The sequence below is a fragment of the Ovis canadensis genome, chromosome 20 (genome assembly GCF_042477335.2).
Source record: "Ovis canadensis isolate MfBH-ARS-UI-01 breed Bighorn chromosome 20, ARS-UI_OviCan_v2, whole genome shotgun sequence".
Lineage (NCBI taxonomy): Eukaryota > Metazoa > Chordata > Mammalia > Artiodactyla > Bovidae > Ovis > Ovis canadensis.
Window position 1 is genome coordinate 45,053,982 of NC_091264.1, and position 51,766 is coordinate 45,105,747.

General features: G+C 37.8%; 2 protein-coding genes and 1 pseudogene across 2 annotated transcripts; 1 reads left to right on the plus strand and 2 right to left on the minus strand.

The window, feature by feature from the left end:
* Window positions 1–7,950: 7,950 nt before the first annotated feature.
* On the minus strand, window positions 7,951–8,895 carry LOC138425612 (putative olfactory receptor 2B8). Its single transcript, XM_069563735.1, has one exon. It carries the CDS (start codon window positions 8,893–8,895, stop codon window positions 7,951–7,953), a length of 945 nt encoding a protein of 314 aa, XP_069419836.1.
* Window positions 8,896–35,206: 26,311 nt separating this feature from the next.
* On the plus strand, window positions 35,207–36,153 carry LOC138425886 (putative olfactory receptor 2B8; annotated as a pseudogene).
* A 5,965-nt stretch (window positions 36,154–42,118) lies between these two features.
* On the minus strand, window positions 42,119–43,054 carry LOC138425652 (olfactory receptor 2W3-like). The gene has a single exon (XM_069563780.1). It carries the CDS (start codon window positions 43,037–43,039, stop codon window positions 42,119–42,121), a length of 921 nt encoding a protein of 306 aa, XP_069419881.1. The 5' UTR covers window positions 43,040–43,054.
* Window positions 43,055–51,766: the final 8,712 nt, after the last annotated feature.

The window sequence follows — 51,766 nt, forward strand, 5'->3', positions numbered from 1 at the left end:
TCTGTTTTTTTGTGTAAGTTAAATGTCACAAACAGTGATTTTTCTCTGGAGGTTAGAGCTTTGACTGTGCTATCATCAAAGAAATATTTATGATTTTTGGTAGATTTCCCCAGCATGTACCACTAGGCACGTAAGTGCATTTGTGTCTCTTAGTGAAGACAAAAGCATGACAACTGTCACACAGTTCCCTATCCTAGCAGCTAACCATCCTCCTGGGTCCTGAACCCCCTCAGCCAATTTTCCTGAGAAGTAGTCTTGCAAGCTGGACATGGCAGTGTGGGTAAATTATATACAGGATCAAGATTCTATCTATATTCTTAACAGCACCACACTCTTCACCCTTTAGTTAAATACTTGTGAAACCAAGGATTTTGACCCCACGGTAATGCTGAACATATACCTGTTTAAAAGCAGTTTGGAGTGCTGTGTACTCTGAATGGTGAGAAATTTCCCTCTCTCTTATTACTCAATCAGGTCTTGATAGTTATGCCCAAAGAGTCACTTACAAATCCCTCAATGATACTTTCTTTGGTGCAGAAACCCTCAAGGTCACATGACATCACAAAGGCCATTTTCCTGAGTGAGCAGCTACTTGCCTGCTCCTAAGGACTGCCACCAAACAGACTTATTTGTTTTAAGGAAATGTTTGAGTGTCATTTGGATGTGTATTTTACTTCAGAATAAATTACAGATAATAAAGGTATCTAGATCCCAGGCTAAAATAATAATAAAGAAAAATCACTTAAAAGATACCACATACCTAAAGTTCAGTTCTATTTTGTAAATTTTTCAAATGATATCTACCTTTACAAGCTTTCCCTCTTTAGTTCCCAGAACAGGGGTTGAATCTATGCCCCCTGCAGAAGAAGCAGGGAGCCAATACCCTGGAACACTAGGGAATTATTTGAATTCTTAATATCTGTGCAATGGTTGCAGTGGGTGTCCCCATGCCTTGGCTAAATTATTTGATCCCATCTGTAGTTTGAACTCTCAATACACCCAAGAGAAATTCATAATCTTTCATCATTTTTGCCTTCTGAGGAATACAAGGTGAACACAGTGTGCTCAGGCAATGTGTCACCTTGGAAGCCTGAAGTATCAGTATGACTCCCATGAAACACAATTCCTTTATGTATTTATTTTAATTGGAGGCTAATTACTTTACAATATTGTGGTGGTTCTTGCCATACATTCACATGAATCAGCCATGGGTGTACATGTGTTACCCATCCTGAATCCTCCTCCCACCTCCCTCCCCATCTCATCCCTCAGGGTCATCCCATTGTACCAGCCTTGGGCACCCTGTCTCATGTTCGAACCTGGACTGGAGATCTGTTTCACATATGATAATATACATGTTTCAATGCTATTCTCTCAAATCATCCCACCCTCGCCTACTCCCACAGAGTCCAAAAGTCTGTTCTTTATATCTGTGTCTCTTTTGCTGATCTGCATATAGGGTCATCATTGCCATCTTTCCAAATTCCATATAATTGTATTAATATACTGTATTGGTGTTTTTCTTTCTGACTTGCTTGCTCTGTATAATAGGCTCCAGTTTCATCCAGCTCATTAGAACTAATTAAAATGCATTCTTTTTAATAGCTGAGTAATATTCCATTGTGTATATGTACCACAGCTTTCTTATCCATTCGTCTGCTGATGGGCATATAGGTTGCTTCCATGTCCTGGCTGTTGTAAACAGTGCTGCAATGAACATTGGGGTAAACGTGTCTCTTTCAATTCTGGTTTCCTCGGGAAACACAGTTATTAACCAGCACCAGACTGACTAACAATTAGAAAATAATACAAAACAAGAGCAACAACATGTGCAATGTCTGTGAGAACACAAACCAGCCAGACACTGCTTCCTGAACTTAGGTTTTTAAAATGGAATATATAAAATAAATGAGGGACTCTCACTTGTTTAACTTGTATCGTACAAGTCAGCAAGGAAGGCTTGAGAGTTTCTCACCTGATATGTGTCCTCACCTTTGTAGTCGTGTTCTGGCTTTTAGGACTTTTATTCATTAGAACAACTGTAGTCTGTATACTGTAGAATGGTAGTCGGCATATAGTGACTCCTGTAATATCCTCTTTTATCTCCTAGTCAGTATATTTCAGTGTTAACTGTTTGCCCAGGGTTCTGCTAACCAGGGTCACTGAGGACGGAAGAACAGATTATAGTTGTCTGTCAACTCTTTCCTCTAGGTGTGCTCTTTTCTGATGCCTGTTTGTATTATGACTGAGAGCTTCTTCCATCTTTTCAGTATTACAGCATAGTTCAACTTGATATGGCAGACTCGGAACCACAGTGCATGGAAATGTGTTGTGGACATGGTTTCCTGGGAAGGGGTTCTCTGTGTAAATGCAAAAATGAGAAGTTGTATGCCTCCTGAATCAGAGGGTTCAGGGGAAGGTGTCCCCGAGGCAGCTGTAGGGAGTGGGTATTCATGCTCCTTTTAAACAATCTGTTCTACTGATTTATATTGTTTGGTGGATTCTTTTATCCATTTTGTAGTGAATTAAATCCACAATGTCTTTAGAAGCTGCAAGTTCTTCTAATTAGGTGACCATTTTGAGGGTAATTTTAACTTCTTTTGAGAGTGAAACTCTTCAGTTGTGAAAAGTGAAAGTCGCTCCATCGTGTCCAACTCTTTGTGACCTGATGGACTGTAGCCCATGAAGCTCCTCTGTTGATGGCATTCCTCAGGCAAGAATACTGGAGTGGGTGACCATTTCCTTCTCCAGGGGATCTTCCTGACCCAGGGATATTCCTTGGGGATTGAACCTGGGTATCTTGCATTGCAAGCAGATATTTTACCCTCTGAGCCACCAGGGAAGCTGTTGCCATACCTCTGGCTTTAGTCTCAATGAAGCATCCTAGGCATTTCCAGTGATTAGGTTATTGGGGATACTCAGGATTAATGGAATGTCACTGTTAGTTGTCAAAACCTTTCTCAGGAGGCCAGTCCTGATTTTGTGTTAGCTGGTCACAAGTAGTGCTTACTAAATATTTTAAAGTCCTTATTTCATGCATGTGAGGATTCTGTTTAGAAAGTTTCTTAATGATGCATCCACTCATTGAGAATTGTTTGGTTTAATATAAATAAAGTGAGCACCATTGTCATTAAGGTGTCATTTTATCATGACATCAATCTCTCTCTGAATTTAGTCCCCATCTTGGAAAAAACCTCCAGTACTTCCCAAAGAATATTTCTCCTCATATTCCTCCACAGCATGTTCAATGTGGTTTACATTTGGCTTTAAATACCACACATTACTATGTTATTACACACAGCCAGAGGTACACAGCCACAAACTTGCACTGTACATGCAACCACTTTTAGAGTGATCTCTTAGCTCTTACCTGGGGATGAACAGTAGAAGGAAATGTTTTCTTTAGCTTATATCACTTAGATGATACAGGTTTATATATGGTGTAATTTCAGTGTTTTCTGAAATAAGTACAAATACACAGAAGTCAATGTGGTAACTTTTTATTCCTGCAATTCATATTAAAAAGAAAATTTATAGAATTCGCTGCACTAAGGAGTTTCATGGAAGAAATCATGCCCCTTTGCTGTTATGATGGATACACAAAATGTTAAACTTTTAGAAGTGCCATTCTTTCAGGCTCTGGATTGAAACTGGGGTTACCAAGAGAAGGCAGTCTCTGTACTTAGGATAAAGTTAGAGTATTTCCATTTATTAACTATATAGAAAGTTTTGTCTTAAACAATAGTGAAAATCTGAGTTAGGAGAGGAAAAATAAGTAGGATGAAAGAAATGAATAATAACTCTTATTTTCATTTATTTTCCTCTATAGCTGCTGCTGCTGCTAATTCGCTTAAGTCGTTTCCAACTCTGTGCGACCCCATAGACAGCAACCCACCAGGCTCAGCTGTCCCTGGGATTCTCCAGGTAAGAACACTGGAGTGGGTTTCCATTTCCTTCTCCAGTGCATGAAAGTGAAAAGTGAAAGTGAAGTCACTGAGTCATGTCCAACTCTCAGTGACCCCATGGACTGCAGCCCACCAGGCTCCTTCATCCATGGGACTTTCCAGGCAAGAGCACTGAAGTGGGGTGCCACTGCCCTATCCGTCCTCTATATCTAATGAGATATAATTGAGCAATTTTAAAGAGTACAAAGTGTGAGTTGATATACCTATATATTGTAAAGTGATTACTACATAGTGTTAGCTAAGATCTTTATCTTGTCAAAGATTTATTCCCCTTATAAAATTTAAAACGGTTTATTTTTTTGATTCCTCAGAAATTAATTTTTAGCTGGAAGTTTGGACCTATTTGCCAATATCTCCCCATTTCTTCTATCTCTTTGCCCCTGGTAACCACCATTCTTCCCTCTCTTTGTAACAAGTTCAGTTTTTCTGATGCCACATGTATGTGAGATCATACAGTATTTGTCTTTCTCTTCTGACTTATTTCACTGAGCATAATGCTGTCAAGGTCCATCCATGTTACTGCAAAGGGCAGTATTTCATTCTTCCTCATTGATGAACAATATTCCTTTGGATATGCATAGAACTTTGTCTTTAGCCATTCACCTCTTTGGTCACCTATGTTTTTTCTGTATATTGTCTATTGTGAAAAATGAGGCCATCGAACATGGGAGTGCAGATAGTGATTTCATTTTATTTGGTGTACCTAGAATTTGGATTGCTGGATAACATGGAAGTTCTATCTTTAGTTTTTTTGGTATCTTCATATTATCTTTCAGAGTGGCTTACCAACTTACATTCCCATCAACAGTACATAGGTGTTCCTTTCCCAACTTCTCCAACTGTTGTTATCCCTCATGTTTTTAATGATAGCTATTCTTTTACTTTCTTCCAGCCTCATTGAGGAATAATATTTTCTGCTAGAAGTTTTATGACTTCATGTCTTATATACAATATTGCATAGGTTTGAGATGTATAGAATAGTGATTTGAGTTACATACATCATGAAATGATGATCACAATGTGTGTGTATATATATTGTTTTTCAGATTCTTCACCTTTATAGGGGACATAGATAGTTACAAAATATTGACTATAGTTTCTTCTGCTGTACAGTTGGTCCTTATTCTATTCAGCCTCTATCTTGTTGTCTTCTAGAGATAGAAGAGATACAATCTTCTCCTGGGTTTCTACAGAAAGTCTCAGGAGTCTTATTTTCTCAGCCCTGAAAGACTCTTGGACCTTAAGTTCTGCCCCTCAAAGACATCTAGCTTAGCTTTTTAGCCCCTGCTTCATGAAGTTTCAAAATTTGGCAACTGCCTTACCCAAGAGAACTATGTGTTAGAGAGGAACCCCTTCCCCTAGCAAGTGTTTGTTTCCTAAGCACAATGGAGTTGCAGGATAGATTGTTCCATATTTTTGAAACTTTGGTCTGGCTTTCTGGCTTCCCAGGGAGTCCACTGGAAATAGAAATACCCACTGGAAACATCTAGCCATATGAAGTCTCTTTAACTTTTCAGCTTGTCACTCTAGCTTTATATGAGTGTTTGGCTTTTCATGTTTTCATGGCAAAGTCTCTCTCTATGTGCCATGCTCAATCCTCAGCTCACACTCAAGTTCATCAAATGCTCTAAGAGAAAAAAAAAAAAAAGCACTTGCCCTTCAGCTCACTTCAGAAGTGTTCAGTGTTTTCTGTTATTCATGTTTAAATCACTCTCATCACTGTCACAACTTTCTAATGGCTTCAGAAACATGGTTGCTAAAATTAATTTGACCTTTCCAAGTACAATTGTTCCTCAGTATTACCGGCCAGGGGTTGTTTCAGGCAATTCCTCCCACCCACTCCTATACCAGAAAAGCTGGATGCTCGAATCCTTTATGGAGAATGACAGATCAAATGGATCCATGTTTGGTTGAGTCTGTGGCTAAGGAGGAGTGTCTGTACTTGCAGTGGGAACTTAGGTAAGCTGTAACCTAATGCTGAAGAATTGATGCTTTTGAACTGTGGTATTGGAGAAGACTCTTGAGAGTCCCTTGGACTGCAAGGAGATCCAACCAGTCCATTCTGAAGGAGATCAGCCCTGGGATTTCTTTGGAAGGAATGATGCTAAAGCTGAAACTCCAGTACTTTGGCCACCTCATGTGAAGAGTTGACTCATTGGAAAAGACTCTGATGCTGGGAGGGATTGGGGACAGAAGGAGAAGGGAACGACAGAGGATGAGATGGCTGGATGGCATCATGGACTCGATGGACGTGAGTCTGAGTGAAATCTGGGAGATGGTGATGGACAGGGAGGCCTGGCGTGCTGCGATTCATGGTGTCGCAAAGAGTCGGACACTACTGAGCAACTGAGCTGAACTGAACTGAATGCACCTTATTGGGAAATGAAATTCACAAAAGGCCACCTTGAATGAAATGATAAATTTTCAGCATTTATTTTCTGAAAATGAAAAAAATTAAGCATCCAAATGATTATAGAGTATGGAACTTTAGTGCCAAAAAATGATATGTTTATCAGTGAAGCTTGCTGTCATGGTTTGAAAGAAAACTCCAAGGGGTTGATATAAAAAAAATCATATCTTCTCTATTACAAAAAATATAATCAGAAATCACTCATATTCAGTACAAGCAGAGGTAAGATTAGTGCAGAACTCAACAATTCAGTAATCTATTTTCACTTAAATGAAGAAAAATCCTTGTTCTATTATTTCATTAGCAGAATAATACATGAAAAACCATCCAACTTTCCATTTTTAAATAAGAACTATTTAAGAAGAACATATTTGCACAAAAGCACATTGAGTTTACCAGACAATTATTTCTGTGTTTTACTTTGTTTTATAAATTCTTTTCATTATCTGCCTTTTTATCATATCCTATTAAATACTAAAAATATTAAAATCTCTGGTAAAAGAAAATATTTTTCCTACTAGTAAATTATGTGTTTTTGTATGCTACATTATAAAAATACATATATACAAACAAATATTCACAACAAATGTCTTTTTCAGTCAAGATAAACTTAATTCAAGGCAATATAAACCCAGGAGTAGAATTTTCATCTGAAAATTATCACTATGATTTCTGTCTCAAGACCTGGTCACTAAGTATCTGCATGGAATGGAGACCAGAGAGAGTCACAGGACACATGATCTTGAATTGAGATCTCCATTAAATTGAGATCTTCAAGACAAGGTTCATCTGAGTTGGCCAAAAATTGCTAATATCTAAACACTTTAAATCTATTAAAGATAGGCAATGGATAGAAGAAACCTAGATTACATAGAAGATAAACCCAAATTTTATGTGAAAGTAACAAAAAAATACTTAGTGTGATCATTTAGAATCAAAGTATTTTGCTAATATCTGGTTTATTCAAAACTTTTAAGAAGTAAATGATTTGAAGTTCAGCATCCATACAGAAAGTGCAAGTACTTTAAGTTTCAGGTTTGATGAATTTTCACAGATTGAATACCTTATATCACCAACATCCTGATGAAGAACCACAACCTGACCAGAACTCCAGAATGCCCCTCCCCCACATGTCTTCCAAGGGATAACTACAAGTCCCCAGGAGAAGAACTGTTCTGACTTTCAATACCAGAGATTCGTTGTGCCTGGGTTGAATTTTATGTAAATGGAATGATACAGTAGGAATTATTTTGTATCTAGTTTGCTCACTGTAAGTCATGTTTGTAAGAATCATTCATGTTTTTGTATGTGTAATTATTGTTCATTCCCATTAATGTGTAGTACATGATATACCATAGTTTATTTTTAGAATATCTTATTTAACATATATTCTCCCCAGCAAAAGGTTTAGCTCAATGGGGATAGGAGCCTCTGTCTCACTGATATGTCTCAAGTACCTAGAATACTGTCTCGCACATGGTCGGTACTTTATAAGGATGTGTTGGATACATTAACTAGTGTTTAGTCACTCGAAAGCCTTCCATTGCAGAACTTCCTGGGCCTGCAAGCACTGCATTAACTCTGTCCCAAGTCTAGGATTCTCCTCATTTGTCTCCTTAGTGCCCCTTTGACTTCCTTGTTTCTCAAAGTGTAAATCAGGGGATTAAGCAGGGGAGTCACCAGAGTATAGAAGAGTGCAATGCTTTTGTTCACATCCTGTGAATAGCTGGAAGGAGGCTGAAGGTACATGGAGATGAGCGTCCCAAAGAAAATAATCACTACCATTAGGTGAGAACCACAGGTTCCAAAAGCCTTCTGTCTCCCTTGGGCTGACTTTATCTTCAGGACTGCACGGGTAATGTGACCGTAGGATACCAAGATGAGTGACAGGGGCACCACCAAGAAGAACACACTGACAGCAAAGAGTTCAGCCTCATTGACAGAGGTGTTGGTGCAGGCCAGTTTCAGCATCACTGGAACTTCACAGAAGAAATGGTCCACTTGGTTTTTACCACAGAGGGGAAGAGTCATGGTCAGTGCTGTCTGGACTACAGAATTGCCAAAGCCTGTAAGCCAAGCAGTTACAACCAGCTGCAAGCAAAGCTGGGGATGCACGATCACCATGTAGTGGAGGGGACGGCACACAGCTACATACCGGTCATAGGCCATGACAGACAGGAGGACACACTCTACTCCCCCAAGTCCCAAGGCAATGAAGAGCTGGGTCACACAGCCGCCATAGGTGATGGTCTTGTCCTTCCCCTTAAAGTTGGCCAGGGTCTGAGGGACAGTGCAAGTAGTCAAACAGAGATCCATAAACGAGAGGTTGGAGAGGAAGAAGTACATAGGGGTGTGGAGGTGAGGATCCATCGTTGACAAAAGTATAATGGCGCCATTGCCTAAGCAGCTCAAGAAGTAGATGATCAGGATGACCACAAAGAGAGCCGTTTCCAGCTGGGGCTGGTTGGAGAAGCCCAGGAGAATGAACCCATGGAAGGCGCTGTCGTTAGCTCTTTCCATTGTACTCTGCTTGTTGGAGTTAAGAGGCCTCCATACTTTTATTTTTAATCCACTTCTTTTGTCCTAGACTTTGATTAGAAGCTTGAGGCGTTTTCACAGTTACCTTTCTGTTGACAAAACAGGGAGGGCCAGAGAGTTACTTTGTAAGAGTATCTTCTGTTTCAGGCACTGACCGGAGCACTTTCTAGGCAATTTATCACAACAACTCTATGAGCTTGGCATTATCATGATTTCTACTAAATATATGAAGGAACTGAGGATTAAAGAGGTACAGTGATTTTATGAGCGCGATGTACTTAATAAACCACTGAGGCAGGATTCCAACAGACTCTACAATATAAGTTTTTAACTGCTGGGGATACTGTCTGTCTTTATGACTGTATGAACTAGAAAGATAACACAAAAGTTTCTCAAAAATTAAATCTAGATGTTTTAAATAAGATATAAATATGTACTGCCTCAGTACTAGCTTCCCCCCACACCCACCCTGGAGGATTGAATGTATTTAAAGACTGGCTTTTCTGTTTATGTTTTGTGTAGAGAAAAACTTTATTTTTCTGAAGATGCACAGATAATAGCATTTACTATTACCAATTTTATTCAGTTGTGAACAATACATTTTAATGTGTGGAGTAGTGGAGCCTTTGGTGTTGAGTCTGTAATCATTTCTTTGATTGGAAAAGTTTTATTGGAAGTGATTCAAGATTTTATTGTGTCCAAACTGCAAGTTCCAAATGGACTCAGTCTGAGTAACCATCATTGTGACCACCTGCGGTGAAAACTCAGGAAATCATCACTTGCTTTTAATTTTCTTTCACTTTATAAGTCTTTTAAAATTGTAAAATGGACTGGAATGGGTGTATTTAACTCAGATGACCATTATATCTACTACTGTGGGCAAGAATCCCTTAGAAGAAATGGGGTAGCCATCATAGTCAACAAGAGTCCAAAGTGCAGTACTTGGATGCAAATCTCAAAAATGACAGAATGATCTCTGTTCATTTCTAGGGCAAACCATTCAATATCACAGTAATCCAAGTCTATGCCCCAATCAGTAATGCTGAAGAAGCTGAAGTTGGATGGTTCTATGAAGACCTACAAGACCTTCTAGAAGTAACATCCCCAAAAGATGTCCTTTTCATTATGGGGAACTGGGATGCAAAAGTAGGGATTCAAGAAACACCTGGAGTAACAGGCAAATTTGGACTTGGAGTACAGAATGAAGCAGGGCAAAGGCTAATAGAGTTTTGCCAAGACAACTCACTGGTCATAGCAAACATCCTCTTCCAACAACACAAGAGAAAACTAAACACATGGACATCATCAGATGGTCAAAACCAAAATCAGATTGATTATTTTCTTTGCAGCCAAAGATGGAGAAGCTCTATACAGTCAGTGAAAACAAGACCTGGAATTGGATCATGAATTCCTTATTGCCAAATTCAGACTTAAATTGAAGAAGGTAGGGAAAACCACTCGGCCATTCAGGTATGAACTAAATCAAATTCCTTATGATTATACAGTGGAAATGACAAATAGATTCAAGGGATTAGATCTGATAGACAGAGTACCTGAAGAACTATGGATGGAGGTTCATAACATTGTACAAGAGGCAGGGATCAAGACCATCCCCCAAAAAAGCAATGCAAAACGGCAAAATGGCTGTCTGAGGAGGCCTTAGAAATAGCTGTGTATAGAAGAGAAACAAAAGGCAAAGGAGAAAAGGAAAGATATACCCATTTAAATGCAGAGTTCCAAAGCATAGCAAGGAGAGATAAGAAAACCTTCCTTAGCAATCAGTGCAAAGAAATAGAGGAAAACAACAGAATGGGAAAGTCTAGAGATCTCTTCAAGAAAATCAGAGATACCAAAGGAACACTTCATGCAAAGATGGGCACAATAAAGGACAGAAATGGTATGGACCTAACAGAAGCAGGAGATATTAAGAAGAGGTGGCAAGAATACACAGAGGAATTATACAAAAAAGATCTTCATGACCCAGATAATCACGATGGTATGATCACCAACCTAGAGCCAGACCTTCTGGACTGTGATGTCAAGTGGGCCTTAGGAAGCAGCACTACAAACAAAGCTACTGGAAGTGATGGAATTCCAGTTGAGCTATTTCAAATCCTAAAAGATGATGTGGTGAAAGTGCTACACTCAATATGCCAGAAAATATGGAAAACTCAGGTAGTGGCCACAGGACTGGAAAAGTTCAGTTTTCATTCCAATCCCAAAGAAAGGCAATGCCAGAGAATGCTCAAACTACCACACAATAGCACTCATCTCACATGCTAGTAAAGTAGCATTCTTCAAGCCAGGCTTCAGCAGCATGTGAACCGTAAACTTCCAGATGTTCAAGCTGGTTTTAGAAAAGGCAGAGGAACCAGAGATCAAACTGCCAGCATCTGTCGGATCATTGAAAAAGCAAGAGAATTCAAAAAAAAAAATCTGTGTTTGCTCTATTGACTATGCCAAAACCTTTGAGTGTGTGGACCACAACAAACTGTGGAAAATTCTTAAAGAGATGGGAATACCAGACCACTTGACCTGCCTCTTGAGAAATCTGTATGCAGGTCAGGAAGGAATAGTTAGAACTGGACATGGAACAACAGACTGATTCCAAATAGGGAAAGGAGTATGTCAAGGCTGTGTATTGTCATCCTGCTTTTTTAACTTATATGCAGAGTACATTATGTGAAATGCTGGGCTGGATGAAGCACAAGCTGGAATCAAGATTGCCGGGAGAAATATCAATAACCTCAGATATGCAGATGAATCACCTTTATGGCAGAAAGCAAAGAAGAACTAAAGAGCCTCTTGATGAAAGTGAAAGAGGAGAGTGAAAAAGTTGGTTTAAAGCTCAACATTCAGAAAACTAAAATCATGGCAACTGGTCCCATCACTTCTTGACAAATAGATGGGGAAACAATGGAAACAATGTCAGACTTTATTTTTCTGGGCTCCAAAATCACTCCAAAATGACTGCATCCATGAAATTAAAAGATGCTTACTCCTTGGAAGAAAAGTTAGAACCAACCTAGATAGCATATTCAAAAGCAGAGACATTACTTTGTCAACAAAGGTCCATCTAGTCAATGCTATGGTTTTACCACTGGTCATGTATGGATGTGAGAGTTGGACTATAAAGAAAGCTGAGCACCAAAGAATTGATGCTTTTGAACTGTGGTGTTGGAGAAGACTCTTGAGAGTCCCTTGGACTGCAAGGAGATCCAACCAGTCCATCCTAAAGGAGATCAGTCCTGGGTGTTCATTGGAAGGATTGATATTGAAGCTGAAGCTGCAATACTTTGGCCACCTGAGGCGAAGAGCTGACTCATTTGAAAAGACCCTGATGTTGGGAAAGATTGAGGGCAGGAGGAGAAGGGGACACCAGAGGATGAGATGATTGGATGACATCACCGACTCAATGAACATGAGTCTGGGTAGACTCCAGGAGTTGGTGATGGACAGAGAGGCCTGGCATACTGTAGTTCATGGGGTTGCAAAGAGGTGGACATGACTGAGCGACTGAACTGATCTGAACTGAATACCTAAGGAAAAGAAATATTTCATAATAGTACTGCATCCTGAAAAGAGTCTAGTATATATAGCAAGTTTACAAAATAATTTTGTTGAATAAATGAAAAGGAAGTTTAAAGACTATAAAGGACTTTAGAAACTGAATTTAGGAGCGATAGAAATTTATAAATGTACAAGAGGAAAACAAATGAATTTTTGAACAAGAGTTAAAAGCAGTCTTGACTGTTCTAACTTTAGATTTTTTTAGTTGCTAGGTTTTATGGAAACTTGTGGGACTCCAACTTTTGTAAACATCACATTGTTATTAGCAAAATCCATGACCAGGCAGGAGGATCTTCTGCTGCCTCTCAATTACACATTTTCTGCTGGTTCTTAGTATTTCAATTCCATTTTTTATTAGTTTTTTAGTGATTATTTTGTGGCTTTGTGGCTGTTGTAACTGTGGTGTCAAAATGTTAAATTGGAATTAAAAGTTCTAAAACGCAATTAAATTGGAACAGGATACTTGGTGTCTAAGTATCAATCTACTGCTAATAATCTCTGAGATTTTAAAGACTGCCCTCCAACCCATGCATCTTGGTCTTTTCTGCTTCCTATTGATAGAAATAACATTATTAGCTTTTAATAAGAGATAATATCTTTAGTTCTTTACTGAAAGCTGGTAGGCTTGTGTTCCAAGAGATCTATTGTCATATTTTGAGTAAGCTCTTCTCAGTCTTTGAACATTCTTTAGTGATCCCATGATTAAGATCCCATGGTTAAGATTAAGGTCCCATGGTTCTTAATTCCTGTATCCTCTAGATTATCAGGCCCTTTTGTCAAAATACCCAGAATCATAAAACTGGCAATAGTTACTACAATTTGTTTTATTAAATGTATTTTCCTTACCTTTGCTTCTTCCCTCTATCCTTGTACTTTAAGAGTCACAGAGAGTGACCTTTTCCTGTCCATTATGGTGCCAGTTGAAGTATTTGGCAGTTTTTGTATAGGCTATTTCTCATAGATCACTGAAATGTCTTAACATTCAGTCTGGAACATGATAGGAAATGATTTTGTTTTTCTCAGTGATGCACAGAATGTGATCTGAACTAAGAAAAAGTTCATTCTGACAAGAATATGTAAAATTCTTTGTAACTACAAAAGTAGAAACAAATTGACATGAGCATTTAAAACAAATTTCCATGCTGCTGCTGCTAAGTCACTTCAGTCGTGTCCAACTCTGTGCAACCCCATAGATAGCAGCCCCCCAGGCTCCCCCATATCTGGGGTTCTCCAGGCAGGAACACTGGAGTGGGTTGCCATTTTCCTATCTGCTGTATAGAATACCACAATTTAGAGATTTAAGACAGCAGAAATTTATCATTTTACAATTCTGGATGTTTCACCGCTACTATTCAACATAGTTCTGGAAGTTTTGGCCACAGCAATCAGAGCAGAAAAAGAAATAAAAGGAATCCAAATTGGAAAAGAAGAAGTAAAACTCTCACTGTTTGCAGATGACATGATCCTCTACATGGAAAACCCTAAAGACTCCACCAGAAACTTACTAGAGCTCATCAATGAATATAGTAAAGTTGCAGGATATAAAATCAACACACAGAAATCCCTTGCATTCCTATACACGAATAATGAGAAAGTAGAAAAAGAAATTAAGGAAACAATTCCATTCACCATTGCAACAAAAAGAATAAAATACTTAGGAATATATCTACCTAAAGAAACTAAAGACCTATATATAGAAAACTATAAAACACTGATGAAAGAAATCAAAGAGGACACTAATAGATGGAGAAATATACCATGTTCATGGATTGGAAGAATCAATATAGTGAAAATGAGTATACTACCCAAAGCAATTTACAAATTCAATGCAATCCCTATCAAGCTACCAGCCACATTTTTCACAGAACTAGAACAAATCATTTCAAGATTTGTATGGAAATACAAAAAACCTCGAATAGCCAAAGCAATCTTGAGAAAGAAGAATGGAACTGGAGGAATCAACTTGCCTGACTTCAGGCTCTACTACAAAGCCACAGTCATCAAGACAGTATGGTACTGGCACAAAGACAGACATATAGATCAATGGAACAAAATAGAAAGCCCAGAGATAAATCCACACACATACGGACACCTTATCTTTGACAAAGGAGGCAAGAATATACAATGGAGTAAAGACAATCTCTTTAACAAGTCGTGCTGGGAAAACTGGTCAACCACTTGTAAAAGAATGAAACTAGAAGGTCCAAAATGTAGGTCCTCCAGGACCTCTGAAACCTGTTGGGGAGAATATATCTTTGCAACTGTCTAGTTTTTGGTGCTTTGGTGATAATTTTAGGGGTTTCTTGACTTGCAGCATCAGCCCTTCAATTACTTCCTCAGCAGTCACATGGCAGTGTCCTTGCTTCTCTATTCTGTGTTTCTTCATATTGTATTAGGGATCACACTAGTGAGTAGAACCTCATCTTAACTTCATTACATCTGCAGAGAGTCTACTTTCATACAAGGTCACATAAACAGGAATTTGGGTTTGGGATTTCAACCTATCATTGGATGGTATAATGTAATCATGCCTGTTAACTTGTAGCAATTCTTTACTAATCATGCCTGTTAACTTGTAGCAATTCTTTACTATAAGTGCCTAGTATGCAGTGGTAAGCCTAAGATGCAGGTATTAGTTCTATCTTAGTCTAAGTTCATAAATGAGGTGCATTTGGTCATGATAATTGCTAAGTGTTATGGATAATGTTGCTATTGCTCATTCTAAGTTCTGTGTAGATAGCAGAAGTCTGCAATAGTAGGGAAAAACTGAATCCCTTTACTTGGCATGAATATCCAATGAAGGTTATTTTCCCATACACACTTTTGTTACACTTTATAAATCAAAATATCATTATGGATTATATGATAATAAGATATAACATTTTGTTTGAATTGGTAGAGAAAATACTTACCTCCTTTCATTTCTCCTTTCATCCATACCACTATTCTCCAAGTTTGGAGTTCAGATTCCTCTTTCAGTCCAGAACTTACTTTAAGTAAATAGCAAACTGATGCATAGACACTGTCTTTGCAGATATCACCACCACATTTTTGGGTAAAAGAAACTTTGTCTTGTGGCCTTAGAGACACTTGAATTGGTGTTGGACTAGGAATATGGCATCTTCTTTAAGAGAAAATAACAAGATGAAAGATTTAAAACTACTTCTAGAAGAAACAAGATGGTCTTGAAGGATCACCATAGTTGTATGAAATTAGAGGCTTGGTGTATTGATGAAAATGTTAATATCAGATAGATGAATCACATAACTACTTGTCCCCCATGAAAGGCAGTAATTCAGTGGTTATCAAGTGAGTGTGGTCTTGGAATTGAGGAAAGGTATTTGAGGTATGCAGATGACACCACCCTTATGGCAGAAAGTGAAGAGGAACTTAAAAGCCTCTTGATGGAAGTGAAAGAGGAGAGCGAAAAACTTGGCTTAAAGCCCAACATTCAGAAAGCTAAGATCATGGCATCCACTCCCATCACTTCATGGCAAATAGACGGGGAAACAGTGGAAATAGCAGCTGACTTTATTATTTTTGGGGAGGGGGGCCTCCAAAATCACTGCAGATGGTGATTGCAGCCATGAAATTAAAAGATGCTTACTCCTTGGAAGGAAAGTTATGAACAACCTAGATAGCATATTAAAAAGCAGAGACATTACTTTGTCACCAAAGGTCCATCTAGTCAAGGCTATGGTTTTTCCAGTGGTCATGTATGGATGTAAGAGTTGGACTATAAAGAAAGCTGAGCACCAAAGAACTGATGCTTTTGAACTGTGATGTTGGAGAACTCTTGAGAGTCCCTTGGACTGCAAGGAGATCCAACCAGTCCATCCTAAAGGAGATCAGTCCTGGGTGTTCACTGGAAGAATTGATTTTCAAGCTGAAACTCTAATACTTTGGCCACCTGATGCTCTTCACAGAGAGCGAAGACCCTGATGTTGGGAAATATTGAAGGCAGGAGGAGAAGGGGATGCCAGAGGAGATGGCTGGATGACATTGCCGACTCAATGGACATGAGTTTGGGTAAACTCAGGGAGTTGGTGATGGACAGGGAGGCCTGGCGTGCTGTGGTTCATGGGGTTGCAAAGAGTTGGACACGACTGAGCTACTGAACTGAACTGAACTGATTTGAGGTGAAGTAGATAGGACAGAATCCTTAGGATAAATACAGAGCCATGCATTTAAATATGTTTTAAAATATGCTAAACTTGAAAGTGATTAGTTATCAAAGGCAAGGAAAATGAAAATTATAACTCACTCAGGCTCCATCGAAGGTAGAACCAGTTCTTTTAAAAATTACATTTACCATAACTTTTGTTATCCGCAGAGTTTTCCCAGGAGGAATCTATGAGTGCAGTGCATGTTTCAGGGCATATGAGGGAGTATAAATCAGAGTAGACAGTTAATTCTGTAACTAAACAGATGTTGGAATCTGTAAAATCTATGGAAATTGCCTATAAAAGGGCTAATATTATATCTGAAGGATATTTTTATAAGCACCAGATTCAAAGTATATGCTTTAAGAGACTGAGATACTTGAAGCTGTGTTTATTTTTAGTGGTCCCAAGAGTGTCCTGCCCAATGTAACTCATTAGCTTCAGTTCAAGTATCCAGAGTTTGACTGTCTCTAGGGTACAAGGAAAGAGGGAGTCTCTGGAGAGGTGACGTCAACATAGTCCATCTTTTCCTTCCAAATCGATTAGGAGTGAACCTATTGTTTCCACTTAACTTTCAAATTTCATATCTAGTATTATTGATTGCAAATCTTTTTTGGCTAGTCTTTAAAAAAAATCATTTAATTTTGTCTGTGCTGGGTCTTTGTTGCTGTGCACAGGCTTTCTCTAGTTGTGGTGAGCAGGGGCTACTTTCTAGTTCAGGTGCTTGGGATTCTTACTGCAGTGGCTTCTCTTGGGCTGTAGTTGCACAGGATTCAGTGGTTGTGGCACATGGGCTTTGTTGCCCTAAGGAATGTGGGAGTTTTCCCTGACCAGGGATTGAAACTGTGTCTCTTGAATTGGCAGTTGGACTCTTAATCACTGGACCACCAGGGAAGTCTAGTCTTTAAATTTCTTTATAAGTTGAGATATAGTTGACAGTTACATTAGTTTCAGGTGTACACCATATTGATTCAATATTTGTATGAATTTAGTTTTCATGTAGACTCTAATTGTAGTGGAATGGGAAAAAAATACTCAACTTATCTTATTCTCTGTGTATATATTGAAGGTCCATGTATATCCTTCAAGTGGATTTTCATTTAAGATGTGAGATTGTGAATGTGGATTTGAAGAATCTCCTTAATGTTTAAAAATTCCTTTTCTGAGAATTCCTTTTCTGCTCAAATTTCTTTGTGCATTATTCTCTTCAGTAAAGTGTATAAAGTCTTAAGCATCATAGTCAAGGTTCTTTTTATCCTGTTGTTTACTTATTGTTTAGTTTCACAGTTCAGCTTTTCCCCTATGATGCTTCTTTTGCTTTGAGTGTTTTGATATGGTGTATTTCTTTCAACCATCATACTTCAGTTCAAGCTCTGGTTTCTCTTCAGATTGAGTAAATCTTTTGCCTTTTTTTTTTAAATTTAAAGCATTTTTCCCACCTCTTTGAAGTGTGTTTTCTTCCAGGTATGTAGGGAAAAATTGGAGCTCAGAAGGGCTTCAAAAGAAAGCACCAGCTCTGTGATTTTGGAAAAATAAATGTTATCGGACATCTCAGCAACTTAATAAGTCTAAAATGATTCAACATTAAAAAAAATGTAGCTTCCCAATGTACTTAATCTTTCTGTAGGTTGTATGTATAAAATGACTAGGGGAGAAGGAATAAATATGTGATGTTTACAATATAATCAAAGATTGGCTTGTTGTACTGGCTCAGATAGTGAATAATCTGCTGCAGTGCAGGAAAACTGGGTTCAATTTCTGGTTTGGGATGATGTCCTGGAGAAGGGAATGGCTACCCACTCCAGTATTCTTGCCTGGAGAATTCCATGGACAGAGCCTGGTGGGCTACAGTCCATGAGTTGCAAAGAATTGGATATGACTGAGTGACTAATACAACAACAAGAAATAAACACATACACATCCGTTTATATATGCATATACAATATTTTGTAAATATTGGCTTTCTACTTACAAATATGTTCTTTGCAGAATTATGAAAATCATTCTCTTTATGGTAGACTGGGGAACAAGGTAAATGAAATGCAAAAGAGCCAATATCTAAAGCAGATGGGAGAAAAGAAGTTGAGGGGTGGGAAAGAAGAGATAAAGAAATTGAAAAGACTGAGACTTTTGAGGGGGGATCTCTAATTCAAACATCCATACAAGATAGATTATTAATAAAATAAATTGGGCCAGGTATAAGAAACACCAGCATAAAAAATTAAGTAAAACATAACAGAAGCTATGGTTTTTCCAGTAGTCATGTATGGATGTGAGACTTGGACGGTGAAGAAAGCTGAGTGCTGAAGAATTGATACTTTTGAACTGTGGTGTTGGAGAAGACTCTTGAGAGTCCCTTGGACTGCAAGGAGAGCCAACCAGTCCATCCTAAAGGAGATCAGTCCTGGGTGTTCATTGGAAGGACTGATGTTGAAGCTGAAGCTCCAATACTTTGGCTACCTCATGTGGAGAGTTGACTCATTGGAAAAGACCCTAATGCTGGGAAGGATTGGGGGCAGGAGGAGAAGGGGACGACAGAGGATGAGATGGCTGGATGGCATCACTGACTCGATGGACATGGGTTTGGGTAGACTCCGGGAGTTGGTGATCGACAGGGAGGTCTGGTGTGCTGCAATTCATGGGGTTGCAAAGAGTCAGACATGACTGAGCAGCTGAACTGAACTGAACTGAACTGAACAGAAGAATTTTACAATTCAAATCGAGTAACAGAAAATTGCGTTTATAGTCTTAAAAATCCATTCATTAAAAAAAATATAGGACCCCCTAGAACTTATTCATTTAATAATTAGAAGTCTGTACAGTTTGACCAATATCCTCTATTTTGCTAACCTCCCAGCCCCTAAAAGTCTACATTCTATTCTTTTTCTTTGAGTTTGGCTTTTTAGATTTTACAGAGAGATTAAATTCTTGCTTGAACTGGTATGGTTTCTAAATGACGGTGCTGAGAGTGAACCTAAATATTCTGACTCCAAAATTATGCTCTTTCCATAGAACCATAAAGTAACTTTTAAAAAATGCTTTTTAATAAAGGCTCACTCTCACTTGGTAGAGACTAATGGTTACCAAAAGGTGGCAATCAATTATCTTAATGTTTTAATCATCTTGTACATTCAGTGTTTTCCTCAGTGTGACTGTAAGCTTTGATTATAAATTTTGTTTATAATTTTCAAACTTAAGATGTCATTAATTTACATACTTTAATTAGTTAAGAAGGAAACATTTGATATCAAAATAAATGACTAAGTTTAACAGAATCTTGAGTTAAAATAGAAATTGGTTCAAAGTGTCATATGGTTTTTCATATATTCAGCAACCTGAACACAAATTTTTTTAGTTGGTCAAACGATGAAATAAGATATAGTAAACCAAATTTTGGAAGCTTTCTAATGCAGGTGTTTTCTGCATATGTTTATGTAAGTGCATATTTTGGGAGTGAGTTGATGATGAAAATGTAGTGAGTGATCTATGGGCTCTTTCCACATGTTTTGGGGGGGAGGTCGTTAAGTTCTCAGTCATTTCCACACAAGACTAAATCAACCTAATTTTTATTTAGGTTCCAGAAAATTTCCACAAAGATAAAATAGTTTGGGAGGATCTTTCAAAAACCTCATGGTATAATGGAGTATCCGTGTCCAGTCTATTGAAACTCTGCCTACAAGACAACCTCCAGAGTTATATTTTGTACAGGAGAAGGGTGAGTGACTGAATATTGTATGGAACAAAAAGTGACCAAATCTTGTTCCTTGAATTTTGATGGAACTATAAATGTGTTCCATCTTTTGTATAAGATGACCATGTATGTGAAATTGCCTTCAAGAAGTGCATTATTTGCCAATATAGAATAATTAAGCAGCATACTTGGTTTGTAGTCTGGCACTATATATTTTATCTCACTTGTAATTACTTCAGTGCATTTTGAGTTTTTTGAACTTTTGAGAATCCTTTTCCCCATCATTTTGTTTCCCCTCTCCCTTTTCTTCTCTTTCACTTTCAGTGTATACCATTATTCTCTATTTAACTCAAATCTCTGAATATCTATTGTCTCTCTTAGTTCTTATTTGTACTTCTAGACTTATTTGTCTTTTCTATTTCCCCATCTTTCCCCCGATCTTTCCTTTTTCTACTTTCTTTTTTGGTCTCTTTATCCATTTATCAACGGTAACCACAGAAATCCAAAGCATGGTAGCAGTAGAGGGGTGGTAGCATTTCTTAGGAAGCTTTTACTTTTACTTCTAACTAGTAGTGAGAAAGAGAATCAGAGAGTTATTAATAATTCAGAGACCATGAATAGCATGTGAATAATTTCTGAATGGTGGCATTTAAACATTTCAGATGAAAAGTTGTCCTCACTATTCTATTTCTACTGAGAGGATGGTGTCCTGGAGCCTGGTGGAGAAGTATTCTTGTTCTGTATACCTGTCCTATAGTATGGGTATGACATTGTCCTATGTGTTGTTTCTTATGTCCTTTGGCTATCTCTCTCTCTCTCTGCTCTGTCTCTTTCTTTTTCTTTCTGTCTGCCTCTCACTCTCTCTGTGCCTGTCTCTCTCTAAATAATATATGTATATCTGCATCAGTTCAGTTAAGTTGCTCAGTCATGTCTGACTTGTTGCGCCCCATAAACTGCAGCACGCCAGGCCTCCCTGTCCATCACCAACTCCTGAAGCCCACCCAAACTCATGTCCATTGAGTCAGTGATGCCATCCAACCATCTCATCCTCTGTCGTCCCCTTCTCCTCCTGCCCTCAATCTTTCCCAGCATCAGAGTCTTTTCCAATGAGTCAGCTCTTTGCATCAGGTGGCCAGAGTTTTGAAGTTTCAGCTTCAACATCAGTCCTTCCAATGAACACCCAGGACTGATCTCCTTTAGGATGGACTGGAGAAGGCTGAGTGCCAAAGAATTGATGCTTTTGAACTGTGGTATTGGAGAAGACTCTTGAGAATCCCTTGGACTGCAAGGAGATCCAACCAGTCCATTCTGAAGGAGCTCAACCCTGGGATTTCTTTGGAAGGAATGATGCTAAAGCTGAAGCTCCAGTACCTTGGCCACCTCATGTGAAGAGTTGACTCATTGGAGAAGACTCTGATGCTGGGAGGGATTGGGGGCAGGAGGAGAAGGGGAAGACAGAGGATGAGATGGCTGGATGGCATCATGGACTCGATGGACGTGAGTCTGAGCGAACTCTGGGAGATGGTGATGGACAGGGAGGCCTGGCACACTGCAATTCATGGGGTCGCAAAGAGTCGGACACGACTGAGTGACTGAACTGAACTGAACTGAGGTTGGACTGTTTGGATCTCCTTGCAGTCCAAGGGACTCTCAAGAGTCTTTTCCAACACCACAATTCAAAAGCATCAATTCTTCGGCACTCAGCTTTCTCTATAGTCTAACTTTCAAATCCATACATGACTACTGGGAAAACCATAGCCTTGACTAGATGGACCTTTGTTGGCGAAGTAGGGTTTCTGCTTTTTAATATGCTGTCTAGATTGGTCATAACTTTCCTTCCAAGGAGTAAGCATCTTTTAATTTCATGGATGCAATCACCATCTGCTGTGATTTTGGAGCCTCCCCAGAATAAAGTCTCTTACTGTTTCTACTGTTTTCCCATCTATTTGCCATGAAATGATGGGACCGGATGCCATGATCTTAGTTTTCTGAATGTTGAGCTTTAAGCCAACTTTTTGACTCTCCTCTTTTACTTTCATCAAGAGGCTTTTCAGTTCCTCTTCACTTTCTACCATAAGGGTGGTATCATCTGCATATCTGAGGTTATTGATATTTTTCCCAGCAATCTTGATTCCAGTTTGTGCTTCTTCCAGCCCAGTGTTTCTCATGATGTACTTTGCATATAAGTTAAATAAGCAGGGTGACAATATACAGCCTCAACGTACTCCTTTTCCTATTTGGAACCAGTCTGTTGTTCCCTGTCCAGTTCTAACTGTTGCTTCCTGACCTGCGTACAGGTTTTTCAAGAGGTAGGTCAGCTGGTCTGGTATTCCCATCTCTTTCAGAATTTTCCACAGTTTATTGTGATCCACACAGTCAAAGGCTTTGGCATCGTCAATAAAGCAGAAATAGATGTTTTTCTGGAACTCTCTTGCTTATTCGATGATCCAGTGGATGTTGGCAATTTGATCTCTGGTTCCTCTGCCTTTTCTAAAACCAGCTTGAACATCAGGAAGTTCATGGTTCACATATTGCTGAAGCCTGGCTTGGAAAATTTTGAGCATTACTTTACTAGCATGTGAGATGAGTGCAATTGTGCGGTAGTTTGAGCATTCTTTGGCATTTCTTTCTTTTCCTTTCTTTCTTTCTTTCTTTCTTTGCAGATGTATATCTGCATAAACATGTTCAATTTAAAGAATAATTTAAAAGTGGAGGTTAATGATATCTCTACTCATAACTAAAACCTGGTCACTACCCCTGACTGTCTGTAACTATTGCGTTCCCTTTTCACCACACTGATCTTAACTTTGTTATAATCAGCTTTTTAATATTCTTTTTAGTTTGGCTGTAACTTTTGACTATAACCATAGTTGTTTACCACCCATGTTTACATTCATAAGCAACAATTTGTTTTACCTGTTTTTCAACTTTATGTCAAGGGATTGATTACTTGGTAAATTTCATCTTTTTCTCAGCTTTTTTTGGAGAAAGACCTCGTTTTGATTTGTTTAGCTGTAGTTTGTGTAGTACTCTGTTGTATGAAGAGGTCAAAACTTACCTCTTTTGTTGTTGATAACATTTGGATACTGTTCATACTGTTCATGGGGTTCTCAAGGCAAGAATACTGAAGTGGTTTGCCATTCCCTTCTCCAGTGGACCACAATCTGTCAGGCCTCTCCACCATGACCCACCGTCTTGGGTTGCCCCTCGGGCATGGCTTAGTTTCATTGAGTTAGACAAGGCTGTAGTCCTAGTGTGATTAGATTGACTAGATTTCTGTGAGTATGATTTCAGTGTGTCTGCCCTCTGACGCCCTCTTGCAACATCTATCATCTCACTTGGGTTTCTCTTACCTTGGGCGTGGGATATCTCTTCACGGCTGCTCCAGCAAAGCACCGCCGCTGCTACTTACCTTGGATGAGGGGTATCTCCTCCCACCGCCCTTCCTGACCATCGAGGTGGGATGGCTCCTCTAGGCCCTCCTGTGCCTGCACAGCCACCACTCCTTGGACGTGGGGTTGCCTCTCCTGGCCGCAGCCCCTAGCCTTGGGTGTGGGGTTGCTGCTCCCGGTCGCCGCCCTGGCCTCTGGCATGGGATTGCTCCTTCCTGCTGCTGCCCTTGGCCTCAGGCGCCGCCCCTAGCCTCCGTCGCGGGGTGGCTCTTCCTGGCTGCCGCCTCTGGCCTCAGACGTGGGGTATCTCCTCCCGCCGCCCCAACCTCAGACGAGGGGTAGCTCCTCTCGGCCACTGCCTCTGACCTCGGACGTGGGATAGCTGTCGGCTGTGCTTAGTGTGCCAGCCCGCCGCCATCGCCGCCACCTGCGCTTAGTGGTCAGTAGGTGCCCAATATACTACTGAAGGTCAGTGGAGAAATAACTCCAGAAAGAATGAAGAGTTGGAGCCAAAGCAAAAACAATGCCCAGCTGTGGATGTGACTGGTGATAGAAGCAAGTCCAATGCTGTAAAGAGCAATATTGCATAGGAACCTGGAACGTCAGGTCCATGAATCAAGGCAAATTGGAAGTGGTCAAACAGGAGATGGCAAGAGTGAACATTGACATTCTAGGAATCAGTGAACTAAAATGGACTGGAATGGATGAATTTAACTCAGATGACTACAGTCCTGCCCTACTGTGGGCAGGAATCCCTCAGAAGAAATGGAGTAGCCATCATGGTCAACAAAAGAGTCTGAAATGCAGTACTTGGATGCAATCTCAAAAATGACAGAATGATCTCTGTTCATCTCCAAGGCAAACCATTCAATATCATGGTAATCCAAGTCTATGCCCCAACCAGTAACACTGAAGAAGCTGAAGTTGAACAGTTCTATGAAGACCTACAAGACCTTTTAGAACTAACACCCAAAAAAGATGTCCTTTTCATTATAGGGGACAGGAAACACCTGGAGTAACAGGCAAATTTGGCCTTGGAATACGGAATGAAGCAGGGCAAAGACTAATAGAGTTTTGCCAAGAAAATGCACTGGTCATAGCAAACACCCTCTTCCAACAACATAAGAGAAGACTCTACACATGTACATCACCAGATGGTGAAAACTGAAATCAGATTGATTATATTCTCTGCAGCAAAAGATGGAGAAGCTGTATACAGTCAACAAAAACAAGACCAGGAGCTGACTGTGGGTCAGATCATGAACTCCTCATTACCAAATTCAGGCTTAAATTGAAGAAACCAGGGAAAAGTGCTAGACCATTCAGGTGTGACCTCAATCAAATTCCTTATGATTATACAGTGGAAGTGAGAAATAGATTTAAGGGCCTAGATCTGATAGATCGAGTGCCTGATGAACTATGGAATGAGGTTCGTGACATTGTACAGAAGACAGGGATCAAGACCATTCCCATGGAAAAGAAATGCAAAAAAGCAAAATGGCTGTCTGGGGGAAGCCTTACAAATAGCTGTGAAAAGAAGAGAAGTGAAAAGCCAAGGAAAAAAGGAAAGATATAAGCATCTGAATGCAGAGTTCCAGAGAATAGCAAGAAGAGATAAGAAAGCCTTCTTCAGCAATCAATGCAAAGAAATAGAGGAAAAGAACAGAATGGGAAAGACTAGAGATGTCTTCAAGAAAATTAGAAATACCAAGGGAATATTTCATGCAAGATGGGCTCAATTAAGGACAGAAATGGTATGGACCTAACAGAAGCAGAAGATATTAAGAAGAGATGACAAGAATACACAGAACTGTACAAAAAGGATCTTCATGACCAGGATCATCATGATGGTGTGATCACTCATCTAGAGCCAGACATCCTGGAATGTGAAGTCAAGTGGGCCTTAGAAACATCACTACGAACAAAGCTAGTGGAGGTGATGGAATTCCAGTAGAGGTACTTCAAATCCTGAAAGATGATGCTGTGAAAGTGCTGCACTCAATATGCCAGCAAATTTGGAAAACTCAGCAGTGGCCACAGGACTGGAAAAGGTCAGTTTTCATTCCAATCCCAAAGAAAGGCAATGCCAAGGATGCTCAAACTACTGCACAATTGTGCTCATCTCACACGCTAGTAAAGTAATGCTCAAAATTCTCTAAGCTAGGCTTCAGCAATACATGAACTATGAACTCCCTGATGTTCAAGCTGGTTTTAGAAAAGGCAGAGGAACCAGAGATCAAATTGCCAACATCCGCTGGATCATCAAAAAAGTAAGAGAGTTCCAGAAAAACATCTATCTCTGCTTTATTGACGATGCCAAAGCCTTTGACTGTGTGGATCACAATAAACTGTGGAAAATTCTGAAAGAGATGGGAATACCAGACCACCTAACCTGCCTCTTGAGAAATCTGTATGCAGGTCAGGAAGCAACAGTTAGAACTGGACAGGGAACAACAGACTGGTTCCAAATAGGAAAAGGAGTACGTTGAGGCTGTATATTGTCACCCTGCTTATTTAACTTATAGGCAGAGTACATCATGAGAAACTCTGGGCTAGAAGAAGCACAAGCTGGAATCAAAATTGCCGGGAGAAATATCAATAACCTCAGATATGTAGATGACACCACCCTTATGGCAGAAAGTGAAGAGGAACTGAAAAGCCTCTTGATGAAAGTAAAAGTGGAGAGTGAAAAAGTTGGCTTAAAGCTCAGCATTCAGAAAACGAAGATCATGGCATCTGGTCCTATCACTCCATGGGAAATAGATGGGGAAATAGTGGAAACAGTGTCAGAGTTTATTTTTTGGGGCTCCAAAATCACTGCAGATGGTGATTGTAGCCATGAAATTAAAAGACGCTTACTCTTTGGAAGAAAGGTTATGAGCAACCTAGATAGCATATTCAAAAGCAGAGACATTACTCTGCCGACTAAGGTCCGTCTAGTCAAGGTTATGGGTTTTCCAGTACTCATGTATGGTTGTGAGAGTTGGACTGTGAAGAAGGCTGAGCACTGAAGAATTGATGCTTTTGAACTGTGATGTTGGAGAAGACTCTTGAGAGTCCCTTGGACTGCAAGGAGATCCAACAAGTCCATTCTGAAGGAGCTCAACCCTGGGATTTCTTTGGAAGGAATGATGCTAAAGCTGAAACTCCAGTACTTTGGCCACCTCATGCGAAGAGTTGACTCATTGGAAAAGACTCTGATGCTGGGAGGGATTGAGGGCAGGAGGAGAAGGGGACAACAGAGGATGAGATGGCTGGATGGCATCACTGACTCGATGGACGTGAGTCTGAGTGAACTCTGGGAGTTGGTGATGGACAGGGAGGCCTGGCGTGCTGCGATTCATGGGGTCGCAAAGAGTCAGACACGACTGAATGACTGAACTGAACATTTCGATTGTTTTCAAGTTTTGGTTGATACAAATAATGCTTCTTCGAGCATTCTTATATATGTCACCTGAGGTATGTGACCAAGAATGACTTTAGAGAAGAATATTGTGTCCAGGAGTGTAATTTCAGGTCAGCATTGCTAGATAACAGCCAAACTATTATCAAGAGATTTTGCTAATTAATACTTGCAACAGTAAGAGTAAACTGGGAAGAAATACATTAGTAGCAGGTTTCTATTCAATCCCTCCTCTGGACAACTTAAGCAGATTTGTCTTAACCAGACCTCCTTATAAATATGATGAGATTTAACTAGTATTACATAACAGAAAATTTTAATCTATGAATGTTTTTAGTAATGGGTACTTTAGCAGAAAATTATCAAAAAAACTGAAATTTATGAATATATGGGAAGCAGTTGGCAATAAAATGTAAATTAATCACAGAAGCTCTCTATGCTTGTCTGACTAATAGCATATGGAAACTGAGATGCTTCAAACTTAAATGGCTTTTTCTGAGCTAGCTTGTACTGCTAACCAGCAGTCATGTATTACTCTGAAGCAAAATGTGTTTCCATCTTGAAAAGGGGATTTAATTTCATTCTTGAAGCTGCCTTTGAAGTTTAGAGCTACAGTTTTTCAAAGTCAGGTGTTGTTTATATCTGCCTTTTCCCTATATTGTCAAGATAAACTGTTTTGAAATAATTTAACTGATCTTTGAACTTGACTTAAACAGACACAAGGCCCATCAACTTCTTTCTATTTTTCTTTAGCCGAAATCATGTGAAACCTAAAGGCAAAGACTAGTTGAATTTAAATAAACCATGTCAATTTTGTTAAAAAAATGATAATTTTTCTCTTTATTGTTGGAGTAGATAATTAAAACCTTTGGGTATAAACTGAGCAATGTATACCTCTATGCACTGATTTTTTTTCCTTAGCCACATTAGATGTTTAGTAGTAAATGTAGTGATTTACATTGACCATAAAAGATAAGAATATGCGTAATTACTGCATTAGCTCTATGATCCCTAATAAGTGGTTATGAATTATATTAAGTGAAAAATAATTTGCATATTTATGTTTAATATTAAGTAACTGAATGGATTTTTCATTATATATTTATATGTAAAAGTTGTTTTTGCAATTGTAAGAGAAAAATCTCATGTTTTGTGAAATGTCTGAATTATTCAAAGATGAGAGCTAAGATAACTGGGAGGTCTAGGAAATTATCAGTCATCTGTCAAATATGTGAAACTATAAAAGAGGCAGATTTTGTGTTCTCTGCTATTTTCCTTGATATTCATTTTCCCTGATGATTGGAATCTCTGGACAGGGAGGTGACATCAGTTGATTAACACTTTAGGACACACATTCCCCAGAGACTTCAACCAGGTTTGTTTTTTTTTCTCTGTGCCAACCCAGTCACAGTGTAGTTTCATACCGCCTTCTCTCGTTGCCTATATGGATCTGTCAAAATAGCCAGGTCACTGTATTCAGGAGGTAATACTAAGAGTTCAAAATCACCTCTCTTTATCTTCCTACCATGAGATAGAATACATATCCCCAATGCCACATGAAGATGTGTGAAGTCATCATGATAAAACATTTTATGGCTTAAGAAAGATTTCAGGATAATCTGGTGCTTGATTGCACTCATTCCATACAACCTGCTGTCTGATATTATATATCCAAGTTCCAGTCCCCAGTACTGTGTTAAAGTAGCAACTTGGATATTAGCTAGGAAAAGAGCTTTGGTTCCACAGATAAGGTGAATAAAAGTAAGTATAGTGGAACTAAGTTTTTGTTGCTTTAGGAATTGGCAAATTAGATTATTTTCAGTTGTGATTGTTCTTGAAACAAAAAGCTCAGTTGGTTAGCATATATGTCAGTTGGCAAAATGAACAGAAATTCCTACAGAAATTCAACAAATATAAGAACTAAACTTAACTGTTTATTTTAGAAGCCAACACTTTATTCTTAGACATTTCATTCTATTTTAGTACATTCATTATAACACAGTGTGTACACATGAAAATAATTTAAATACAGCATGTTTAGCTCTAGGAAGACATGCATTTAGAAACAGGATAATAGTGCGCATCTGAATGTAAAACAATTAGACTGTATGCTTCCATTTTTTCCTCTGGGTCCTTATTTTCTGTGAAATTACACAATATTTCTCAAAATCTACTGTCACTATCTATATTTTTTAAATGTTCATTTTTTTCAAAGAGGTGCGAAAATATCTAAAATATACATGGAATCTTCCAAATGCTAGGTTGACAGTGACAAGGAATATTGCGTCAATGCGTCAAAGCAATAGTAACTCAGTCATAGCCCTGAGGCTGCAGAAATCTTGCCGAGACTTCAGGATTCATTAGGAAACTGGATAAGACAGAGTCTGAATGTTAAAAATATCAGTGAATGCTATATAATTTGAAATATCTTAAAAATTATTATCTTGAAATCTCCTGTCTTTAAAATGTGTGGTTTACCTACTGAGTAACCAGTTTTATTAAAATACATATTCTTCCACTCAAATTTTAGTTATATTATTTGTCGGTATTGAACAATTATTGTAATTGCAGACTGTTATCTCTACCACCTGATGTGTGTCAGTACTAAGCATTTAATTTCTTTCATTTATGCCTATTCTCTTGATTAGAATAGTAAAATTGTGTTCCTGTGAGAGATCATTTTCCATTTTTAAAATAATTACACAGAATGTCTTCTTTGTCTTATAGAATCACAATGGAGTATTACTCAGCCATTAAAAAGAATACATTTGAATCAGTTCTAATGAGGTGGATGAAACTGGAGCCGATTATACAGAGTGAAATAAGCCAGAAAAAAAAAAAAAACACCAATACAGTATACTAACACATATATATGGAATTTAGAAAGATGGTAACGATAACCCTGTATGCGAGACAGCAAAAGAGACACAGATGTATGGAACAGTCTTTTGGACTCTGTGGGAGAGGGAGAGGGTGGGGACAATTTGGGAGAATGGCATTGAAACATGTATAATATCATATAAGAAATGAATCGCCAGTCTAGGTTTGATGCAGGATACAGGATGCTTGGGGCTGGTGCACTGGGATAACCCAGAGAGACGGTAAGGGGAGGGAGGTGGGAGGGGGGTTCAGGATTGGGAACATGTGTACACCCGTGGCAGATTCATGTTGATGTATGGCAAAACCAATACAATATTGTCAAGTAAAAAAATAAAATAAAATCTGAAAAAATATTTTTTTCTACATAAACTATGTTGTTTTTCAATTATTTTTTTGTATCCAAGTAATAACTTATATATAATTTTTATGACAAGACTTTCTTATATCATGTCACATAATGATGGTTAACTCAGACACCATTTTTTGTTCCTGTAGTTAGGGTGAATGTGTCTAGTATTTCCAGTCATTATTATTCACATAGTTTGTCTCATATAGATCAAGATTTCTTACTTCTTTAAGTCAACTGATGCCTGTGTTAACATAGATGACAATTCCCAGTGAAATTACATAATTCTTTAAGTATGTAGGAAAGAAATGAGAATTTCTAATTAACCTTATCCAAAACATATTTCTTCTCTTGGAAGACTGCCTTTTCTGGTGGTGTGAATAGTTTTAAGAGAAATGGATTTTGAGTAGGAAAGTACAAAAGGAACAAAGTGACCCAGAACAGCAGAATATATTAGAGAATTAATGGGTTAATGCTTCTAGCACCAAGAGATTTCCCATATCCAACTTTACTAAAGGATAATAATTTTCCTGAATGTAAAAAAAGATAGAATTAATATCTTAATATAGTATACATTAGTATACATTATAGTATATATATAGTATGTATGTTAGTATACATTATTAAGATATATAGTATCTTAGTATACATTAGTATCCTAATTATGTCTCAGTGTGCTCTCTATGTGGATTCAATTTTAACATGAAGAGACCGTTATATTCTTTATTCTATTTTAGTTGGTGTCTCCTTTGCCCGACACTTTATATTTCAGTCTAAATCATTCATTTTTATCTGTCATGTAGGTAGCCATTCAGCATTCTTTTTTGTTTATCCTATAAAGCAGTAAATGGTTTATGTAACTTTATCTCCCCAAGTATTTTTTTTCAAATAGAAGAGTAGTTGACTTGTATATTCACTTCAGGTATATAGCATAGTGACTTTTTATTTTCATAGATTATACTCCACATAAAGTAATTTTAAAATATTGGCTCAGTTCCCTATGCTACATGCTTGTATCTTGTTTATTTTGTACTTAGTAGTTTTTAACCTCTTCATCCACTGCCCCTGTCTCACCCTTTTCCCTCTCCTTTTCCCCACAGGTAATCACTAGTTTGTTCTTTGTATCTTTAAGTCTGTTTTGTTTTGTTATATTCATTTGTTTTAGCTTTTAGATTTCACATATAAGTAAAAACATACAGTATTTGTCTTTCTTTGTCTGACTTTGCTAAGCATAATACTCTCCAGGTTTGTCCATGTTGTAAATGGCAAAATTTCATTCTTTTTCATGGCTGAGTAATATTCCATTGTACATATCTATCTATATAAATATACACCACATCTTCTTTATCCATTCATCTATTGATACATACTTTCATAGGTTGCTTCTAAATCTTGGCAGTTGAAACATGTATAATATCATATATGAAGCGAATTGCCAGTCCAGGTTCAATGCATGATACTAGATGCTTGGGGCTAGTGCACTGAGAAGACCCAGAGGGATGGTACGGGGAGGGAGGGGGGAGGGGGGTTCAGGATGGGGAACACGTGTATACCTGTGGCGGATTCATGTTGATATATGGCAAAACCAATACAATATTGTAAAGTAATTAACCTCCAATTATAATAAATAAATTTATATAAAAAAAGAATAATGCTGCTATGAAAATTGGAGGGTTTTACCTTTTGTCAGCTGCCTTCTTGGTCCTTATTTATATGATAATGTTCAAATAAATTATTATTTTGTTATACTATGTTATTATATTAGTGTTTTCCCTGGATGAGTTAGCATTTTATTTTTTCCCTCCTTTACTCTGCCAAATACTTCTTTATTAGGTACATTAAAAATAATTTGCCAGCAGTACATTTCAGATGACTATATTCTATTTGTATATGTGTTCATGAGACTGAACAACGATTTCTAAATTTGCTCTTCTGAGCAGGTGTGAATCAAGGGGATGTAGAATGTTATTGTACATGGAAACTGTACATGGTACTTTTCTCTCATACTTTTATGATTAATTTTATTACAAAATTTTTGGACCCAGAATTTTTGTGGATACCATTGATCACATCATTGTAAAAGTCAAAGAAAGTATAAAATACTACATCCTCTATACCACATGTACTGCCTTTGAATTTTAATATATTCATTTGCTTGATGATAAGGTAATAGCTATTTAAAAGCACAAACTTAGGTATTAAAAGGACTTGGGTTTCTATCAAAATGGGAATTTTATGATCCTGGTTAAGTTAGTTAACTACTTTAACCTATTTCTTCATATGTAAAAGGGAAATGGTAAATTTCAATTTTTTGGAGTCAGGATTATGCTTGTAAAGGTTTTAGATCATAAAACAGTAATACCAGTAATTATAAATATTGTTAATTGATATGTAGGTAGCATATTTGTCCAGCATTCAACCTTTGGATGCTTTATTTTTCAAACTTTAAATGTGAACATTTTTTTAATTAAAGATTGTTTTTGCAAGATACGCATGTATTCTTCCACACTGTTGTCAGGTGATTAAGTGTGAAGTTAAATTAATTCAATCCTTCTTATATATGAAGTATTAAATTTCTGTTTTGTGTGCTTTTATATTTCAAACCTTATGATATTTTGGTTGTTTGCTTTCCTTGCACCTAAATTATGGGACAAGGAAGATGTTTATGGTAGTGATGGAGGAATATTTCCCCGTGGCCTTTCTATTACCGACTCTTCTTTTGTTTGCCCTTTACTTTTCCCTTATGCAGATTTTATTAACATTTATTTTATGCTAATTTTATACCAATTTACTTAACACATCAATAGGTTCTACACTCAAACCTGATTCAAATTTTTAAAATTTTCGTAGAATTAAAAATTTATTTTATGTCTAACAATTTGAACATGATAGAACTGAATTATTTATTTTCTAATGCCGCTTGTAACTGTGCTTATACAAGGACTTCCCTTGTGGCTCAGCTGGTAAAGAATCTGTCTGCAATGCAGGAGACCTGGGTTCAACTCCTGGGAAGATCCCCTAGAGGAGGGAAAGGCTACCCATGCCAGTATTCTGGCCTGGAGATTTCCAAGGACTGTATCGTCCATGGGGTTGCAAAGAGTTGGACACGACTGAGTGACTTTCATTTCACTTCATGCTTATGCAAATACTAAATAGTTGGATGAAAATGATAATCAACTAACATTAGGAATGGCAATATGCTAGGTTTAGTATAACTGATACTTCAAGATTGCAAATATAAATTAGCCTATCGTAGATGGAGGTGCTTAGATTTTTTTTTTTCCAGAACTATTCCCATAATTTACATTTTTTTTTTTTTTGGTTTAAAAAAAAGAATTTATTACCTCCTAAATCCTCCCAGCAATGTAAGGGGTTAAGTGCTTCTTTTTTTTTTTTTTTTTTTAGTTTTTTATTTTTTAAATTTTAAAGAACATAATATTCTTTTCTTTATGCCATTCCTTATATTAGTTTTAGTTTTGTATTCTATCTTTGAACCTGTCAGTGCACTGACAATGTATATGTCTTTATCTCTATGCATTTAATTATTTATCATAGAGATCAATGTAGAGCATTATACTTTATGCACAGATTACACAATTAGATAGCTTTACAAATGTTTATCTTGATTAAAATGTTGGAAGCAAATAATCCTATCTCCGTTAGAAGTCCATGCACTGTGGTTATTGGTACTTCGTGAAAATGAAATCAACAGAAAGAAGAGGTAAGTGTTGGTGAGATCAATGAAATTTTGGAGTTCTTATTATGGTGTAGTAATTTTAGTTATCTTGAGGGCATGAGTTAAGCATTGTAATTATTGTAATTGAATGGTCATATTTTTAGGCTCTGTCTATTTGTCTTCCTACATACCAAGACCAAGGTAGCATTCACAAATATGTGTACACCCATGGTGGATTCATGTCAATGTATGGCAAAACCAATACAGTATTGTAAGTAAAATAAAGTAAAAATAAAAATTTAATTAAAAAAAAAAGAATAGAGGAGCAATTCTGCCAAAAGCTTTATGTGCAGCATTGCTTCTCTACTGTATATTCTTATAGTACTTTAAATCCTATTGAACTCGATCTGAAAAAGACCTTTTATATCTATGATGCATGGAAACACAAGGTCTACTATTTGATTTTTCTTATATTAAATATCAATATCATTATTTTTGATAATGTAGAACTAAGTTGATATGCCATGCCATGCCAAGCCATGCTAAGTCACTTTAGTCATTTCCTCCTCCAGGGGATCTTCCCAACCTAGGGAGTGAACCTTGATCTCTTATGTATCCTGCATTGGCAGATGGGTTCTTTACCACTGTGCTACCTGGGAAGCCCCAAATTGGTATAATATATGTAGATTTCAGTGAATACATCATCTAGATAGTTGCATATAAAATCCCATGGCCCTGTCTTTTAACGTGATAGATTTACCTCCTCCCTAGGAGATCCAACCAGTCCACTCTGAAGGAGATCAGCCTTGGGATTTCTTTGGAAGGAATGATGCTAAAGCTGAAGCTCCAAGACTTCGGCCACCTCATGCAAAGAGTTGACTCATTGGAAAAGACTCTGATGCTGGGAGGGATTGGGGCAGGAGGAGAAGGGGACAACAGAGGATGAGACGGCTGGATGGCACCACTGACTCGATGGACGTGAGTCTGAGTGAACTCCGGAAGTTGGTGATGGACAGAGAGGCCTGGCGTGCTGCGATTCATGGGGTTGCAAAGAGTTGGACATGAGTGAGCAACTGAACTGAGCTGAACTGAACTAGGCCCTCCTCTTTTTGGAAGATACTTTTTAAAATTTTAAATGCTTTGTCTTTACAGGAGCCATGTTCTAACAAAGGATGGAACAGAAAAATGGAAATTCTTTCACTGGGTTTATCCTACTGGGCTTCTCTGACAGACCTCAACTGGAACAAGTTCTCTTTGTGGTTCTTTTGATCTCCTACATCTTCACTTTGCTGAGAAACATAACCGTTATTCCATTGTCCTACTTGGACCCACGTCTTCACACCCCTATATACTTTTTCCTTTCTAACCTGAGCTTTCTGGATCTGCGCTACGTCACCAGCATTGTTCCCCCGTTCCTGGTTAATCTCAGTGGAGCAGACAAATCCATCTCCTTTGGTGGCTATGTAGCTCAGTTCTTCATTGATCTGGGATTGGGATGCACAGAATGCTTTCTCTTAGTATTCTTGGCATTTAACCCCTATGCAGCTGTTTGCATGCCCCTTCACTACACAGTAATCATGCACCCCTGTCTGTGTGCCCTGATGACTTCTGCTTCATGGATCATTGGTTTTGCCAACTCCTTATTGCAGACAGTGTATATCTTCCTTATAACACTTTGTGGGAGAAATAAATTAGACCACTTTCTTTGTGAGATCCCTCCTTTTCTCAAACTTGGCTGTGTTGACACCACTATGAATGTGTGTGACCTTCTTTGGCAGTGTCATCATTCTTGCCTTAATCATGTTCTCCTACGGTCGGATTGTCAGGGCGGTCTTAAGAATAAAGTCCACTTTATTCTTAAGAGAAATAGGGTTGGCACATGTGGATCCCACCTCATGGTGGTCTCCCTGCTCTTTGGCACAGCCATCTATGTATATCGTCAGCCCAGCAGCAGCGACTCCCAGGATCAGAACAAGTTCATGTCTCTTTTCTACACTGTCATTATCCCCATGACCAACCCCCTCATATGTACACTAAGGAACAGGAATGTGAAGGGAGGATGAAGAAGGTATGTTGCAAGGACTCTGACTCCAGAGGATGGCTGAGAAGGACAGTTTAATGGAAGCAATTGAACCTCAGAGCTCTTTAGAGGTATGTGTGTGTCTCCCATGAGTCATCTGAAATTTCCTCTAATAACTCTGAGGGAATTTCTTTATTTCAGTGTGGTGCATCGGTGATCAGTCATACCCAACTCTTTGACCTCATGAGCTGTAGGACGCTAGGCTCCTCTGTTCATGAAATTTCCCAGAAAAGAATACTGGGGTGGGTTACCATTTCCTTCTCCAGGGTATCTTGCTGACCCAGGGATTGAGCCCATGTCTCCTGCATTGGCAGGTGGATTCTTTATCACTGAACCACCAGGGAAGCCCTTTTTCATTTCATTCTTTTAAAAAAATGAGTGCTCCAAACCTGGTTAATGGATTCATTCCAACCTCCAGAGATGATGATTCACTGTTCCTGGAGCATTTACATTTTTTAAAAGAATTTTTAAGCAATTTGAATTAATACAGAATATCTCATCCCAAAATATACCTAAAGAACATATAAAATATTTTGAGCTGAAAGCAACTAAGCAGTAAATGCTGAAAAAACTCAGCATTTTCTGCCTAAAGCAGTACACATTCTCCTTTTCATATAGACTCTTATCAACCCAAAGATGGCACCAGAGGAATCTACAAACAAACCTTGTTAAACTAACCCTTATTCCTATTAAGGAAGATAAGTACTACCTAGCTATAGTTGGACCACCTCTAGTCCACACCCCTTTGTTTTGTCAATTCTTCACAAATATATTGGTTCTTTGTCTCAAAGGAGCTTACTGGTTTGCCCTTCTTGGGTTTTTCATTCTCTTGTGAAAGCTCCCATGAACATGTAAAAGTTCAATAAGATTTGTATGCTTTTCTCCTGTTTATCTGTCTTTGTCAGTTTAATTTTCAGACCCAGCCAGGACCCTAAGATGGTGGAAGAAAATTTTTTCCTTCCCTACAGGCTGCACTGGTTTTTATTATTTGCAACCGTATTTGGGAACATTATCCCATTTCTACTTGCAAAGAGACATGTAAGAACATACTATGAAGTACAACAAAAATAAAAGCATGAAACCATTATAAAAATAAAAAACGAAATCAATATAAAAATAAAAGCAAGAAACCAATAAAAGCACTGTAAGGAATACTAATATTTTAGCATTTTCTGACAATTGCTAAAGAGATATCACTTTTTTCTTGCATTTTGATTGTGGCTTTATTATAAAGTTCATGGGTTGAATGCATTAGCTTTTTCAGAGAAATAGGTGGATGCAGCTGTGGAAAAAAGTCTGGTCTCAAAGAAAAACTTTCTGACACCAATCCTGATAAAACCATCCAGAAATTAGGCCCAACTGTCATTTCACTAGTGTGGCAGTCATATTATGTAGCATCTATTTTGGAGAAGGCTGTAGACAGGAAGCACTGAGTGAAGGGTGTGATTCACTGCTGCCAGTGACAGCGGCAGTCACTAGCTGTAATAACTCCAGTAGTATTTACATATAGTTTTGCATATAGCCTGAAAAATGTTGATGTGAGGCATGGGGGTTGGTCATTTTAACCTTTTTCCTTTTTAAAAATGACCTTTAAGAACATTATCATGTCTGAATAGTACATGACCTAAGTTCTATTTCATATTCTACACATCTCACTGACAGTAATTCAGCAAAATTTCGAACGGTAAAATATATTTAGATTACTATCCTCATATCATTTTACAAATTCTTTGATTCAGGCATCAATTGGTCAGGGCCTTTGTATCTTACATCTAGCAAAGGCCCCATATATATTCTAAAAATATGAAAAATAGTCCCTTAGTTCCATGAATCCCCATGTTTTGCAGATGCTTACTCAAATACATTTACCTGGAAAAAATTTAAAGAATAAATAATGTACATATTAATTTTGAAAGATTCTGTTCACCTAAGCTTTACAAGCAGCCATCTCCCTATGAAATAAACTCTTAAACAATTCTGAATTCTGAATAATAAATATAAATATCCTAGAAAAATTTCATCTGACAGTCTAGCCCTTAGATCACTGATCAAGCTCAGTCTGTAGTGTAAAATACAACATGCTGCATTTTGACTTGTACTTGGATTTAATAACATAAAAAATATATTATGGGCTTCCCTGGTGGCTCAGATGGTAAAGAATCTGTAATGCAGGAGACCAGGTTTGATCCCTGGGTTGAGAAGATCCCCTAGAGAAGGGAATGACTACCCACTTCAGTATTCTTGCCTGGAGAATTCCATAGGCAGAGGAGCCTAGGGGGTTACAGTCCACAGGGTCTCAAAGATTCTATTCACCTAAGCTTCACAAACAACCATCTCCCTATGAAATAAACTCTTACAGTTCTGAAATCTGAATAATAAGTATAAACACCTTAGAAAAAGATGCTTACTCCTTGGAAGAAAAGTTATGACCAACCTAGATAGCATATTGAAAAGCAGAGACATTACTTTGCCAACAAAGGTCCGTCTAGTCAAGGCTATGGTTTTTCCAGTGGTCATGTATGGATGTGAGAGTTGGATGGTGAAGAAAGCTGAGCGCTGAAGAATTTATGCTTTTGAACTGTGGTGTTGGAGAAGACTCTTGAGAGTCTCTTGGACTGCAAGGAGATCCAACCAGTCCATTCTGAAGGAGATCCACCCTGGGATTTCTTTGGAAGGAATGATGCTGAAGCTGAAACTCCAATACTTAGGCCACCTCATGAGAAGAGTTGACTCAATGGAAAAGACTCTGATGCTGGGAGGGATTAGGGGCAGGAGGAGAAGGGGACAACAGAGGATGAGATGGCTGGATGGCATCACTGACTCGATGGACGTGAGTCTGAGTGAACTCTGGAAGTTGGTGATGGACAGGGAGGCCTGGCGTGTTGCGATTCATGGGGTTGCAAAGAGTCGGACACTACTCAGCTACTGAACTGAACTGAACTAGAAAAATTTAATCTGACATTCTAGCCCTTAGATCCCTGATCAAGTTCAGTTTGTAGTATACACTGCAACATGCTGCATTTGGACTTGTACTTGGATTTAATAACATAAATAATATATTATATGTTAATGTGTTATTGCACACACATAAATACATATATACACATTTACAAAGCATGCATTACACATTGTCTCTCTCTTTCTTTTTGTTTTCCACATGCAGTCTCTTGTAGGTCAACCTCTTAACTCTTTCTGAAGATGATTAGTAGAAGAATATATGTTTCCTTTAGCTCTATATTACTTAGAAGTTATACCCTTACATATAATGCAATTTCTGTGATTTCTTAAATAAGTACAAAATACACACAAGTGAATGTTGGGCCATAGGTTATTGCTGCAAGTCACACTGAAAAGAAAAAACAGTTAATGTGGGGGTGGTAGGTGTATGCTTTTGTTAGAATCTTACAACAGTAAAGTTCTCCATGGAACAAGTTGTTGTTGTTCAGTTTCTAAGTCATGTCTGACTCTTTGTGTCCCCATGGACTGCAGCATGCCAAGCTTCCCTGTCCTTCACTATCTGCTGGAGTCTGCCAAAACTCATGTCCAATGAGTCAGTGATGTCATCCAACCATGTCATCCTCTGTCACCCCCTTCTCCTCCTGCCTTCAATCTTTCCCAGCACCAAAGTCTTTTCCAAAGAGTCAGCTCTTCGCATCATGTGGTCAAAATATCGGAGCTTCAGTATCAGTCCTTCCAATGAATATTCAGGGTTGATTTCCTCTAGGAGTGACTGGTTTGATCTCTTTGCTGTCCAGGGGACTCTCAAGAGTCTTCTCCAGCACCACAATTCAAAAGTATCAATTCTTGGGCTCCTCAGCCTTCTTCTTTCTTCTTTGTGGTTTAACTCTTACATCTGTACATGAATACTGGAAGAACCACACCTTTGACTATATGTATCTTTGTCATCAAAGTGATGTTTCTGCTCTTTAGTCTACCGTCTAAGTTTGTCATAGCTTTTCTTCCAAGGAGCAAGCATATTTTAATTTTGTGGCTTCAGTCACCATCCACAGTGAAACAAATTATACCTTCTATTGTCATAATAAACATACATAATTTTTTTGAAATCTTGAAGTGCCATTCTTTCAGGTCCTGAATTGAGCAATATGATAAGCAAAATAAATGTAGAAATTGAAGAAATTTAAAGTATTACCACATATCTTGGAAAGATGGCAGTATCAGCAGTGGGATGATTTTTTTTCCTTTCCTGTCTCCTTTACTTCCTTCTTTTCCACTTCCTTTCTTCCTTCCTTCTTTCCTCCCCCGCTCCTTCTCTTCCTTCTTCCATTTTTTCTTTTCACTTTTATTGAGGTATAATTGATGTACAGTAACCTCACATATTTAAAGAGTATAATTTAATGTTTTGATATATGTGTATGTTTTCATCAATGCCATTTAAAACGTTGAGGAAAGTCATTTGTATTACTAGTTTGCTGAGAATTTTTGTCAGGATCAGATGTTGAATATTATCAAATGTTTTTTCTGCATCTATTCAGATGATCACATGGTTTTTCTTTTTTTAGTTTGTCAATATGATGAAATACATTGATTGACTTTCAGGTCAGATAAGGCACATTCAGATTGGTATAGACATAGAGTACTTTGACTGATTTTCAACTGTTTAACTGCATTCTTGGGATAAGCCCCATCTGATTATATTTTCATTTATATATCAATTATTGGATTCTGTTTGTTAAAACTGCTTTGAATTTTTGCATCAATGTTTATAAGGGATATTAATATGTAGTTTTTTTGGACAAATTATACATCTGTGTAACAATCACTTAGATCAAGATGCAGAGTGTTTGCTGCTGCTAAATCACTTCAGTCATGTCCGACTCTGTGCGACCCCATAGACGGCAGCCCACCAGGCTCTGCCGTCACTGGGACTCCCCAGGCAAGAACACTGAAGTGGGTTTATATCACCCTAAAAAATTCCTTCATGTTCCCACCTTGTCAAAATCTCCAAAGCAAATCACTGCTCTGCTTTCCATTATCTTAGCTTAGTCTTTTGACTACCTGGAAGTTCATATAATCAGAATCATATGGTATCCATGCTTTTGTTTTTGACTTCCCACGCAACAGAAAGTTTTTGAGGTCCATCCATATTGTTGCATGGATCAATAGATTGTTCGTTTTCATTGATGAATGGAACTACATTTGGTGACTTATCACATTTTATCTATTTTTTCATTCTAGATTTTTCATTGTTTTTGGTTTTGTGCTATAATGAACAAAACCTCTGTGAAACTTCTCTCACACAAATCTTTTTTATGGACATTTGTTTTCATTTCTCTGAGGAAAATACACAGTAGTGTAAATACTCAATCATAGAGGATATGTGCTTAATTTTATTAAAAAGATAGCCAAACACTTTCCCAGAATAATTAAATCACTCTACATTTTGCAAGGAACATATGAGGGTGCCAGTTGCTCTCCATCTTTACTAATATTTGGTATTTTATGTTTTAATTTAGATATTTTAATGATTGAAGATGAAAATAATGAGCACCTTTTCATGTGTTTTTTTGCCTTGCATACATCTTACTTTGTGAAAAGTCTGGTTTTAGCTTTTTGCCCACTCTTCACTCAGTTGTTTGCCTTTTCATTATTTGTACACATTCTTGATATATTCTGGATACAAATTTTTATATATATTGATTCATAGTTTTAATGATTCATGGGGTTGCAAAGAGTCAGACACAACTGAGTGAATTAACTGATTGTTTTATTGAATTTCAGTTAGATGTGGACAACTGAAAAGAAGGAGAAAAGACGATTTGAAGTGTCAAACATAAGATATTTTGAAAATTAAGTTTTACCTAAATTTACCTATTATGTAATCAGGATCATATTTGGCCTTTATAGTACATATTTCCAAATTCCATCCCTGGAGGTTTTTATTGGGTTGGTAGAAATGTTTAAATAAGTTAAAATTTTTCACTTTAAGAATTATTTATTTTTATTAACTGAGTAAAAAGTAACCATAAAACTAGTCACTGTCATCTTACTTTCTAGACACAAGTCTCCTGAGTGCACCCTTTACATCCTTATTTCTCAGTGTATAGATGACAGGGTTCAACATGGGAGTCACCAAGTTGTAGAAGAGGGTAAGGAATTTCCCTTGGTCCTGAGATGAATTATTTCCTGGTTGCATATACATATAGATAATATTCCCATAAAACAAGGAGACTACAGTGAGATGGGACCCACACGTGTTGAAAGCCTTCCTCCTTCCAGCCGCCGACTTCATCCTCAGCACCGCGAGGGCAATGTAGCTGTAAGAGATGAGGATGAGCGACAGGGGCACCAGAACGATGATCACTGACAGGATGAAAACAGTGCTCTCTACAGCCACTGTATCCACACAAGCAATTTTTATCAGAGCCGGCATCTCACATAGGAAATGTTTCACCCTGCATCTCCCACATCGTGGCAGTTTCATAGTCACTGGAGACATAACCAGGGAGTTGAGAAGTCCAACTCCCCAGGCCACAGACACCAACTTCCAACAGAGCTGAGGGTGCATGAGGACAGAGTAGTGGAGGGGCTTGCAGATTGCAGCGAAGCGGTCATAAGCCATGACCGCCAAGAGAACACATTCTGTGCCACCCAGTCCCAGGAACATGAAGAGCTGGAGGGCACAACCCACATAACTGACGGTCTTGTCTGGGCTGCCTAAATTGAAAAGCAGCTGAGGGATAGAACTGGTGGTAAAGCAGAGATCCAGGAAGGACAAATTAGTGAGGAAGAAGTACATGGGTGTGTGAAGGCTGGGGTCTAAGCGGGAAACCAGGATAATGACAGCATTGCCCACTAGAGTCACAAGGTAGAAGATGAGGACAAACACGAAGAGGATCTGCTCTAGCTTGGGTCTGTCTGAGAAACCCAACAAGATGAAGCCTTCCTGGCAACTCTGGTTGGTCATGACAGAGGATAATCAGTACACGTCTGCAGGGAAGCAAATAGCAACACATTTTAATCTTCATGAAGCAGGCTAAGGAATTCACAGAGAGAGGTGGGTCATATCAAATAATTATGTAAAATAATTACTTAAAATTTCAATATTCCATGTAGATATAGATTATGTATTTTAGGAATACTATCTTTTGTTTATTCTCTTTCTTTTGGATCCCCTCAGTTACAATTATTGTGGAATATTAGGAAAACACAGATATACATGAAGGATAGGAAAAGATTACCCACATCCCAGAAACAACCACACTGCAATATTGATTTATTTCTTTTCATTCTTTTGAGTATATGTAATTTATGGCCTATATAAATTTATGGCATATTTCTGCCCTTATGGCAGAAAATGAAGAGGAACTAAAAAGCCTCTTGATGAAAGTGAAAGAGGAGAGTGAAAAAGTTGGCTTAAAGCTCAACATTCAGAAAACGAAGATCATGGCATCTGGTCCCATCACTTCATGGGAAATAGATGGAGAAACAGTGGAAACAGTGTCAGACTTTATCTTTTCGGGCTCCAAAATCACTGCAGATGGTGATTGCAGCCATGAAAAAAAAGACACTTACTCCTTGGAAGGAAAGTTATGACCAATCTAGACAGCATATTAAAAAGCAGAGACATTACTTTGCCAACAAAGGTCCGTCTAGTCAAGGCTATGGTTTTTCCAGTGGTCATGTATGGATGTGAGAGTTGGACTGTGAAGAAAGCTGAGTGCTGAAGAATTGATGCTTTTGAACTGTGGTGTTGGAGAAGACTCCTGAGAGTCCTTGGACTGCAAGGTGATCCAACCAGTCCATCCTAAAGGAGATCAGTCCTGGGTGTTCACTGGAAGGACTGATGCTGAAGCTGAAACTCCAATACTTTGGCCACCTCATGGGAAGAGTTGACACATTGGAAAAGACCCTAATGCTGGGAGGGATTAGGGGCAGGAGGAGAAGGGGATGACAGAGGATGAGATGGCTGGATGGCATCACCGACTCGATGGACATGAGTTTGAGTAAACTCTGGGAGTTGGTGATGGACAGGGAGACCTGGTGTGCTGCGATTCATGGGGTCGCAAAGAGTCGGACATGACTGAGTGACTGAAGTGAACTGAACTGAATTTAACAAAATATAAATAATAGTGTGTTTATAAATTTTATATTTTACATTTCCTTTCATAATTTTACATTGCGAAAATTTGCTTTGGTTTTAAAGTTCTGCAAAAATAATCATTAACATCTGTATAATCTTCCTGTAGCTGTGTCATCATTTCTCCAATCATTGCTCTATAGTTAATTGTTAACAGTATTTCCAATATTTTAAAGGTCTTGATAGAGAGATTATAGAAGTAACTGTTTTACTGAACTCTAAAAGCAGCTTGTTTTTCCTTAAATCTTTGGCAGTTGTTTGGTGTGCGTGTGTTCATGCCTAGTCATGTCTGACTCTTTGTGACCCCATGGACTGTAGCCGGCCAGGTGCTCCTCTGTCCATGGAATTTTCCAGGCAAGAATACTGGAGTGGATTGCCATTTCCTTCTCCAGAGGACCTTCCTGACCCAGGTGCTCTCTTGCATTGGCAGGTGGATTCTTTTAGTTTGGTCCCTGCCCGCACCGCCTAATCTCATATTGTTTAAACTGGGTGATATTAGCTATGAAGTTGATTAATTTTTGATGCTTATTAGCCTTCTGAATTTGGGAAAATGTTTGTCATTGAGCTAGTATGTCACATATCATAGAAAATTCTATCACTAAAACTTGAAAGTGATGGTTTACTTGACAATGAAAATAGGCGTACAAGTTGTTCTTTTTGTTTTTTTTAACTCATTGGAGTTTAAGACACACCCTTTCAATTTTTATTCCAAAATTTAATCCATAACAACACATAAATTATTTTGTAAGTGATGGGATTCTTATTTCTAATACTTTATTTTGGAATTCTTATTTTCTCTATTTACAAATATATTCTCTTGTATTTCATTAAAGTTCAGTTTTATGAAATTATGTAGTTTTCAATGAATACTGTATTTTAAAATTTTCTTTCTTTTATGAATGAAGTGCATAATTATATTTTTAACTGGATATAACTGTGAGGCAGACTTATAGTTCTTTAGTTACATAAATTATAAGATAGTTATCATTTTATATCAATAGAGACATATGTATAAAATGATATAAAGATTATAAATGATATTAAATAGAATGATATGATTTCATTTATATCATTTAGAAAATTATACATAAATTTTAATTCTATCATGTTGCTTTAAAAAATATGCTTTTTTATCCACAAGAAAAGACTAATTGTCAAATTTTAAAAAGCCAGATAAATCACTTTTTCATGTTTAAAACCTATGGATCAATTCAAAAGTCATAAACATGTGTTTTATAAAAACTTTTCAAGAAAAATCTCAAAATACTTTCAATTCTCCCTAGAGCCAAAAATTCCCTTGATTGCATTAGTAATTAAAGAAGTAAAAGTTTTAGGTTTATTTGAATGTGTCAGAAACACTTCCAAAATCAGAGTTTAAAATGCTCAAAGGTGATTTTATGATCTGACATATAACAGGACATTTCTCAGCACCTTAAATTAATAAAGTAATAAAGATGTTTCCTGTACTCTATGTCCAGAATATGGTGTTTGAGTCAAGACTGTCTCAATACTCTGTGTATTGGGCTATGAAATAATTTTATTGCCTCATAAGGTTGATGTGAAATTACAGCTTTCAGTGCCACCTCTCCCTCAGGTGCTTAAAGAGTTTATGACTCTACCAGATACCACTTCAAATTGTTACTGTAACTAGTTCCTACTATAAATAGTGATGTTCTCTGGCCAAACAAGTATAAAACAAGATCCGGGAAGGATAAGAAAGAGTGAAGGAATCACATCTCCATCTCCACTTCTACACCACTATCTCATACACACTGATCTTTTACACACTATTACACGTTTGTGAAATACATTGCGCATCATAAACCATGTTAGATGTTTATTATTATGATTACAAACAGAAAAATCAGGTCTATGTTACACATGATTAAGAAGAGACTCTTTCCCATGCTATTTTGGGTATAAATAATAGCAGTGTTATAACTAAACAATTTTAGTCAGTTTAAATTAATTAAAGCTGTAGAGATGGCCTAAGAAGAAAACTTAAAAAATATTAAAAATTTATTTGCCTATTTATTATGGATACATTGCATCTTTGTTGCTGTGTGTGGGCTTTCTCCAGTTGTGGTGAGTGGGGGCTACTCTCTAGTTGGGTTGCTTGGGCTTGCCATTGCAGTAGCTTCTCTTGTTGTGGAACCTGAGCTCTAGGCACTAGGGCTTTAGTAGTTGTGGCACAAGGGCTTAGTTGTCCCACAGAATGTGGAATCCTTCTGGACCAGGGATCAAACCTATGCCCCCTGTATTGCAAGGCAAACTGTCAACCATTGGGCCACCAGGGAAGTCTCCTGAGAACAAAACTTTTGGCTGAAAGTTACAGTCCAAGTGATTTTAAGAGATTTCTACTAATACATTGACTGATACAGCCTCAGATCAGGAAGGAGAAGGCAATGGCACCCCACTCCAGTACTCTTGCCTGGAAAATCCCATGGATGGAGAAGTCTGGTAGGCTGCAGTCCATGGGGTCACTATGAGTTGGGCTTTCAATTTTCACTTTCATGCACTGGAGAAGGAAATGGCAACCCACTCCAGTGTTCTTGCCTGGAGAATCCCAGGGACAGAGGAGCCTGGTGGACTGCAGTCTACGGGGTCGCATAGAGTCGGACACAACTGAAGTGACTTAGCAGCAGCAGTAGCAGATCAGGAAGTTCAGATTATGATCTTCGGAATAAGAATTACTGAAAATATTTATATTGATAAATACATATTCAGCAAATATTTACTGAACCCTTGTTGTTTGCCAAACACTGTACTGTATGTCAGAGATAAAAGATTACTAAAATAGATAGCAATTTACTTCACTGATTTATAGTCTAGTGGGAAAACACTCACACAATTAAATATATAATGATTATCAGTGATACTAAGCCCTTACACTAGCACTGTGCTATTTTCTTGGGCTGCTTTATTTAATAATAATATCTGAATTTGAAGGATTTAGGCATTAAGTAACTTACCAAGGGTACATAGCTGGGAAGTTGTGGATGTGGAATTCAGATTCAGGTTTGTTTGACTCTCAAACCAAGTTTCTAAACACCATGGGACTAAAACCGATATTTAACGTATTTACTCAATTCCCAAATATCACCTGTTGGATGCAGTTAAGATGGATTGAGTGCTCTGAGTCCTTTAATCATGATTTAGTCCCAATCAAAGAAGAATGTCAAAGTTTATTCAAGATAAATCAAGTTAAGGAAATGTCACCAAAAACTCAGTCTTCTCAAACAAATTTTAAAAGCATAGCTATGAATCAGCTCAAAGTTTGCTGGATTTTAAATAGAAAAGTAATCAATTCAAACGTAATGTTATATATGGTGGTGGCAGTTTAGTTGCTAAATTGTGCGAGACTCTTGAGACTCCATGGACTGTAGCCCACCAGGCTCCTCTGTCCATGGAATTTTCCAGGTAAGAATACTGGAGTGGGTTGCTATTTCCTCCTTCAGGGAATCTTCCTGACTCAGGGATCGAACTTGCGTCATGGCTGAGCCATCAGGGAAGCCAAGTGTTATTTATAGACCAAGATAAATTGCTAAAAATAGCCTTTTTGGAAAACTAGATATTGCATGTACAACCAAGAACAATTATTAAAAAGACTTTCAATTATTTCAATTATTAATAAAATAATTTAAATAATAAGAAAATAAAATTTCAATTATTACAAGAATGATGTGACATAACTTGTTTTCCAGTAAAAATAGATAAAATATGCAAAAAATCTAGATTCATTTTAATATTTTAAGTCAATAATTACAGCCAGAATATATATTATGTGGCACACACACACACACGGATACTATTGGTTGCTCCTGTTTTTAAAATTTGTTTTAAATCTAATTTGTTTACTTCTTACTTATTGAACATTAATTTTTATTAGACAACAGGTGGGTGGAAATGTGTTCATACATATGGGGAGAGCTCTGGTTTTTCTCTTAAGCAATCTTGCTAATCTGATTTGCCTTCATTTGTGACAGGTTTAGACGTTACAAACCTAAGGTTGATGTTGACAAGGCATGAGTTAATTGCTGACAAGAGGTAGGAGGTGTAGGATAGGAGAAGTGGAAGGAAAGCAAGACAGAAAGTAGTTATAAATGTGGTGAATCAAATTATAGAAACAAGTATATCAGAAAAGTTACACAATCAATGGAAGAATGACAATAACAATGAAATAGCTGATAGTATTGGTTAAAGCACCATCAATAGATACTAAAATTGGTAGGTCAAGGAATCAAGGTATAAGCAAGGTTTAGAATTAGTAAATTGAGCCAAACAAGAAAGAGTTAAAAATTCCATCCTTGGAATGTGCAATTTGATGTTGGAAGATACTGTATAAATTTTTTTTTCTGTTATCAACTTTTTTTCTACTTCTTATTGTGTTAATTTTGTGTATATTATTTTGATTAAAATACATGTTTTAAAGCAAAACTTATAATCTAACTCTTTAGAAAAATATAGATATAAAATATATGGCTCAAAATAGTATATTAGAACAATCGTTCAAACCATGGCTCTACCCCTTACCAGTCTTATGACCTTGATCAAGATACATAACTGCTGTTTTCACTTTCCTTTTCTGTGAGATAAGAAAGGTAAAGTACATATCTTATGGAACTTTAGGATGAAAGAATGAAATTATATATGTAGTTATATTGGATAGCATATTGAACTGTGTCATAGCAATGTAAAAAAGACTACTTATTGTTTTAGTCTAACTATTATTTTCATTAGCTTATTATCTTTTTTTAAATTCCATTGTCAAGTCTTTTCTCTTCCATTGTGAAATGGAACCCAAGAGAACATTTCAAAATTGGCACGGACAAAAATATCAAATGCTGTCAGTATGTTGCACAAAGAAAATAGCAAAATCAAGAACAGCTCATATTGCCAAGCACAAATCTTGAGTGCCAGTATTGACATTTCTCATATTTTGGATCCAATTAACTTCATATATTATTCTGAGTGATATATTTTTTATACTTGCCTCAAATACCATTCATATGCTGATGGTTACCAAATCTTAGATTTTTATTCCAAAATATAGACCTGCATATTCTACCTTTTTCTGAATATTTTTACTTGAGTGACTAACAGTTGAGAAATAGATAGCATTCTGATAATGATCCCAGACACTGGAGCATGGTTTCAGATTCTAGCAATGCTGTTGAATAGCTAAGGGATTCCCTTGTGGCTCAGATGGTAAAGATCTGCCTGCAATTCGGGAGACCTAAGTTCAATCCTTGGGTCAGGAAGATCCCCTGGACAAGGAAATGGCAACTCACTCCAGTATTCTTGCCTGGAAAATCCCATGGATGGAGGAGCCACTGAATAGCTAAGAGACTTTGGACAAGTTACTTAAACCCTCTGTATCCAACTTTATAATCTGTAAAATGGGCATAATAATAGATCTTCAGAGAGTTATTTAAAGAGTTAAATAAGTTAGTATTTGACATACTTGAAAGTGAGTCACTCAGTCATGTCCAAGTCTTTGTGACACCATGGACTATACAGTTCTGGAATTCTCCAGGCCAGAATACTAGAGTTGGTAGCCTTTCCCTTCTCCAGGGGATCTTCCCAACCCAAGGATCAAACAGGAGTCTCCTGCCTTTTAGGCAGATTCTTTACTAACTGAGCTATCAGGGAAACCTATATATACACACATACATATACACACTTTTAATTTGTTTGTTATTTACCAGGACTTGAGTTTATCAGGCAAACTGAGTCTAGACATGCCCAGATACATCCCAAACAGAGGGGCAACAAGGCTTCACCTTTCACAGAGATTGTTGAGGCTATGGGAAATTGTTAGGCTCAGAAGAGCAGATAAATTTTAAAGAACTACTGTGAAAATCTGGATGCGAAATAGGTTCTGAAATTTGGGAACATGGTATGCAATGTGCTGATGGATGACACTGACTTGATATTCTCCTACTCTTGGTATGTCTCCATATTCTCACTTTTTGCAAAAGCAGCAAAGAATAATGAGTAGGGCCACTTTGGTCAGATCAACCTTAATTTAAAGTAAGGCTCAGCCCTGGTTTGTAGCTGTGTAACCTTCAGTTCAGTTCAGTTCAGTTCAGTCGCTCAGTCGTGTCCAACTCTTTGCGATCCCATAGGCAAGTTATATTCACATGAGTGTCCTCAACTGTCCATTGAGATGAAAACCATAGCAACAATATCCCTCACTCTGGAGTAAAGATAAAGAAGCTAATTTATGCATTGTTTCTTATTCTGCCTGTACTGTGCTTAGTCACTCAGTCCAACTCTTTGCAACCTCATGAACTGTAGCCCACCAGGCTCTTCTGTCGGTGGGGATTCTCCACGCAAGAATACTGGAGTGGGTTACCATTTACTCCTCCAGCGTATCTTCCCAACCCAGGGATTGAACCCAGGTCTCCTGCATTGCAGGCGGATTCTTTACCATCTGAGCCATCAGAGAAGTCCTTTTGTTCTGCCTAACAATATCAAATACCTAAAGATTTATTACTATCACAATAGTTACATTCCTTGTAAGTGTTCCTGTCCTCATGTAGCTCAAGAACTGCTGGGTTTTAAAGAAGGGTTACTTGTTGTGTTTATATGCAGCATCTGTTTTTTTTTTTTTTTTTAATATCCAGTCATTTGTTTCATCTAGGCAGTATACTGGAACTAGAGCAGTAAAGTCAACTGTGTTATTCAATTGGAGTTAGTGAGTTTGGGGTCTTATAATGTTGGAAGTAGAGAAATGAAGAATATGTCTATTTCAAAGTCCCGTTTGCCTGATCATATTGGCACTCCTGTCTTATTTTCTTTTCTTTTTCTATTACTATCTGTTCCACTGCAAACAAATATAGTACTGCTTGTCTTTCTAATTTTAAAATTTATTTTTCATCAATAATCTTCTCTTTATTTATAATTCATTCAAAATTTCCAGTCTATATTCAAAAACCTTTGGCAGTTTAGTCAACTAACAAGTAGTCATTCCTACTTGTACAGAATGAAAGCTTGAGGTATATTTAAGAAAAAATAAAATATAAATGTCTACCATATAACTGACACTATGAAAATGTCTCAGGATAATATGACAAACAATATGTAGATGATCCTTGCCTTCACAGAGCTTGTAGTTTAGAATGGAATGCAGAGAATATGGTAACTATAATAGTGATATAAAATGTCATTAGAATGTGTATAAGACTTAGATGAGGTACTTACCTAAAACCCAAGATGAGGATGTTTTTTGGAAGAAGTAACGCTTCCCTGGTGGCACTAGTGGCAAAGAATCTGCCTGCCAATGCAGAAGACCTGGGTTCGATCCCTGGGTGGGGAAGATCCCCAGGAGGAGGAAATGGCAACCCTCTCCAGTATTCTTGCCTGGACAATCCCATGGACAGAGGAACCTGGCAGGCTACAGTCCATGGGGTTGCAAAGAGTCAGACATGACTGACATAACACAAACTTAGATGAGGTACTTACCTAAAACCCAAGGGATAAGGGATATTTATTGGAAGAAGTAGTACCTCAGATAAGAGCTTTAACATGAGAGGACTAGAGTCAAGGAAA

Bases quoted from the DNA above. Each gene is read 5' to 3' on its own strand.
- LOC138425612 (XM_069563735.1), bottom strand. From the start codon at position 8,895: ATGGAAAGAGCTAACGACAGCGCCTTCCATGGGTTCATTCTCCTGGGC.
- LOC138425652 (XM_069563780.1), bottom strand. From the start codon at position 43,039: ATGACCAACCAGAGTTGCCAGGAAGGCTTCATCTTGTTGGGTTTCTCA.